Source organism: Rhineura floridana, chromosome 11, assembly GCF_030035675.1.
Source record: "Rhineura floridana isolate rRhiFlo1 chromosome 11, rRhiFlo1.hap2, whole genome shotgun sequence".
Lineage (NCBI taxonomy): Eukaryota > Metazoa > Chordata > Lepidosauria > Squamata > Rhineuridae > Rhineura > Rhineura floridana.
In genome coordinates, this window is record NC_084490.1 from 17,626,665 (window position 1) to 17,698,753 (window position 72,089).

General features: G+C 42.1%; 2 protein-coding genes across 2 annotated transcripts; both read left to right on the forward strand.

The window, feature by feature from the left end:
* Positions 1 to 207: 207 nt before the first annotated feature.
* On the forward strand, positions 208 to 7,554 carry LOC133366281 (uncharacterized). Its single transcript, XM_061589216.1, has 2 exons — positions 208 to 442; positions 5,364 to 7,554. The coding sequence occupies exon 2, from the start codon at positions 5,364 to 5,366 to the stop codon at positions 6,156 to 6,158; it is 795 nt and encodes a 264-aa protein (XP_061445200.1). The 5' UTR covers positions 208 to 442; the 3' UTR covers positions 6,159 to 7,554.
* A 685-nt stretch (positions 7,555 to 8,239) lies between these two features.
* On the forward strand, positions 8,240 to 35,622 carry LOC133367501 (uncharacterized). Its single transcript, XM_061591597.1, has 2 exons — positions 8,240 to 8,372; positions 34,384 to 35,622. The coding sequence occupies exons 1-2, from the start codon at positions 8,358 to 8,360 to the stop codon at positions 35,620 to 35,622; spliced, it is 1,254 nt and encodes a 417-aa protein (XP_061447581.1). The 5' UTR covers positions 8,240 to 8,357.
* The last annotated feature ends 36,467 nt before the right edge of the window (positions 35,623 to 72,089 follow it).

The following is a 72,089-nucleotide window of genomic DNA, read 5'->3' on the forward strand; positions in this document are numbered from 1 at the left end:
TTGGACTACAACTCCCATCAGACTCAGTGGTTGGGGCCGATGGGAGTTGCAGTCCAGCACATCTGCAGGGCGCCACATTGGCAAAGGCTGATGTAAAGAATGTTATGGTCCATTTTTAAGAAAACAGAGAGGAAGTAAAAGCTAGTGGGGAGGAGAGAAGGGTGATCTAACTGGGGAGATGTCCAGAGCCCAGCTGCAGGCAGCTGGCTGAAGGCGGTCCCTCTGGCAGCTATTCTCATCTGGGGGGGGGGTTCATTTCAACTTTCTGTTTCTCGGCGGCTGGCCTGTTTTTGTGCGGGGGAGTTTCTGACAACATGGAACAAAAGAAATCCCCTTTCCTGAAACAGAACACAAAACCGAGATGCAAGAGCATGAAGGGGAAGTGTAAGGCAGAGGACAAAGAGGAGGCGTCAAAGGCCGCAAAGAGGCTCTAGAGAAAAAGGTAAAAGCAAACTAATGGCAATGGTAGTCCATCTTTACTGGTTTTCTAAGGAGTTTGCGCGGGGGGGGGTGTATGTTGCCGGATGCGGGACACAAGAGTTAAGATATTTCCTCCCTGCTCACAGGTTTGCATAGAGTAGCATAGAGTATGATGAGACCCAAAGGGGATGGGAATGCAATGAGGTTTTGGACGGAGGGGAAAGAGAAACACCCCCAGTGCATCGTGTTGGACACCAGAATGGGGCTGAAACTAAGTGAGAGTGACAGTGAGAGGTTGCTTAGACTGTGACCATGATCATCCTCAAAGGACCAAACAGGGACGTGAGGGTTGCCCTCCCAAAAGGCTGCCGCCACAGCTCAGTATAGTTGAGCCTTGCTAAATGACAGATCCATTGTGCTTTGCAGCCCTGCTCTCTTCCTCCTAGAGAACCCAGGAGTTCTGGCTTTGGGAAGGGCCATCGCTCAGTGGCAGAGCATCTGCTTGGCTTGCCGAAGGCCCCAGAGTTGATCCCCGGCATCTCTGGGTAGGGCTGGGAGAGAACCCTGCCTGATATCCTGCAGAGCTGCTGCCAGTCAGTGTAGAAACTACTGAGCTAGATGGACCAATGGTCCGACTTGGTATAAGGTAGCTTCCGATGTCCCCGTGTTCCAGCTTTCCAACTCAGCACAGTTTCCCTCCTGACTCAAGGAATATGGAGACAGGACCCACTTCTGAAAGGACACCGCAGGCATGGCTGAATTTTAGCTGAGGTTCAGCCCCAGAAGAACCTGCCCTCCCCCTCAAAGTTCAGTGCCAGGTCTTAAGTCCTGGAACATGAGAAGCAAAATGAACGCATCTGTTTTTGAGCATGTGCTGACTGCTTTTTACTCCCCGCTAAATAACTGAGGCTAGATTCCTGGCAGCAGCTAGCTGTAGGACAAGGGGGAAACAGCCTCTGTGGAAGCTGAGGAACCAGTTGTACTGTTGTCGCTGACGATTTTGGATAAGACTCTGGATTTCTCTGGGAGTTGTTTTATAGGGTAAAACCAAAGACATTACTGGAATTGGGTTCCTTTCCTTCTTTTTGAGATAAGGGTGTGCATTGCTTATGTTAGGTAATAGAATGAAATGATGTGAAGAATGGAAATGGTTTAGATATGCACTGGAGCATATCTGCGTGACATCTCTGGAGCCTGAACTTCAGGATGGAAATCAGGAAAGGGCAGAAACACGGATAGAGCCAAAAGGAAGGTGGAGGAGAGATTTTAAATGTATTTATTTATTATTTGATTTATATCCTGCCCTTCCTCCCAGTAGGAGCCCAGAGTGGCAAACAAAAGCAAAGAAACACTTGAAAACATCATAAAAACAGACTTTAAAATATATTAAAACAAAACATATTTAAACACATTTTAAAAAAAGCTTTAAAAACATCTTTAAACAAAAGGTTTAAAAACATATTAAAAAGCAATTCCAACATAGATGCAGACTGGGATAAGGTCTCAACTTAAAAGGCTTGTTGAAAGAGGAAGGTCTTCAGTAGACGCCAAAAAGATAACAGAGATGGTACCTGTCTAATATTTAAGGGGAAGGAATTCCAAAGGGTAGGTGCCACCTACTAAAAGTCTGCTTCCTATGTTGTGCAGAACGGACCTCCTGATAAGATGGTATCTGCAGGAGGCCCTCACCTGCATAGGGTAGTGATTGATTGGGTATATAAGGGGTAAGACGACCTTTCAGGTATCCTGGTCCCAAGCTGTGTAGGGATTTGTTCACCAAAACCAAAACCTTGAACTTGGCCTGGTAGCTAATGGGCAGCCAGTGCAATTCTTTCAGCAGCAGGGTGATACCCTGCCCCAGTGAGCAGTTGCACCACCGCAGGATCACGCTGCAGGATCTTTGCAGTCATGGTGCTGCAGGATCGCGCCGCAGGACCTACGCAGAAGATCTTGCAAGTTTTAGGCTAAATACAGAAACCAACAAATAAACTGAAATCATAACAACATAAGAACAGCCTGCTGGATCAGACCAATGGCCCAACCAATCCAGCATCCTGTTCTCCCAGTGGCCAACCAGATGACTGTGGGAAGCCCTCAAACATGGCACCTTGAGCACAACAGCAACTCTCCCCACTTGTGAGTCACACCAACTGGTATCTAGAGTCATAGCCCCTCTGACAGTGGAGGTAGCCTCTAACAGGCGCCCCTACATAACCCCCTTAAAAATCCAAAGGCCCATTGCTTCCAAACGTCTTCTGTTCCTCTGTCACAGAGGGGAGCCCTCAGCCCCTCTGACTTCGGTCCTGTGCACATGCTCCAGGCTAGATGAGTCTATAGATTGCTCTTAGTCTAGTTCTCATACCCCAGTCCCCCCATTTAATTCACAGCCTCCCCTTTTGTGGGACGGGTCAGTGCCAGCCCCTCTAATATCATCAACACCTTGTCACTTCTACTTCCCTCTGATGTCATCAATACTATTGATGTTACACAGTCCTGCTTAAAACATTAGTAGCCTTCAGAATCAGGTTTCTTCTATTTTCCATATCCCCTCTTTTAAAAAGATGTCAGATTAGTCTAAAACGTTTCTCAAAAACTCATAATCCCATAGAAAACCTGTCTTTTTTCTACATGAAAGGGAGCAAGACTGGGCCCCTAAATATCCTCTAGATATTTAGATGATCCTGGAAAGAACTAAATTCTGTAGGGGGAAAAAACCATTGTGCTGAGTAAAGACTGGCCACCTTTTCTGCCAGGATTCCTGTGCCTCTCACAGATGTGTTACAGGCACAAATTCAATAGGTTAGGCCTTTCCCGGTGTAGAGATCTTTTGATGGGGAAAACTTCATTTGCAGAATTTCCATTCTGAATTTATTAAAGGTACAGGAGCTCTGCCCTAAAACACAAAAAACACTTGCCAACCTTACTTAGCCCTCACTCTCTCAAGTCCCTTAAAGCCTCTGATCAACTAGCTTTTATATTTTTCACTAATAGGCAAAAAACCTTGCAGTTTCAGAACATAGCTATAGCTCACAGATATTTCTATCAAACTTTAAAAAGCAGGGAAATTGGGCAGCTATAGTGAATGCACTGGGGGAGCAGGAGACCTGACCTCCTCTCTGAGATATTGGACCGCCCTACAAATTTGTCAAAATGCAAACACAATTTGGGTTGGTCTTTCACAATCCAATCCACTTCCTGTGTAGCTTGGAAGAATTTGGTAACGTGCCTCTGAGCATGGGGAGAGGGGAGCAGAAGGAGGGGATTGGAAGGGGAGGGGGAGGGGTGAAGGCAGGGGGAGGAAAGGGGCAAAAGGGAGATGATGGGAGGGAGGAGGAGGGGAGGGCAGGTTTGATAATTTGCATACTTACTGAGTTCAGTGGGATTCACTTGTATGCAATCATGCTTGAAAATGAAATGGACTGCCTTCAGGTCGATTCCGACTTATGGCGACCCTATGAATAGGGTTGTCATGGTAAGAGGTATTCAGGGGGGGGGGTTACCATTGCCTTCCTCTGAGGCTGAGAGGCAGTGACTGGCCCAAGGTTACCCAGTGAACTTCATGGCTGTGTGTGGATTTGAACCCTGGTTTCCCATGTCTTGTCCTAGGATAGGTAAAACTGAACATGGGGGAGGAGGAGAGGGAAGGGGGGGAGGGGGAAGGAGGAGGAGGAGGAGGGGGAAGGAGGGGATTGAAAGGGGATGGGAAGGGAAGGGAGAGGAGAAGGAAGGGAGAGGGAAGGGAGAGGGAAGGGGCAAGAGAGAGGGGATAGGAGGGAGGAGGAGAGGGCAGGTTTGAACATTTGCATGCTTTTTGAATTCAGTGGGATTTACTCCTGTGCAATCATGCTTAGGATAGGTGAAACTGACCTGGGGGAGGGCAGGGGGAGGAGGAGGGCAGGAAGGGGAGGGGGAGGAGATTGGGTGGGTGGGCACTGGGCAGAAGGGAAGCCCCTTTCATTTCCAAAAGGAAAACATTGTGAACAGTATAATTATTTTTCAGTGTTTCCCTCACCTTTTTATTCTATAGCAGGCACATGTAGCCTCTCACCCAAATTTAAACCATAGCTGTCCCTGGCCATATGCACACCAGGCTGTTATTTCACTTTAGATAGTCATGGCTTCTCCCAAAGAATCCTGGGAAGTGTAGTTAGTGACGGCTGCTGAGAGTTGCTAGGTGATTCCCTGTTCCTCTCACACAGCTTCAGTCAGAGTGGCTGATTGTTAAACCACTCTGACCACTGGAGCTCTGTCAGGGGAATAGGAGTCTGCTTTCAGCACCCTTCACAAACTACACTTCCCAGGATTCTCTGGGGGAAGCCCTCACTGTGTCATGTGAAATCAAAGTCTGGTGTGGGTGCGGCTCCCTGATTAGGCAAGCCCAGCAGCTGTGAGTCTGGCTTTTAGAACACTGACAGTTGCTTCTTATGGAGCATGACCGACATTATAATTGAGTTCAAGCCAAAATTTCTTAAATTAATTAAAAATCAGCCAGGCATTATTTTTAACTTTTAAACTGCAGAAGATGAAGGTCAGAGTATAGAGCAAGGTCAGTAATAGGATTACAGGTACTCGGTGAACACGGCTGATTTTTAATTAATTTAAACAAATTATGAGAACTCTGACAGAAAAAAGTCCAACAGGGGTTTGGTTTCTCTCTCTCCTTTTTACACTTTGAACTCTCAATTCTCTCTGACTTTTTTGTGTATCACCATGAAAATTTAGAGGGTTAAGTAAGTGTTTCTGAGTTCAGGACTATACGTTTTGTAAGGTTTTGTTTTGAAATGAGCTTATGGGAAGGATCAGAATGGCATGGGGGTATTTTCAATTTAACATTGCGGAATGCGAAAAATCCATGCTGACTATAGTATACAGCCACTTGTGGCTGTATGATAAAGTTTATAATCAGACTCACCTTTCTCTCATCTCTTCCCTTCTCTCCACAGATGGCTGCTGTTGTTGCTGGTCTGGCCCGGCTCCTTCAGCCAGCTATGATGTTCCCACGGGGTGAATCTGGTTGCCAAGGCCCCGCCCCCTGGTATCTCCTTTTGGGACTACGCCTGGTGGCCCTTTTCATTGCCGATGGGCCTTGGTCCTCTGCCAGCCCTGACCTCGTTTGTAACTGGACCTTGGTGGAGGCAGATATTCGGCCTTTTTGTAGTGCCCTCTGCTTCAACCGGCGCTTCCTTGCCCCTGTGTCCTCAGTGTGGGGTTTTGCCTTTTTGGCTGCCTTGCTCCCAGTGGGGCTTATGGGGTTCATAAGGGCTGGATCTCAGCACCAGGGAAAGGCAGTGAGGGGAGCAGATGAGGAGCTAACAGACATTGCTGGTGTGAGTCACAGCATGGCTGCTGGATCCAGCATGGCTACTGGAACGATTCATCCTCTGCCCAATAGGGCCACTGCCAGAACCAACATGGTTCCCTCAGAGCCCAAGATGTCTTCCCATTGTACCTGGCCCTCGATGGCTTTTAGTTTCTGCGTCTTTCTTCTCCTGTCAATGGAGCTGGTCTTCTTCTGGGTTGTGGTATCACTGCAGATTCCATTGGTGTCTGAAACAACTTTCTTATGCTTCCCAGGAGCAGACACCTGCCCTAAGGCCGTAGAATGTGCCTTGGCTGGCCAAGCCGACAAGCAGATGGCCTTGTGGGTGTTGGCTTTCACGGCTTTTGTCAACATGGCTGCTTGCTTGGCCTACCTTCTCCTAACTCTAGGGAAACTTTCCCAGTGCCATAGAAGATAATAAAAGGAATGAGAAGAAAATGTCGGAAGTGGATTGTGAAGGAAGAGGCTAGGGATGGAAAGATCTGTCAATTTTGGTTCTCTTAGTTTGTAATTTTTCCAGTCTTAAATTTTTTGAAAAAGAACCTCATGAAAATCCTTCAGCATTTTAGTGTAAATTTTTCCTACTAAGCACATTTTTATATGCTGTTTTGACTAATGCAGACATTCTTGCAAGCAATTTCTTGTAATTTCTTGTATGTTTTGTATGTTATTTCCCATAATATATTCATTTTTATGCACATTTCCCCCTAATAATACATGCGTTTTTGTAAACCATGGATTGATTGGAGAACAATATTGCAAAATTCAAATAAGTGTGAATTTTGGAGGATGGCTGTGTTTTGGTTCTCATACAGTTTCAGAAAGTGCACATTTCACATATTCGGCTTGAAATGCAAACTGAATTGAATTTCTCCCTTGTCCCTAGAGGAGACCAATGAAACATACAGTAAGAGGAGAGTCATGCATAAAAAATGCATAAGCTGCCCTGGGTTCCTGCTGGGAGGAAGGGCGGGATATAAATCAAATAATAAATAAATTAATAAAACAAGGGAAGAGCTGGCCTGTGTAGGACTATCAGTAAGTTCAAGTATACTTCCTAGACTTATCTTTTAGTATTTTCAAATGTTGCCTTTCATTTCATTCTGTTCTTCTCCCCCCTTCCTTTCTCTCCTCATGGGTAGTGATGGAGAAATCTGTCCATTTTGGTTTCTCTCAGTTTTTTATTTTCCTCCACAATCTTAACTTTAGTTTGCCGCATGTTTGCATCAGTTTGCGGGATTTTATTTTTAAATCCTCGCAAAAATTTGTCAGCATTTTAGTGTGCATTTCTCTCAATATACACTTTTTTATATGTCATTTTATTGTTATTACTATTTTGCCTAAGATACACATTTTTGCAAGCAATTCTGCTGATACAATGCATTTTTGCATGTTATTTCCATGAATATATGCACTTTAATACACTTTCCTCCTAATACATGCATTTTTGGACACAGTTTTTGGTTGGAGAACTGCACCGAATAATTCTGAGAAGTAAATTTTGAAGGATGGCTGCGTTTTGATTTGCATATTGTTTCAGGAAGTGAGAAGGAGAAAAGTTTGCATTAACATGTAAACCAAATTGAATATCTCCTCCGTCCCTACACATTGGTCTATTTCTTTCTGGTTTTAATTTGAAAATTAAAATTTGAAAACTGTAAGTTTGTTTTTAATGGAATGGTTGCATTTCATGAAAGCTTGTGTGACTTAAGGGGATTCCAGAAAAAAAGCAAGCTACAAATCTAATCAATAAATGAAAGAATAGGAAATAAAGAAAAGTGTAGAGTCTCAAAATAGTGCTATCCTGTTTGACGCTGTACCAAACAGAGAACAATTCAGAAATCAATGTCACTGAAATCACCCAGTGCTAATGAGACTAAAGTATTTTTCATGGCAGAAAATAGCATTTAATAAAGGTTGGAAGAGCAAACCTCTGGCCTCAGTATGTGGACATGGTTAGGCATCTTAACCTCTGCATAAAGGCTGTACTAAGTAAGCTGTACTTGAATTTAGTTTTAGAAATGCTGCCTTTTAACTGCCTATGGTCACAGTCGCTTCCTATCAAACAGGTTACATCTTCAATCAAAACGCATGAAAGCTTGCAGAAACGCATCCTGATGTACACAATTATTTTTTCGTTTGAAAACAGATTATATCTAAGGATCATCAGACAGGTTTTGGGTTGGGCTGCTTTCCCATTAGTAAGATGTGGTGAGGAGTGTGAAAGCAGCGGGTAGATGGACAAGGAAATACAAAATGCTGGTGTCAGGACAGCCCAAGACATTTTGCTTCCTAATGTGGACACTGCATTAAAAACCAGTCTTTCCTGCCACAGCAAAGTGATGATGGTGCAGTTTTCCCCACTGCAGTAAAGTCCAGATGGGGCTGCCTCAGATGCTGCCCCACAATGCCTTGCTCTCTGAGGAAAGAGGTAGCTGTGCTTCCTCACAGAGTGAGGCACTGTGAGGCAAGATCTAAGCTGGAGCAGACCATGGGGGCTGATGTGTCCGTCGGGACTAGGATGGCGGAAAGGAAGCAGCCCAAGGATAGGTGGAACCAGAGCCCATCACAGACACAGCCAGAGCCTATGACAGGCAGAACCAACTAATCTTCCCTGATGAGTTCTACAAAGGTAACACCAAGGAGGAGGATGCTGACAGCCAGTGTTGCCCCCTGGGGGCAACTGAGGTTGGTGAGGCAGTTTTCCATTTACCTTAATGGGCCAGCCTCCAGCCATCCACGGGGAGCTTTCTGCTGCCTAGAAATACCGCTGCCTAGAAATACCACTGCCATTGCTTTCCCATGGGGAGGGGCCTGTTAAAATTAAAGGCACAAAAGTAGGTTCTACAAGCCCTTATGGTGACCAAGAGACTTATAATGCAAGGCTTATTGTAGTGCACCATTCACCATCTATCACCCAGCGGTTTGAAGATCTCACCACCCTTCTACATTTGAACTGAAAAGTTTATCACCATCAATTTCATTTAGATAACTATCTGGACATTTGGGCTGCTTATCTTAATATATATGTTCAAAAGTGGATTGATGGAATAGTCTTGTAGTTAATGTCAGCTGGCAATGGTTGTTTGGGGTTTTTAAAATCATCATCAATAGTTTTTGATGTTCTTTTTCTCCCTGTTCTGGGAGAAAGGGCGGGACATGTATCTAAAACAGCAATAGTGCTCCTAGGGTATATTGGCTGGCAGCCCCTGTTTTGGATGTGCACCTTTTCTTTGGGATGGTGGGCAACAGCAGGGGGTTGGTGCACATAGATGCTCTATCACCTGAGCTCAAAGCAGGGCCACCACAGCAGCCGGTCACCTGAAATTAATATTTCAGGAGAGTATAGGGTTGCCAGGCTGAGGGCCTGAGAATGATTCTGTATCTTTAAAAGAAGAGAAAAGTCAGCCAAGTGCAGGTGTTCTTGCGACCCTGTAATGGGAAAAACCACAAGGTGGAATTCTCCCTTCCCCCTGCGCAACTTTGAAAGATACAGAAGACCTCTTGGTTGCCACGCCCAGCCTCCAAGAGGTCTTCTGTATCTTTAAAAGTTGTGCAGGGGGAAGGGAGAATTCCACCTTGTGGTTTTTCCCATTATGGTGTTGCAAGAACACCTGCACTTGGCTGACTTTTCTCGTCTCTTAAAGATACAGAATCATTCTCAGGCCCTCAGCCTGGCAACCCTAGTGGAGTATATAGTGAAAACATGCTATGCAACCAGCATACAATGCAAAGAAACTGCAGATGCAAGGACAGGATGTGACTGCAAGGACCATTATAAGAGTTTTTGAATTGCTGCACAAGGGAAAGCCTTTTGAAGGCAATTCTCCTTTTACTGTGGTAAATATTGATACAGAAAAGGGAACTGAAAATACTAGAATTTATGAGCAGGAAGTCTGTAGGAGAATTTTCATTTAAGAAAAAAACAATCAACCTTCAAAACTAAGCAAATAGCTGGTGGTAAATACATATGGCTGAATCTATTTATTGTGCTCCAAAGATTTAAAAAAATAGCTCGAAGACTAAATATATGAATGTTTCTCCAATGAGCTTTGTGCCTATCCAGCAGCGTTATTTGCTAAGACCGTAAACTTCCAAGTTGTAAACAAAGCTGAGGTATCAAAGTCTACTAACTTCAAGGGTAACAATGATGATTAGCAGCAAGCTGTCTTTGGGAGGACAATGCAATATGTTTTAGGTCAGGGGTTGACAACCCGGCGCCCCTGACAGGTGGACCAGAATCTGAGCTTTCATTTTAAAAAAAGTAGTTCTCTAGCCGTTCTAGAAAGAAAGTAATGGAGCAAACTGTGGTTACCCTTCTAAGTGATTCCTGTGAAATGAACCAGCCTGGCTGCTTCCACCTATCAATGTTTTTAGCCAATGAATTAAGTCAGACCTGTGGCTAGTAAGTCAGTTGTCTGAACACCAGGCAATAAGAATCCCTTGGGTCCTAAAGAGATTCTGTTTTCCCCTTCCTTTTCCTGCTTCTGACTTTTTTTCCTAGTCCTTGGAATCTTCATAACTTTCCCTTCCTTTTTCCTTAACAACCAGGACAAATCTTTCCTGTGATGGGTTCATCTGAGATCGGGTAGTCCTGTAAGGTATTTTCTGCAAATACTACTATTCAATAAGTGTGGGCGAATGTTACAGAATCCCCCTCCCCCCTCTGTTTTGTAGAAGCTAAAGACCAGGGACAGTTAATTTTTAGTACAATGGTATATACATGTCTATTCAGAAGTAAGTCTCTCTGAGGGTTATCCACACGGGAGCCTAACTTCGTACTAAAGAAGCTGCTTTTACCATCTCAGTAGCTTTTCAAGATCCACATTTCTTGCTTAATGGTAGCTTCCAATCCACTGTTTTCCTTTCACACAAGTAGGCATTCCTCTGGAAAGGTTTAGTATCACTGTTTCCTTGTGGCCCCACCCCTAATTTTACATGTTTATTCCCTCCACAGTATAGATATTGCTAATGGAGAAGGGGAGGGTTTTGTTTGACAGTTTCATTGTTTCCTTTCAATTGCAGGCCTCTCACCTGGCAATTGACACAAAACTATATGAAATTGACTGGAGGGGGGAGTGAAAGACAAAGTAGCCAGTGGCTGCAGCAGCTTTTGCTGGTGGCAGAGAGAGAGAGGGCGAGGGCAATGGGGCATGAGAGAACCCACCCACTAAAAAAACATCGAAGCAAAGCGCCTACATGGAGGAGCTCAGTACAGCTGAGATGGTTTTTCCTTTCCTTTTAGCATTATCAGCAGATTGGGTTAATACGGATTTAAATGGGAAAACTGCGTGATTGCTTCTCCTTGCCTGCAACATTATGTGAACCATGCAAATTACAAGGGGCTGCAGGTAGCACCAGACATACACTAAATTGCCGTGTGGATGAGCCCTGGGTTTAATGGGGCTTACTTCCAGATAAGTGGGTACAGGATGGGTACAGACAAAGGATGAGAAACAGGAAAGATGGATACAAAGAGTTGATTTTTTTCCAGAGCCTGGTTGCCTCTGATAGATGCGGCTTTTATATTTGTAAATAAAACAAGTATTGCAGTGTTACCATAAGCCTCCTTTGCTCGCTTGTCCAAAGGAAACCTTATAGCACTGCACTGGGAATTCTGGATTCTCAGAGGTGTGCCTGACAGTTGTATAGAAATGAATAATTAAATGTACCATAATAACATAGAGGGAGCATCTGTAAAAGAAGGGAACAGGATAATTGAGCTAGAAAGTTGGTGTTCATGCCCTAATTGCCTTTGGTCAGCTGAGTTGGCACCTTCTGTGTTTTGATTGCCACCGTGTTAGATTGCTGATCAAGCATAGCTCCTCCGGAGGAATAAGTACAAAGAACTTGGCCTTTACACACCACCCGAGTGAGGCAAGATCAAAGCTTCTGCAGACCTCCAACCCCTTTTTGCCAATAACTGCAGCAATCATGGGCTCATTGCCAAGTTCCTGACCTCTCTTCGACCCCCTGACAGCGTGAAGATCGCCTCCCTCTACAAAAGAGGAAACTTCACAAAAATGAGGGGATTGGTAAAAAGAAAGCTGAAAAACAAAGTCCAGAGGGTCACATCACTCGAAAATGCTTGGAAGTTGATTAAAAACACTATATTAGAAACTCAACTGGAGTGCATACCGCAGATCAGAAAAGGTACCACCAGGGCCAAGAAGATGTCAGCATGGTTAACGAGCAAAGTCAAGGAAGCTCTTAGAGGCAAAAAGTCTTCCTTCAGAAAATGGAAGTCTTGTCCGAATGAAGAAAATAAAAAAGAACACAAACTCTGGCAAAAGAAATGCAAGAAGACAATAAGGGATGCTAAAAAAGAATTTGAGGAGCACATTGCTAAGAACATAAAAATCAACAACAAAAAATTCTATAAATACATTCAAAGCAGGAGACCATCTAGGGAGACGATTGGACCCTTGGATGATAAGGGAGTCAAAGGTGTACTAAAGAACGATAAGGAGATTGCAGAGAAGCTAAATGAATTTTTTGCATCTGTCTTCACAGTGGAAGATATAGGGCAGATCCCTGAACCTGAACTAACATTTGCAGGAAGGGATTCTGAGGAACTGAGACAAATAGTGGTAACGAGAGAGGAAGTTCTAGGCTTAATGGACAATATAAAAACTGACAAATCACCGGGCCCGGATGGCATCCACCCAAGAGTTCTCAAAGAACTCAAATGTGAAATTGCTGATCTGCTGACTAAAATATGTAACTTGTCCCTCGGGTCCTCCTCCGTGCCTGGGGACTGGAAAGTGGCAAATGTAATGCCAATATTCAAAAAGGGATCCAGAGGGGATCCCGGAAATTACAGGCCAGTTAGCTTAACTTCTGTCGCTGGAAAACTGGTAGAAAGTATTATTAAAGCTAGATTAACTAAGCACATAGAAGAACAAGCCTTGCTGAAGCAGAGCCAGCATGGCTTCTGCAAGGAAAAGTCCTGTCTCAGTAACCTATTAGAATTCTTTGAGAGTGTCAACAAGCATATAGATAGAGGTGATCCAGTGGACATAGTGTACTTAGACTTTCAAAAAGAGTTTGACAAGGTACCTCACCAAAGACTCCTGAGGAAGCTTAGCAGTCATGGAATAAGAGGAGAGGTCCTCTTGTGGATAAGGAATTGGTTAAGAAGCAGAAAGCAGAGAGTAGGAATAAATGGACAGTTCTCCCAATGGAGGGCTGGAGAAAGTGGAGTCCCTCAAGGATCGGTATTGGGACCTGTACTTTTCAACTTGTTCATTAATGACCTAGAATTAGGAGTGAGCAGTGAAGTGGCCAAGTTTGTTGACGACACTAAATTGTTCAGGGTTGTTAAAACAAAAAGGGATTGCGAAGAGCTCCAAAAAGACCTCTCCAAACTGAGTGAATGGGCGGGAAAATGGCAAATGCAATTCAATATAAACAAGTGTAAAATTATGCATATTGGAGCAAAAAATCTTAATTTCACATATACGCTCATGGGGTCTGAACTGGCGGTGACCAACCAGGAGAGAGACCTCGGGGTTGTAGTGGATAGCACGATGAAAATGTCGACCCAGTGTGCGGCAGCTGTGAAAAAGGCAAATTCCATGCTAGGGATAATTAGGAAAGGTATTGAAAATAAAACAGCCGATATCATAATGCCGTTGTATAAATCTATGGTGCGGCCGCATTTGGAACACTGTGTACAGTTCTGGTCGCCTCATCTTAAAAAGGATATTATAGAGTTGGAAAAGGTTCAGAAGAGGGCAACCAGAATGATCAAGGGGATGGAGTGACTCCCTTAAGAGGAAATGTTGCAGCATTTGGGGCTTTTTAGTTTAGAGAAAAGGCGGGTCAGAGGAGACATGATAGAAGTGTATAAAATTATGCATGGCATTGAGAAAGTGGATAGAGAAAAGTTCTTCTCCCTCTCTCATAATACTAGAACTTGTGGACATTCAAAGCAGCTGAATGTTGGAAGATTCAGGACAGACAAAAGGAAGTACTTCTTTACTCAGCGCATAGTTAAACTACAGCATTTGCTCCCACAAGATGCAGTAATGGCCACCAGCTTGGATGGCTTTAAAAGAAGATTAGACAAATTCATGGAGGACAGGGCTATCAATGGCTACTAGCCATGATGGCTGTGCTCTGCCACCCTAGTCAGAGGCAGCATGCTTCTGAAAACCAGTTGCTGGAAGCCTCAGGAGGGGAGAGTGTTCTTGCACTCGGGTCCTGCTTGCGGGCTTCCCCCGGGCACCTGGTTGGCCACTGTGAGAACAGGATGCTGGACTAGATGGGCCACTGGCCTGATACAGCAGGCTCTTCTTATGTTCTTATGTTCTTATGTTCTTATACCTGGGGAAGGGCCATAGTTCAATGGGAGAGCATCTGCCTTGCATGCAGAAGGTCCCAAGTTCAGTCCCTGGCATCTCCAGCTAGGGCTGGGAATGTCACCTCTCTGAATCTCTGGAGAGCTGCTGCTAGTCAGTGCAGACAACACTGAGCAAGATGGATTGTTGGTCTGACTCAGTTTAAGGCAGATTCCTAGATTCCCATGTACCTCTCTCTTGGTGGCGATGGGTGGTATTCCCTAGAGTCCCAGAACTGGCTCAGGGTCCCCCCTAGCTGATTCCTACACAATAAACTGTGATGACAAGAAAACACAACGACATTCTTATTCCAGGCACTGGGGGAATAAGCATTTATTTGTACAACTGGGTATGAAAGGCTTTCCCATAGATCCTTCTTCAGTGCTTTGATGTGCTAATTTCAGGAAGTTTTTGTTCCTTGAGACAGTGAGAGTTCTAGGCTTCCCTCCACAATCTCTGCTTTAATGATCCTATTTACTAGGACTAGTTTTCATGTCCTCTGGCATGAATGAATAAGTAGTCATACTGCTACTAAGATAATGATTTATAGTATCTAAAGCACCTACATTACTAACCATGGTACATAGGTCAAAAACAGTCTTGCAGTCTAAAAGACATGACACAAAAAGAAAAGGGGGCTGGGGGGCTAGAGGAAAACAAGCAAAGTCAGGCATAATAACTTTTGATATATATACTTTTTATTAAATTTACAAATCTTTAACACAGCATCAATAATCAAAATACAATCCATACATAAAAAATGAAAAATGAAATGGACTGCCTTCAAGTCGATTCTGACTTATGGGTGACCCTATGAATAGGGTTTTCATGGTAAGCCGTATTCCGAGGGCATTTACCATTGCCTTACTAAACTATCTTATATTTACTATATCCCCCTAAACTGTATCCCTCCCCCCTCCCAAGCAATGGTATATTCTATAAGCACTTAAGTTCTTTATTATATTATTTAATATGTTAACAAAACTAGAAAATAAATAGATATATGGAACCTTATCTAAATTAAAGTATTTTATGGTTTAGGCATTCCAACTGGCCACATATTCTATTGGTGGGGTCCATCCATGTGTTGTTTGGCTTACATACATTATGAAGGAGTACCAAGAGTCCACAAAGGTTTATTTCTTCAACTCTCCCCTTGCTATTCGGAGCTTAGATTTTAATTTTTCCATGAGCGCTCTATGCCATACTTTCTGCAAGCAATATTTTGTTGGAGCACTCTTTAGGTCTTTCCAGTGCTTGGCAATTGTGAGACGCGCTGCCATAAGTAGATGGCCTATCAAGTTCTTACAGGTATAATATTTTTTTTAAAGTTACATAGTTCTTAAAATGGCCAGCTTTAATAGTTGAGAGAGGAGAGGAGCCAAATGGCACCCGATCTCTCAGATGAGCCAATGGAGAAGGTCCTGCTGTCCCACCTCTCCCTTTGCTCAGTGGTGGGGCGTAAAGCAGAGATGCCAACAATAAGTGCACGAAGAACCAATGAGAGGCAGAGCCAACTAAATTCTAGTTTTGCCTCCATCTTCCTCTCTGCAAGGATGTTCTATAAATGCTGAGGCATAAGGAGAGGAGGAATCTGCAGCCAATGGAACCCCAAGAATTGGATTTCAACCAGTCATTTTTCATTGGTGATCACTCGTGGCCGAGTAGGATTGTCTTCCAAGATAAGGTCTTTGCTTGGAAGACGCCTGTGCGTGAATTTGTTTTATGTGGGGAGATTGGTGCACGGCAAACAACACACAATCTTGACAGAAAAAGGCTTTGATCCAATGGCATGGGTACCACAACGATTGGAAGTCCTTTATCTGCTGCAGCCTTCATCCACCTTCACAGCCGTTGTAAAGTACACATTGATATCCTCCGCCTGTTCTGCTGTTGAGGACTTTCTTGGATCGTTCTTTGTCTGGTTCCTCTCCCTTGACCTTACCGCCATGGGTGACCCTGCTGGGAGTGCATGACTCCCGACAGCATCGCTCACAGGGTTCACTGGAACACGCAAGCCCACTCACCACTACAAGGTGATGATTCAGTGAGGGGGTTAAATCAGAAGTGGGGCTGACTGAAGGCAAGCTGAGCCTCCACTGCCTTTGCTGCCGCTGAATTATTGAATATTAGCAGCTAAGCTGACTGACCCGTTTTCCTTCATTTTGTAACATCTTCAATTCTTTTATTTTTTAAAATCTAGAACATTTACAATGCCAATCTGGTTTTAATTAAATTGTCAAATCAGCTCATCACTGGGATAAATGCAATGACTAATTAAAAATGCCATGACTAGGTGTTTCTTGTTTTTTGAGACACTGGAAATTGCTTACTAAGAATACACATCCCAAATAGAGTTGCCAGGTCAGAAGCATCCCAACCGATGAGATTTCAGAGGTGGGCCCTAGTGATGCCATGGGGGTGGGCCCGAGTGAAGTCATTAAGCATGATACATTAAGCATCAGCCACAGTTGCTTGGATCATAACCTTCAAACAAAAACATTTCTCTGACTGGAAATTAAGATAGAAATCTTAGCTAAAAGATGGAGCCTGGGTAGGGAATATTTAATCTAGCCTACTTGCTTCTGGATGCATACCTTAACGTGGTGAAGGGGTTTGAGAGTGTCGAAGGAGCTGAGACCAATGCCACCAGGAGGCTAGGCTCCTAGCTGTGTCACCCAAGGCAGAACGGTCAAAGCTGAGACACCAGACTTAAGATGCATCCAGACTTAGAGGAAGGCAATGATAAACCACCTCTGATTACCTTTTACCATGAATAGACTATCCAAAACGCAACATGAGATAGTGCTGGAAGATAAGACCCCCAGGTCAGATGGCACTCAGTGAGCTACTGGGGAAGAACAATGGACAAGTATGAGTAGTGATGTGACTAATGATGCAGCTGGGTCAAAGCCAAATGGCAGCCCGGAGACTGATGCGCACAGATGCAAAAGGAGAGTCCGAGTTGCACAATGTACACAATAGGAACATGGAATGTGAGAAATATGAACCAGGGAAAAAAATTGTCCAGCAAGAAATGGAACATATCAACATTGCAATACTTGACATGAGTGGATTAAAATGGATGGGAATGGGACATTTTCAATCAGGCAACTACAAAATATTTTATACAGGAAATGAGAAATTAAGAAAAAATGGGGTTGCTTTAATAGTGAGAAGTGATGTAGCTAAACCTATTAGGAGCCATAACGCAAGGTCTGAGCGAGTGATATCAATGAGATTTAACAGGAAACCTGTGAACATTTTTTTTTTTTTTTTTAGGCCGCCTATCTGGCCGAAGCCACTCTAGGCGGCGTACATATTAAATTCAATAAAATACAAAATACAGTAAATACAATAAATGCAATAAAATACAAATAATCAGCAGTGACAGAATAGCAGCAATTGTAATACCTAGCAACGGGCATTGAGTATATAATTAGCCCATCCCGATAACATAACCATCATCCAAGTCTATGCTTCAACAGCAAACACAGGAGAAGAGGAATTGGAGAGTTTTTATGCAGAAGTACAAGAGGAAATTGATTACACACCAAAACAAGATGTGCTGATAATCATGGGGGACTGCAATGCAAAAGTAGGGAACAGAGAAGAACTAGGAATTGTGTGAAAATGGGGCCTAGGAGAAAGAAATGAAGCAGGAGAAAGACTTACTGAATTCTGTGAAGCCAACAATTTGTTTCTTGCAAACATATTTTTTGAGCAACCAAAAAGACAATTGTACACGTGGACATCACCAAATGGTCAGTATAGGAATCAAATTGATTATATAATTGGTAGCAGAAGATGGAGAAGCTCCATACTTTCTGCAAAACCAAGACCAGGAGCAGACTCTGGAACAGATCGTGAACTGGTAATATCGAAAATCAGAGTAAAGCTAAAGAAGAACAACAAAACAATCATAATGCCAAAATACAATTTAAATAACATCCCAGAAGAATATAAAGATCAAATAAGGAACAGATTTGAGGCTTTAAACTTAGTTGACAGAGAACCAGAAGAATTATGGACTGAAGTCAGAGACATTATCAGGTAAGATGCAAAAAGACAATACCTCTAGTTAAAAAGAGCGAAAGACCTCAATGGATGACTGACAAAACTCTTAAAATGGTTAAAGAGAGAAGCAAAAGCAAAAGGAGAGAGAAACGCGGTCAGAACCCTAAATGCAATAATACAGAGACTAGTATGTAGGGACAGAGAGAACTATTACAATAGTTATTATATAGAAATAGGATAATAAAAAGGTAGAACAAGAGCCCTATTCCAAAAGATTAGAGAAATGAAAAGGAAATTGAAACCAAGAGTAGGGATGATGAATAATCAACAGGGGAATACACTGACTGAACAAGATAAAATAAAAGGAAGATGGAAGCAATACACTGAAGAACAATATAAAAGAGATGCAAGGATGACAGATTCATTCACAGAGGAACCGTATGGTGAAGAACCAGAAATTTTAGAACGCGAGGTGGAAGCTGCTCTTAAAATACTTGGAAGAAACAAATCACCAGGAATATATGGCATATCAATAGTTGCTACAAGTTATTGAGACTGAACCTGTCCAAATTTTGACTAAAATTTGTCAACAAATATGGAAAAGAAAACAGTGGCCCACAGACTGGAAGCATTCAATATACATCCCAATTCCAAAGAAAGGGGATCCCAGGGAATGCAGTAATTATTGAACTTAATATCCCATGCCAGCCTTAATATCCCATGCCAGTAAAGTAATGCTCAAGATTCTATAACAAAGGCTCTTACCATGTAGGGAGTGAGAAATGCCAGATGTCCAAGCTGGATTTAGAAAGGGAAGAGGTACCGGAGATCATATTGCAAACATTCATTATAATGGAACAGATCGAGGAATTTCAGAAGAAGATCACCCGGTGCTTTAAGGATTACAGCAAAGCCTTTGAGTTGATCATGAAAAACAATGGAATGCTTTAAAATAAGTGGTGGTGCCACAGCACCTGATTATTCTGATGTGCAACCTGTACTCTGGACAAGAAGTTACTGTAAGGACAGAATATGGAGAAACCGATTGGTTCCCCATCGGAAAGGGTGTGAGACAGGGGTGTATTTTATCACCCTATTTGTTTAATCTGTACGCAGAACATGTAATATGGAAAGCAGGATTGGACCAAGATGGAGAAGGTGTGAAAATTGGAGGGAGAAATATCAGTAGTTTAAGATATGCAGATGATACCATACTACTAGCAGAAACCAGTAATGATTTGAAAAGAATGTTGATGAAAGTTAAAGAGGAAAGCACAAAAGCAGGACTACAGCTGAACGTCAAGAAGATTAAAGTAATGACAACAGAAGATTTACCTAAGTTTAAAGTTGACAATGAGGACATTGAACTTGTCAAGGATTATCAATACCTTGGCAGAGTCATTAACCAAAATGGAGACAATAGTGAAGAAATCAGAAGAAGGCTAGGACTGGGGAGGGCAGCTATGAGAGAATTAGAAAAGGTCCTCAAATGCAAAGATGTATCACTGAACACTAAAGTCGGGATCATTCAGACCATGATATTCCCCATCTCTATGTATGGATGTGAAAGTTGGACAGTGAAAAAAGTGGATTAGAGAAAAATCAGCTCATTTGAAATGTGTTGGAGGAGAGGTTTGCAGATATCATGGACTGTGAAAAAGACAAATAATTGGGTGTTAGAACAAACTAAACCACAACTATCACTAGAAGTTAAAATGATGAAACTGAGATAATCATACTTCACATGAGTAAGAGTGAAGAAGATTCTTTACCCTCTTCTGTCTACCGTGTGGGCTGCTATAAACTCATGTTGACAGCCACCCCAATTACAGTTATTAATAATTGGCAGAGAGAAAACACACATGATTTGGTCTTCCTTCATAGGCAGCAGCTTGGGAACAACAATTGCTGCCACACTTCCCAGTATGTGAATTCTCTTTTACCACTATTGGGCAAGAAACAAATCATCATGCAAACAACCAGGTGCATCATCAGTGGGTTTAAGGGGGTTGAGCTGAGTGCATGAAGCCACTGTTGTTGCTTCTGTGGATGAGTGAGGATAAAGGTAAATGAAATGCAAACAGAAAAACAAAAACAAAAGACAGTGATGATTTCCTAAATGCAATACCTTACCAACCACAACAAGATTCCTGTGAGAAAGGCAGAAAATTCAGCATCTCACAACCAGTCAGGATTCCTAACCAAAACCCTAAACTAAAAAAATCCTGGCAGCCAATCAGCCAAGGTCACAGAAATCCCCATGCAATACAACCTGACCTTGGGCTGCAGTTAATGCAGAATCCTGCGGCACGATTGCTGACATGAGTGAGACCCTATCAGCACATAATACCTCTGCTCTGAAATCTGCACTGGTTGCTGATTTGCTACCAGGCCAAGTTCCAGGTGTGCTTTCCATGTTATGGGTGCCACATAGGGTTACCAGGTCTCAGTTTTTTGGGCGGAGTCTCCGGTTTTGGGGGGGGCTCTCCAGCTAGCACCCCTTAATCTCCGGACTCTCAGCTTCAATTTTTAAAAAAATTAAGTTTCTAGGTTGTCTGGTTCCCAAGATATACACCAAAACATCAGCTGCCCCCCATGACTGTTTAATCTATTTAACTGATACGACGCTGAAGTTGGTTCGTAGTTCCCAGTTCCCTATTTGCTTGAAAATTCAAAACACTAAAAAAGAAGAGTTGACAGCTACAGCAACTTCAAACCAAACTTAACATGTCTCTGAACCCCAAAATATATGTTGGGGTACCCTGTATGATATATCACTGTGATCGGGGGACTCTCCACATCAAGAATAACAATACATTTATGCAATGAAAATCATCAGGCTTCTGATATTATCATAAATACATAATGATGTCATAAAATCATAAAAAATAAGTAACTGGGGGTGCCCAGTTAGGAAACCTTCCTATTCTCTGAAGCATTTTAAGTTACACTGATTTACTTTTTAAAATGTTTATTGTATTGGATTGATGATTGTATTTTAGTATTATTTTGTTATTCATTGTATTTTTATGCTATTTTATGTTCACCGCCCAGAGAGCTATTGCTAGTCATGCGGTATATAAATTTAATAAATAAATAAATAAATAAATAATCTGCTCTAGGCCAGGACATATCATATACCCTAGGAAAGGGGAGGGTGTCCTCTACAAGATGCCACTGCATTCCACCTGGCCCCGAGCTTCTGCTGGGCGTAGGGGAAGGATGAGGGCATCTATGTAAAATCAAAGCAGACCAAAACATACAGGAAAAAATAAGTAACTGGGGGTGCGTACCCCAAGATCTGCTCTGGGCCAGGACAAATCATATACCCCAGGAAAGGGGAGGGTGTCCTCTATGAGATGCCAGTGCATCCCATCCGTCCCAGAGCTTCTGCTGGGCACTGGGCACGCATGGGTGCATCAATGCAAAATCAAAATGGACAAAAACACGTAGAAAAAAATAAGTAACTGGGAGTACCCACCCCAAGATCTGCTCTTGGACAGAACAAATCATACACCACATGAAAGGGGAGGGTGTCCTCTATGAGATGCCACTGCATCCCGCCTGGCCCAGAGCTTTTGCTGGGCGCAGGGGAAGGATGAGGGCATCTATGCAGATAGAAAGGGTAGAGTATCTTCTTACTCTTACTCATTTCTCAGATCTCTTTCTGAAGTGAAGGGTCAAATCTGTAAAGAAGTTTGGAGCAGCCACATTAAAAGATAAGGGCAGGGCATTCCAGGCAGGGGGTTGCCAACCCTGCTTGGATATGGATGTCTTTGCAGAGGATCCCTAGTCAAGCTTTACCAACAGTACAATCCAAACTATATCTACTCAGAACTAAGTCCTGTTGAGTTCTATGGGGGCTTAGTCCCTTAGTACGTGCATTTAGAATTGCTGCCTTCAGGGACATCCATCTTTACTCCCGAATGCTCCCATCTAACATCTCCATAACACTAGGCTCCTTTCTTCTTACAGTGACCTTCTGGTGACTGGCCTGGCCTGAAGGCACTTAAACCCTTCTGGCCGAAAGCAAGTAGGCTAGATTAAATGTTCCCTACCCAGGCTCCATCTTTTAGCTAAGATGTCTAGCTTAATTTCCAGTCAGATATTTTTTTAATTGTACGCTCCAAGCAACTGTGATTGATGCTTAATGTATCATGCTTAATGACATCACTTGGGCCCTCCCCATGACATCACTCAGGCCCGCCCCATAACATCACTTGGGCCCACCCCTAAAATCTCAGGTTTTGGGATGCTTCTGACCTGGCAACCCTAGTGCCACATAGTACTTGTTCTGCTCTTGTAAGAAATCAGACCTTTAATGTGGCAGCACCTATGCTTTGGAACTCCCTGCCTATTGACTAATGTCACTGTACTCTTTTCAGCACCTGCTAAAATATTTTTATTTAGCAAACCTACCTAGGCATGTAGAAGCTATTGTGTTTTTTAAATCTGTTTTTAACTCATTGTTGGTTTTATTATTTTGAATGCTTTTAAATGCCTGTCTTTAACTGTTTTTGCCGATAATTTTATTATTTTAATTCCTTCTGTAAAACACTCTGAGATTTTTTACAATAAAGTAGCATATAAATATTGTAAATAAAAATACATGAACAAATTTTGGAGTCACTGCAGCCCTTGGGTCTCTTTCTACTTTTAGGAACAAAGGAATCTGCTTACTCAGGTAATTTGATACCATCTAGCTCAGTACTGATGACATGGACTAACATTGGCTCTCCAGGATTGCAGGCAATAGTTTTTTTTCCAGAAATTGAATTTTAGACCTTTGCATGCACAGCACATGCCCTACCACGGAGCTATAACTCTTCCCCTGTTTAAAAAGTATGTTTTAAAATTGTTCTTTTCAATTCACTAATGAATGCACATCATACCTAGTGCAGATCCACACCATTCATTTAAAGCACATTCAACACACATTTGAAGCACGTGAATCACACCACAGAATCATGGAAACTGTAGTTTGTTAAGGTTGGTGGGAACTATAATTGTGAGGGGGAAACTATACTTCCCAGTATTCTTTAGGGGAAGTCATGTGCTTTAAATGCAAGTTGGTTGTCCTTTAAATATATTGTGTGGATCTACTTAATAAACTTTGCCTGCATGCAAATTGTTTTAATTAATTTTTAAAATGGAAATGAGCTATAAAGTTTACTGGGTGACCACTCACCATCTCCCAACCTATCTGCCTCCCAGGTTGAAAAGAACAGAGGGAAAACATGACCACCCCAAGGAAGGATACACTTAACATGTACAGGAAATAATAATGTACAACCATAGTGTGAAATCAAATACATATTGGGACACAGTATGAAGAAATATTTATATAAGCATGACTTACACAAATAGGGAAGCATGCACAGAACTGCATCCTCATGTGATAAGGAACTTCATTCATCCAACCCAAAATTCAGAATCATGCCACTTTAAGTTCTTTTGCAACTGTTTATACTTATTTTTATGGTTATTGGATTTCACAGGGATTTATTTCTTATTGTGATCTGCCTTGGTTTCCAGTCAGCAACTATGCTTCACAGGATTGTTAGAAAGACTATATACACACACACGAGATGTAATAATAATAATAATAATAATTTAATTTGTGGGTCGCCTATCTGGCCAATGGCCACTCTAGGCGACGTACAGTTTAACAACAATACATTACATCATAATAAAATACATCATAAAATACAATATAACAATAAAACAATAAAACAGTTCCAGTACAGAGTAGTAGGCTATTGGTCGTAAAAATTTAACCCTCCCCGTAAGTCCCAAAGGCCTACATGTGTGTGTATACACCCCATATAATAGTTTATTGTCAAAACCATTTGGTCATTGCAGAACATTTCTTTAAAAAAATAAAACCAGTATTAGTTTCCTACATAATAAAAGCAGTGATACCTAAGTAAACCCTGCCTAATTGCGTTGAAAAATAGGATTGGAGGGGGAAAGGTTTACAACACAAACACAATTCTTTGCTATGTTCACTCAAAAGTCCCATTAGTTTACAGCATAATCCTAACCATGTCTACTCAAAAATAAGTCCTATTGAATTCAATGGGGTTTACTCTGGGTATGTGGGATTAGCATTGCAGCTTTACTCCCAGAAAAGACAGTATTGGATTAAATCTTCAAATTGGGAAAGTTTTCAAAACACTGCCCTCTTCAACAGCCCAGGAAAATTTAAATTTGTTTGTCTCCTACACACACAAGAGAAAAAGACTAAAAGCTATATACGTGCTCAGTTTATGAGATTTTCAGATAAGCAGGAAAAAACAACAGTTTTCTGGCCTTGCAATGGGATCTAGGTACTGCCTTGTCAATCGCAACCCTGACTTCACTTATTGGCTACAAACCTGAAAGGGTGGGGTTAGAGCAGCCAGCTGTGAGCTCATTTAACAAAAGTTGTGGGGGGCAGTTGACATTTTGGGAGTATATCTCGTGAGCCAGACCACCTAGAAACTTAATTTAAAAAAGAAAAAGAAAACTGAGAGTCTGGAGATTAAGGTGACACACTTGGAGAGCACCCCAAAAATCTGGAGTGTCTAGGCGAAAACAGGAGACCTGGCAATCCTAATCCCAAATGATGGAACGGTGAAGAAACAATTAGCCAACAGCCCCTTTCCATCCACAATGGTTGACATTTTCACAGCCTTGAGGACCTTGGTCTTTATTTCTTTTTTAACACTGAGGATTGCCATCTTTGTTTGTGGCAATTTGATGGGAGGTTAGAAGGAGTGTGTTTTGAACTCAGGGCTGATCTTCTAGGTAGATGGAAGCAGATCTCTTTCTTGTCTGGCATAGGCTGGTAAATATATTGCTAAGATTTGACAGTGAGACTGGTGCTGGGGGAAAAACAGACCTTCTTTCATTAGCAACCTTCATGAAATGTATACATTGACTCCAGGAAAGTGCCCCCCATTTTAAAAAAAGTGTCAAATATCTGTTGTGACCATCATTACTCCCAATCACCTCTGAGCCATTTTAAAGCAGGGAAGCTGTCAGTTCCCCACTCCTGATAAATTTAATGAGTTTGTTGTGAGCGTGGGCTTCTGAAAAAATGCAGGAGATAGAACTAATCATATATTACCTTCCTCTTCTAAAACAGAAATGGTCAAAATATCTCAGCTCTATCTCCCACAGCTGAAGCTGGTACTTCCAAATGACTATTTGAAACAAATTTAACAGCAATTCAGGGTTTATTCTAATAGGTTTTTTTCCTACTGCACAAGCAGACAGGTGCTACCTGCCCCCAAACTAGTCAGGTAATTTGTCCTATAATATACTATTAGCAGGGCTTTTTTGTGTGACAGTACTCACCAGTACAGAGTACCTGCACCTCTTTTTTTGCTGCCTATGCCAGCCATTTTGTGCTGGCACCCACGGTACTTTTATCAATATGTGAGTACTGCACCTCGTTTTTTTACTGAAAAGGCACTGACTAGTAGTATATGGTTATGAAGTTTTGGAAGGAACCAGTATTTATCTTCATTTTCTATTTCTTTTTGTCTTTTCTCATTCATTTCTTTTTAAGCTCCTTATTAAATCCCATATGATCAATGGCACAAAAATGTATGTCACACTGCACACGTTTTTTACACTGCACAAAACGTGTCTAGCTGCACATTAGAATAAACCTTGCAGCAATTACCTTGTACTTTTAGGATGAGTATCACCTGGAAATTAGTGTTTACTGCAGAGACGCGTCAAGAACTAGTTGTTATTTTATAGATTTTCAGTCTGAGTGTACAAAAATAAGCTTGTTCAGGTCTAAGACTTCAGACAGTATTCACAGGTTAATATGTGTAGAAGGGCTGCAACAAATGAATGCTCAGCTATATGGTCAGCCATTGTTTTATGTATTTTTCCATGGGTGTCTGGTTGGTTCCATGGGAACTCAAATATGGTGTTCATCAGTGGTGACTGGTGGCTCCATGTCAGTGGGGCAGTGGAATCTGCTCCGGGTTTTACTTCGAACTTTCAAGCAGCTGTCCAAGGTGCTGAAGCCAAGGTGTTCATACACTTTAGAAATGGTAGTTCTACAAGTCTGAAAAGAAATTGAGGTTGTATAGATTTTTCATGTTAAATTTTTGGTTGTCTGTAGATATACATGTTATGTGTTTCCTTGGTTTAATAGTGTACAACAATCTGTCTTCTTAATTAATTATTTTTGAATGTTTTTCTTAAGGGACATGTTAGGAGACTCCTAATCCTCTCACACACCGTAATTCCCAGAGTGCTTTAGTCAGTTCCTCTTCCCAGAAAACTCTGAGAATTGTAGCTCTGTGAGGGTAATAGGGGTCTCTTAACAACTCTAAGTATTCTTAACAAACTACACTTCCCAGGATTCTTTGGGGGAAGCCATGACAGTTCAAAGTGGAATAATAGTGGAGTAAATGTATGGTGTGAATGTGGCCATAGTCCAAAACATCTGGAGGGCATCAAGCTGGAGAGTGTGAACTGGATTCTCTTTAAAAAATGAGCAACAAAGAAAGATCTGCATAATACCTGCGGCAGAATGTTTGCAACCCAAAGCAAGTTAAATTAAGTAAGTGAGCTTTTGCATATCTCCCATCAGATGCAAAATTTGGATACAAAATTTTAGGGCTGCATACAGCACCATGCATTTAAAGCCCATTTAAAACACAGTCCCGTCCCCCACGCAAAGAAACCTGTAGTTTGTTAAGGATGCTGGGAATTGTAGCTCTGTGGGAGGTGAACTATAGTCCCCAGGATTCTTCATTGGAGGTGTGTGTGCTTTAAATGTATGGTGTGTGTATGCAGTCTACACTGAAATCTGGGGGATTTAGTGTTGGGCTGGTGACCAGTAGGCATTACTGTCTCTAGTAGTTTTCCATGAAGCCTGCAAGTGTGAAGACGTAACTGTGGTTAAGGGGAAGTTATGTCTATGCCCTGTCTGGGAACGGATGGCCAGGGCCGTTGCTATGGTAGCCATCTGATAGCGACTGGGAAAGTTCTAACAGAGTCTATGTGTTGTTGTTCTTCTGAATTATGCCTCTGAGCTGAGAGGCTGTCTTTTGTGTTTATCTATGGAGAGAGATGTACCAGAAGGGGGGTGACTGAAGAATCTCTACATGTATTTACTCTTAAGCCTCTGGCCTTAATGTCTTTCAATAAAGACTCTTAACATGCTCTGAAGAAGTTTCTTGCTCAACTTAACTCCAAAGTAATGTATGCTGTTTCACACAACAACACACACAAGCCAACAGTGGTAGCAGAGGATGGTTGCGCTCCACAGCGCATTACACCGGAGTAAGTTGCTGGTCTGAACGGCAGACGGAGTTCCATAGAGGGCAGCTTGATTGATTGAACCAGATGGAGGTGAGCAACATGGCTGTAAACCTGTCTGGGGGAGGCTTGCCGATGGAACGACTTAATGACAAGAATTATGGCAGCTGGAAGCCGAGGATGCGGGCTTTGCTGATAACAGAGGATTTATGGGACGTGATTAAGGAAAACCCCCCGGCGGTACCGACCGCGGCCTGGAAGCGTCGAGACCAGAGGGCGCAGGCGTTTATAATCTTGGCTCTATCGGATTCTCAACTGATGTGTGTGAGAGATGAGCCGTCGGCTAAACAGACGTGGGACGCGTTGCAGAATTTGTCCCAGGAATGGCAGCAGAGACAGAAGGCGCAGAGAGCCGAGTCGATGAAAGCTGTCAGGAAGCAAGAGGTGAAAATTGTCGTGCCGAAGGATAATAAACAGGAGCAGCAACAGAGGCTGAAGGCTTGTTTTGGTTGCGGAGATCGACGACATCTCCAGCGGGGTTGTCCAGTCAAGCGAAACTCCAGGGACAGAGGGTTGAAGCAGGGAAGTGTGAACTTTGTTTGTAAACAGAAGTCTAAAGACTTGGAACAAATTAACTTTATTGTCGACAGCGGAGCAAGCCATATATTAATTAAAGACAGACGTTTGTTTTACGTTTCAGAAGAAGTAAAAGACTTTGTTTTACTTGCTGATGGATCACGGAAGTCCGTAAAAGCTAAAGGTCTGGTTAAGTTTGACAAGCTTGGCATAATGTCAGACTGTTTGTTTGTTCCGGAATTGGCTCATAATATTTTATCAGTTAGCAAACTGGTAAGTTGTAATTATTCAATTTTGTTCCACAAAGACCAATGTTTTATAATGAGGGGAGATGAAGTGTGCATGCAGGGAAGCCTTAATGATTCACAGTTTGTAATAAAGAGCAGTCAAGCAGGGTGTGCTGTGTTAAACGCTGAGGCACAGGTACATCAGGGCTGCGTCCATGAATGGCATCAAAGGCTGGGGCATGCAAACCTTGACACGATAAGAAAAACCCCTTTGCACAGTGAAGACATGCGTTTAAAAGATTGTGAACAGTTAATGGATTGTGATTCTTGTAATCAAGCTAAAATGACTATTGCACCAATAAACCGGGAGGCTGAGAGAACCACAACAGCTCCCTACCAGCTAGTACATGTTGATTTATCAGGGCCAATAAATGCTTCACGAGGAGGTGCGAAATTCTTCATGGTACTGGTAGATGATTTTTCAAGATTTTGTCATGTTTTTCTGTTAAAGCATAAAAGTGAAGCTGAGCAGAAGCTGAAACTGTTCATTAAGAGAATCAAAACTCAACACTTGGTCACGGTAGGGGCTATACGCTCGGACCAAGGTGGGGAATTTACGAGTAAAGCATTGAGTGACTTTCTGGAGAGTAAGGGAATAAACCAGAATTTCACTGCTCCACACAGCCCATTTTCCAGTGGAACTGCTGAGAGAAAAAATAGGGTGCTTGGGGAAGCAATGAGAGCCATGCTGCTGGATTGCAGTTTAGGGAATTCTTTCTGGGCAGAAGCAATTCTTTATGCGAATTACATTCACAACAGGGTGTTACACAGTGCTATTGGAATGTCTCCTTATGAGAAACTTACTGGCAGAAAGCCTAGAATACAACACATTCAAAAATTCGGGGCAAGGTGCTGGATCCACATTCCACAGGGAAAAAGGAGGCGCAAGCTTGCGCCCAGAGCACAGCAAGGTTTTGTTTTGGGATTTCAGAATGCATATTACAGAGTTTGGTGTCCAGAAACACAGCAGTTAATTCTGAGCAGAAGCATTAAAGTCTCAGAAAAGCCTTGGGATCAAAGGGAGACAGTCCTTCTTACAGGAACAAATGACACACAAACACAAACACGAACACAATCACAGAAATTTCAGCCAGATGTTAACGTTAAAGTGGAAGGTACACAAATACCTCTCAGACATGCTTTGAATGAGCTCATTTCTGGAAAACGCAGATCAAAGAGGCGAAAAGCTGAGGAAATGGAAGCTCCTGCGCAGGTTGTGCCAAGCACAAGCACAAATGGGGGGGCAGAGAGAGCCGAAGCTCTGGTTCATTTAAGACGCTCCACGAGAGCGAATTTAGGCAAACCGCCTGACAGATTTACTGTGGAATTAATAACAAGTCCTGGAATGAATAAAGTTGTAGACATGGATCCTGAGACACTTTATTTGACATGTGTTGAACCAAAGTTTGAGTGAATAAGGTTTTGAACTTTACTGAGATGTAAGTTTGAACTGTACTGAACTGAAAATGCAATGTACTGAAATGTATGACTGTATGACTATGTATTATGGAGATGTATTTCATGTGTATTTTGCAGTCTTAATGGAAAAAAGGGAGGCTGTTGGGCTGGTGACCAGTAGGCATTACTGTCTCTAGTAGTTTTCCATGAAGCCTGCAAGTGTGAAGACGTAACTGTGGTTAAGGGGGAGTTATGTCTGTGCCCTGTCTGGGAACGGATGGCCAGGGCCGTTGCTATGGTAGCCATCTGATAGCGACTGGGAAAGTTCTAACAGAGTCTATGTGTTGTTGTTCTTCTGAATTATGCCTCTGAGCTGAGAGGCTGTCTTTTGTGTTTATCTATGGAGAGAGATGTACCAGAAGGGGGGTGACTGAAGAATCTCTACATGTATTTACTCTTAAGCCTCTGGCCTTAATGTCTTTCAATAAAGACTCTTAACATGCTCTGAAGAAGTTTCTTGCTCAACTTAACTCCAAAGTAATGTATGCTGTTTCACACAACAACACACACAAGCCAACATTTAGTTCGTCTCAGCATGCAACCAAAGATTCTCTGTGAATAGGGAACCTCTGGCTCCTGGGCTGGAAGTGGCCTTGGAGGCTTCCTACCTGGCCCTTGAGGCGTCTCCTACCTGGTCCCACCCCCTCCTCCTCAAATTGTGTGCTGGCTGCCTGCAGGAGGGAGGGGGAAAGCAGGACATTGGAGGTAAACCCCCCACAACTGAATTAGAACTGTGGCAGTGTGTGTGTGTGTGTGTGTAGAGGCTCTATTATGACTATGAGGGGAGACGCTCCTTTTGGCCATCACTTCCCCCCCCCCATGGAAAACTCCCTAAGCCTGCTGCAGCCTGGAACTGGGTGTGTGGTGGAGCGCAGCAGATTGATTGCAGAACAGGATACAGCTGTGGGCACCCTGGAGCTGCTGCCTCAGTCCTTAGTGTTTGCCCATAAACCCTAGAGGGAGAGACTAGGGTGACGTCAGCAGGCTCTGGGGACACTCTTTGTTGGGAGAGATTGTGGGGTGAGCTGGGGCTTTGTTTGGGCCCTGGGTGAGAGCCAGGGTGGATGGGCTGAGGCCTGGCTGAGAGACGTCGAGTGGGAAGGTGTGTTAGAACTTGGAGAACGGACACGCATCAGCACTCAATTACTGTACTGAATTAGTATTGTATTTATTTGCATTTGTATTGACGGCTTTTAATTGCTGTACATCACTTAGAGATATTTTATATAGGGGCCCTGGGCTCCTACTGGGAGGAAGGGCGGGATATAAATAAATAAATATATATTAAGTGGTACAGAAGTGATCTAAAATAAAAATCTTTGCCCCATTTTAGTCCCGATCCAGATTGTTTCAGTGGATCTCTTTTTGATAATGTAAACTATGGGTGCTAGGGGTTCCAGTCCAGATCAGGCTTAAAGCCCCTCCACTCCCATGCCTGGGTCTCAGTATTAAGGGCTCCAATTTCATGCATATTTACTCCACTAAAATGTATTGTGTTTCGTTTTAAGTGTTTTTTTAAAGATAACTCATATTGTGGATTTTGAAAGCTCGCCCAACGTTGCACTTTTTGTAATCTCTGAGGTTCCATGCAGTCTGATCAGTGCTGAAATCCTGATTGCTATTTTACCACCGTTTAATTGATCTGTTGATTCCCCCTTGTCCTGCCGTGGACAGCCCTGTGGATCACATTTCCTTCCTTTATTTTACAGATTTCTTGAAGGAACACAACATTCTTCCATGAGAGTGGATTTGAGTTTTAAGAGATGCAGGACAGGCAGAACATTCAACAGGTGCAACTCTCTTTAGCATGAAGCTTCCTAGTATGTAACAGGAATAACAACAAATCCTGTCCATGTTGATTTTCTGCCTGCCACGCACTGTTTTAAGGCTTGGAAACCCTGCCAGGAAAAAAAAAAAGGTGGCATCCCTAGGAGGGCTGGGAGCCAAGACTCTTGAGTTCTCTTCTAGGGACAAGCCTGTCCAGCAGGTTTAGGGGTTCTTTTCCCTGGGGCCTATTAATGTTGTGAACATCTGGGCTGGGATGGTGTGGGAAGTTTGGACTGCTTATCCTGGCAGCAGGTTCTTCCAGTTCAAAGTTTAATATAGTTAAATTGGGTACCTCCTTGGGCAGATTTGAGGGTGACGGGGTGGAGTCAGATTCTATAGGGAGAATAAGCTATTCAAAGGGAGGCGAGGAGGAGAGAAGGAGTGAGGCAGACGAGAGACGAAAAAGGATCTTTAAGAAACAAAGGTACCGGTGAAGTCCTCTAATCTGGAGAGAGGGAAATCATCGCTGGGTACCCAGGAGAGGTGGGAGGGAGATAAAAAGACAGGACTCGGGACGGAGGGGAAGAAAAAGAGAAGGGGCCAGACCTCGGGGGAGAGAGAGAGAATTAGGGGAAAGCAAGACCAAGCTTCCAGAGGGTGCATAGCTGCCGCCAAAATAGGCAGGAGTTGGTACATCTTCACTCCATTGAAAGATTAAAATGTTTAGGGCAAGGGTGGGGAACCTTTGGCCCTCCAGATGTTGCTGAACTACAACTTCCATCATCCCTAGTCATGCTGGCTGGGACTGATGGAAGCTGTAGCTGAGCAACATCTGGAGAGCCAAAGGTTCCCCAAAGCTGGTTAGACTATAACTTGCATCATTCCCCAATGGTTATATTGGCTGGGGCTGACGTGTGAGTTGTAGTCCAAAGGATGTGTAAGGCACCTGGCTGGGGAGATCTGAATGTCTAAAGCAGCCTTTCCTTACCAGTGTGCCTCCAGATGTTGTTGGACCACAACTCCCATCTTTCCTGACCATTGGCAATGCTGGCTGAGGCTGATGGGAGTTGTGGTCCAACAACATCTGGAGGCACACTGGTTGGGAAAGCCTGGTCTAAAGGGAGACATGGCAGAGGTTTATAAAGTTATAGAAGGTGTGTGGAGAGAGTGGAGAGAGAGAAGCTGTGCTCCTTCTTCCCATATAATGCTAAAGCTTATGTCTCAACCAGTGAGGTTGATTGGCAGCAGAAAATACAGACAAAAGGGAGTCTTCTTTCTTCACACAATGAAAGCCAGTTTGCATTATGCTGGGTCATAAAATGTGGTGTTGATGGACACAACACTGCCTTTGAAGGCTTTAAAGACAGATCAGATGAATTCAGTGTAAGCCTAGTGCTATCTCTGGGTATTAATCACGCAGCTTTGCACTGAATACTAGAAGTTGCTGGGACAGGGTGATAGCCTTCATGTCTTCTTGTGCATTTAAAATATATTTGTTGTTTGTGGCTCGATACACACAGCCTGATTTTTTGAATGTTTATCTGGAAGTAGAGATGAGGGAGTCTGTGCATTTAAAGGCAAACTTACCTTTTAATTCACACATTCTGAAACAATATGTGAACCAAAACATAACACATCTGAATTTTGCAATTTGATTCTCTAACCAAATAATGTGTACAAACAGGGATGTAGTTGTCCAGGGTCTCGGGGGGGGGATCTTAGACTCTTTCCTTTCTTTGGGAGCAGGGTCCCAGCAGGGTCCCTGTGTCTCCAGTATCCTATGAGCATGAAAGGGAGTGTCTTAGCCACTCAGAAGAATCTTCTAACATGCTTCCTTGACCGTTCCTGCTGATTGGAGCCAATCGGAGTGAAAGAAGGTAAGTCAGCTACTGAGAAGAGTCTTCTCAGTAGTTCTGTCCCCTTTCATGCTTATTAGGCTCCTTGGGATGTTTATTGTGAGAGAAGGCATTAAGAAAGATCACATTCTCAACCCCGCAGCAAAAAATGGGGAGGGGGTGTTGCTATGACTAACATGAAGGGACCCTGCATTTCTGAATTTGCCACTAGACCACTGTGTACAAAAATGCATATATGGAAGTATGCACAGAAATGCATATATTAATGAATATGCAAAAATGCATTATAACAGGAAAAATTGCTTTGCTAGATGGTGTATCAGACAAAATTGCACATGAAAATGTGTATAGTGGGAAAAATTCACAAACAATGCTAATAACATTTCATGAGAGCTTTGTAGCTGTGGAGGGATTTGAACCAGGGTTTCTGTAGCCTAAATCCAGCACTCTAACCACTACAGTACAGTGGCTGTCTGTTTACATTTCATCTAATTTGAAAGGTATTGCCAATGTGGACATCTAATGTACCTAAAACATTACTTGACCTTGGAATAAAGCATGTACCCAGGCAAATGTGTTTAATTTACACATATATTAGATACATTTCAACAATCCCTTTAACTGTACAGATGGGTCAATTTTAAATCTCAAGACAAGTCACCATACTTAATTGTCAAGGCTTTATTTGCTTTTATAATTGTATATTTTATTGTTGTAACCCACTCTGGGACCTTATGGTGAAGGGTGGGTAAAGAAATCTAATAAATAAATAAATGCTAATGAGGAAAAATGGATGGAGAAAGAGAAGCAAAGAGGATGTGAGTAAGGATGAACAACGTCAGGGGAGGTGAAACAGGAACAAAGAATGTGGAAAAGGAGGGGAGGTAGAAAGGAAAACTCCAGGAATAGGAGGCGTAGCATTTTAAAATGAGAGAAGGAAGAAGAGAAAATGGTGTAAGACAAAATCAAGTGTGGGAATATCAGGGGAAAGGAAGTGGAGTATTGTGGCCTCTTGCTTAGGTTCTAATAATCACTTCCTCTTTATCCTGACTTACTTCCTGTCTGCACAGATGGCTGCCGTTATTGGGGGAATTTCCCGGCTTTTTCAGCCAACAATTGGGGTACTGTCCGCAGAGAAGCTCTGCCAGGGTCTCAATCCATGGTACTTTCTCATTGGCCTTCGCATGGTGACCCTCTTTTTCGCCTTTGGGCCCTGGGACTCCCTGAAGAGTGACATGGTTTGTCAGTGGCCCTCAGACACTGGGGATGCAAAAACGTTCTGCTCAGTACTCTGCTATAACCAGCTGTTCCCTATCCCCATCTCTGCTGTGTGGTCCTTCTACTTCATTGCCATCATCTTCACTGTGGCACTCATGAAGTTTGTCTACGTTCAGTCGAAAGACGCTTCGGGAAAGGACGTGGAAGAAGAGCCGAGACCTTCTTTCGGAACTGAAGCAGACGCCGGGTGTTGCGAAACCCAAAGCCAACCTAAGTTTGGTGGCTGGAGGTACGGGATCTACATCTTCAGCATAGTCTTGATTTTGGCCATGGAGCTAAGCTTCATATGGATTCTGATTGGCCTCCAGTTGCCCATTATGACACAAGGAATTGTCACGTGCCGCCCAAACAACCCAGCATGTCCCCCCTCTGCCCAGTGTGCTCTGAATGGCCAATCTGACAAGCAGGGCATTTTGTGGGCTCTGGCCTTTTGTGCAGCAGCCAACGCGTGTGTCTGCATTGGCTATCTGGCCACCCCTGCCTGTCAGGCTTGTGGCTACGGTGGGGGCAGTGGCAGTGGCAGCACGGGGGCAGCCAGGGCTGCTTGCCAAGGCAACCGTGGCAGAGAGGCTGTGGGTCAGGGCTGTCGCTGTAATGGGGCAGGTTGTCACCATTGCCAGGGTGACGGTGGGGCATGGGCGAGGGCATACGGATGCCGGAGTGATGGTGGCATGGGGACAGCAGGATGCGGGTGCCAGCTGGAGGGAGCAAAGTGTTGCTGTCGTCAAGGCAATGGCAGGGAAGTGGCCTGTGGCTGTCCAGAGAACAGGTGTTGCCCCTGCTACTTCCAGGGAAATGAAGCAGGCCAAAGCCGGAACTCCATGGCCAGCAAGGAAGATTCAGAGGGGAAATTACTAAGGGGAGACATAGAACTGGGGGCTGAAAGAAAGAACTGGGGAATGATTGATGGGAAGATGCAAATGAGAGAGCCAGTGAGGATTGGGACCAAGACAGGCCAAGGGAGCCCAGGAGGAAGGAAGACAGTAACATATGTGGCAAAATATCAGACATGGGGAAAGCGGAGGTTGTAGGGAAGGAGTGGGGGGGGGAACACAAGGGAGGAGAAAGTGGACAGCTACGCAGGGCTGGCCTTATTATATGCAGCAATATAAAAGGGATCTGCCTCAGACGGTGTCATTACAGGACATTTGTCCCAAGGGACTAACATCTCAGCTTTACACTATACTGCTTGGAGCTATGTTCCTCCCTTTTACAAGTCTGCAGGCATTGTGGGAGACGGATTTGGGTGAGGAATTCGACACAGCAGCTTGGAATTTTGATTTGGACCATCAAGCTTTTTTCCTCGGCTTCTGCCAACGTCAGGGAAAACTCGTTAAAATCTATCCATGGATGGTATTACCCACCAGTTTGGATGGCACTCATACAGAACTTGAACAGCCACCTTTGCTGGCGGCAATGCGGTTCTCTTGGCACCTACTGGCATTTATGCTGACCCTGCCCTCACATGTGCTGTTTTTAGATAACAGTTCTGAATGAAATTAGTAGTAGAATTGGCCATGTAATGGTACCTGATCCAAAGCTGTGCTTACTTTCAGTGTTCTTGGACTTCCTCTCTAAAGCCTCTCATCATGTACCTTTTGGTGGCTGCTAGCTTGATCATCATGCAGGACTGGAAGGATGCCGCAGTTGTTACATTGGTTGGGTGATTTAAAAAGACTTTGTATATTGCCATTGCTGAGAAATTTACTCATCACTTGAAAGTGCTCTGAGGGGACGCTGAACCAGAGGGCTTTGTGGCTGTATGTGACCCATGTGAATGAACAGCAGCTCTTGTTGCTTCTTCCAACCAAGTATGTGTTTATCTGGAAATATTTGTGATCTTCCTGCTTCACATACTGTTTTCTCTTCTCTGCCTTTTCCTCACAAGTTTCACTTTAAAAATAAAATAAAATAAAGGGGGGGGGAGGAATTGATGTGGGCAAGAATTGGTGTCTGAAGGGTGCAGCAAGACATTTTAAATTGTTAGCCTAGCGTGGGATAGCAGGGTGTCATTTGGCTTGCACTATGTCTTTATAGCATGTAATTTTTTAATTTGTTTAAAAAAACCACCTATGTAACCTAAAAGCTGCATTTTGCTGTGTAGTGGCAAAATAGGTCAGGCTAAAAATGAGGAATGAAAATATGGTGGACACCCCCCCCCCCAGTCTAAAGGGCTCTGTATTTTCTCCACATACTTCAGACAACCAACAAATAAAAAACTAACCCCTGATTAGAATAATCTTATACAATTTAATTAACTCTAGTTTAGCATAACTAATTAATGGGTAACTAACTACACTAGCCCAGAAATTATTTTCTTAGAATCAAAATAAATAATGTTGTTTATTTATTTACTTATTTACAGTATTTTTAAGCAGCATGCTTTTTCCAGCATGTGTTGAAAGTAGTGAGAACACACACAGAGAGAAAGCAAAACTACTGTCATGTTTTCAAAAATCAGTTTTAAAAAGCCAGATGAAAAGAAGCAAAATAACTTTGGGTCATACTAATTCAACATTCTTTCTGATGCACAAGGATTTTTCCTTGTGCAATAGAATTTTCTCCCTCTCCCCCCTCCCATACCTCCTAAATCTGTTCTGGGAGTTTCCTAACCCTTTGGACAGTGAGGACAGTGTGGGGAGCACACGTTGGGGGGGAATCCCTTTGTGCTAGTTGAAGTCATTCTGCTAGCTCAAGAATTTAGCTGAATACCACCCAATAAAATAAAACCAATCAACAGAAACACTGACAGCCTCCAATAATTAGGGTGGCCAGGAGAGAAAGAGAGTGGGACGCTTCCATCTTTAATAATTGTGAGAACCGGGAATTTCAGCAGTTGTAGTTTGTTGTGCTAAAATTTCCTCTTCTATACAACTATTACAGGTGCCACAGCCCCATTGTCTTCATGACCTGGCCACCTTACCAAGAACAGAAGATTACAGAATGGATTCATTTTCTCAACACAATTGTAATACTTCTGTAGTAGCTCACTGACCACTGCACATATCTATCTCTACTCCCTGCTATCACCCAGAGCATACACACAATTTGTCTTACTGCCAAGCCCTATAATGCCGTCTCATTTGTTCCAGTTCCTTGGACAAGGATTCATACCTGAAGGATTTGCATCAGGAAATCCCACCCACCCCAATAAACAGATTAACAAGGCCAGACTAGTGTCCAGGACTAGCCTGTCACAGGGCAGATCCAGAAAGGAAAGTGACAGGACAGCACGTGTTGACTCTGGCCACATCCACACCAGACATTTATTCCACTTTAAACAGTCATGGCTTCTCCCAAAGAATCCTGGGACATGGTTAGGACATTGTTATTCCCCTCACAGAGCTCCAATTCCCAGAATTCTCTGAGAAGAGGGGCTGACTGTTCAATCACTCTGGCCACTGGAGCTCTGTCAGGAGAATAGAAGTCTCCCAATAACTCTCAGCACGCTTCACAAATTTCACTTCCCAGGATTTTTTGGGGGAAGCCATGACTGTTTAAAGTGGAATAAATGTCTGGTGTGGATGTGGGCTTAATCTGTGGCTTGCTACAATCTTTGGAAAGGGCCATAGCTCAGTGCTAGAGCCTCTGCTTTGCATGCAGAAGGTTCCAGGTTCAATTCCCAACAACTCCTGGAAGAGCAGGGGATTTCCCTGTCTGAAACCTTGGCCGAGGCTTGAGGAATTCAGTCTGTGACAACCTGGCCTAACCCCACACCTCCCAGACAAATGTGTGGATTGAACATAACTTCCCTCTGATTTTATCCCTCAGATTTCGCATTACTGACAGTAATATGAGTTAGTCTGAAGCCTGACTTTTAAATAAAATGTTTCTCATTTCTTTGAGGGTTAAATCCACTACAGCTGACTCGAATGCCTGACTGCCACCATTATAGGGGCGGCCATCTTTTTTTCTGTATAATTTGTCCCTGTGAGGGACAGGACATCATCATGTCCCATCACTCTCAGGAGCATTTGAGGCTCCATTTTCAAGGTGCCAGTGGCAGTGACGGCAACAGCTGGTGTCTTGAGCCATTTGGAATGGGTTATATTTACCAGAAAAAGGGGGAAGGGGCCTTAGGCATGAACCCATGCAAACATGATACTAACCAGACATAGACTGGTGCAACAAACCCAGATGCCAACACTGTGCTCATATCCAGGCATCATTCAGGGACCTAATAAAATCAACCATGACATCAATAAAATGGAAATGGACTGCATTCAATTTGATTCCGACTTATGGCAACCCTATGAATAGGGTTTTCGTGGTAAGCGGTATTCAGAGGTGGTTTACCATTGCCTTCCTCTGAGGCTGAGAGGCAGTGACTGGCCCAAGATCACCCAGTGAGTTTTGTGGCTGTGTGGGGATTCAAACCCTGGTCTCCCAGGTTGTAGTCCAACACCTTAACCACTACACCACACTGGTATCAGGGTATGTATAATTCACCTCCTCATTCTCCAGCATGATATACGTTATCACTGGGCAGCAATGCCTTCCGGCCTTCCGCATAGGCCAATTTCTCTTCAAAAGATAAATGGGACACAGATCTGATACAAAAAAAAAATGACAACATTAAAAAAACAGTGATGTATTTCAGTACCCACCCCCCATAAACTCTGCTGCTAAACGGAAAGTCATTTTTCTTCCATCCTAGAACCTTAAAAGTGAGATTCAATATGGCACTGCTAAACTATAGACAGGATGGATAAGTTTGATTCTCTTCAGTTAGTACTCAATCCATATCAACATTTCTATCCCACTTTAGGTGTAACAAAGAATGTGTTACTGCCACATAGCATCTGTTGTAAAAGACTACTGCACTTAACTTCTATACATTTGACCTGTATGTCAAAATAGCACTGACTGTACCACTTGCATTTCACAGCCTTTTGGCTCCATTTTTCTCCTCTATACTTGTGTGTGTAAATATGTAAATATGTATATCTGTCAACTGTAATTACACTTCATTTATCTGATGAAGTCGGCTCCAGATCTCAAATGTTTATGCCCCAATAAATCTGTTCACTTTTAAGGTACTAAGAGTCCTTTTTGGTTTTTCACTTACATGTCTACCCCAACAAAATCCCTCAGAGGGGAAACCCCAAAGACCAGAGGAAGAAGGATTTTTGCAGACTTCTAAAAGAGGAAAAGTAGAATAATTCCTTAATTCCATATAGAGGTTAATTCCAAATGGAGGTTATTTCATAACCTTGGGGTCACATCTAAAAAGGCTCTGGCCCTAGCAGCTGAGATTCACATTGCATATATGGATGGTAATTTATAGCATGGAGAATTTAAGGATGTCCCCTTACTGAGCAGGGTTTTTTTAGCTTCATTGGATGGAGGAAACAACATATATTCTATGTCTTGGCCAAAAGGTGAGGTCAAGGAAGAGTTGAAAAAAGTGAGGTAGGCCCAGCACCAGCATACAACATCCCTGGATGACTGCCAAGGACTCAGCACCTCAGCAGGGCCCATTGTTGATGTTTGCCTTGGACCCCCCTGTGACGCCCTTCCCTGGCTCTCCCTGTCAGGTTCCTACCTGCTCGTGGCTACTGCCTGTCACTAGGCACCACCAGGGACTCCACCAGTCCGGACTGTCCTTTTTTTATGGTTTCTCTCTCTGCTCTAGCATAGACCTCACCAGATCCCCCTGTTAGGCAGCACCACCAGTCACGTCCTATAACCAGTATCCCCAGAGACTCTGCCTGAGTCTCTCTCAATCAGGTTACCTCTGTGACTGCGTGCTTAAGCTGTCCCAATCCCTTTGATCTATACAGAATGCATATAATTCTGGTTTGCTCTGGATACTTGTGGTGTTATATTCTTCCCTTCACCGCTGCCACCATTTGTTACTGTTACCCTTCAGCCTTGGTATTTACCTTACCCTCCCTTCTGGTCTGTGAAACCCCAGCCAAGGATCAGGCCTTTGGTAAACTAAATAAGTATTTATTAAATAACAGAGATAACAAGATTACTTTATAAAGGCACATAAGCATATGGTTTCATCTGTTACTATGATACTTGACTTATCATAAACTAGAACTCCCACTCTCTCTTTCTCCACACTCTCCTGACATCCACCTCCAAACACCACCAAACACCTCTCAAACAACTCTCAAAAACCCACCAACGTCCACCCAGATTCAACTGTCATCCTTCCATTTATACTCTCAGCCATCCAAACACTCAGCCAATCATCCAGCATTCTACTGCTCATTTACTCCCCCCTCCTCTTTCATTCCACTTACCACATATCTTCTATACAAACAGCACTTACCATATATACATTAATACAGGAACATCACCCCCCCCTTAAACATCAGTTCAAATGGTGTCTCTCAGCCCCTTGGTGCTCTTTCAGAGCACTGATGCAGCTGTCACTGCTGTCAGAAAATACACCGAGGCAACAGGAAAGGTCCACGGAGACAGGAAGGGTGCCCACCAGAGGACATTTTGTCAAGGGCCTTCCTCAAACCGGGCATGACACTGAGGTGAAGTAAGACCTCATGGCTATATATTATGAATCATGATGGCTATAAATTAGCTCCAGTATCAGAGGCAGTTTGCCTCATAAGGTGGCTGTGTAACCTACTACACAGAGAACAGTCCTATATTCAAAGGGGTCTTTTATTAGGGAGCGGTCCAGTCCAATTTTGGTTAAAGATGAGTAACCATTAAGAGGGACAGGAGAAGCCTTGAAGTTGCCCATCGACAGCAGCACCTGGGCAGCAGACTGAGCAGGCACACAAGCCACCTGGTGTCTTCCCCACTATGGAGAGATGTATCATAGTTCTATTTAAATTACAGTCATTTTTTTTAAAAAAAACTTGTGCCTATATGTGTAAATTACCACATGTAAATTTCATGTAAACTGGTGCCCTGTTTTGGTTCTTTTTGGCAATGTGTAGGTGGCTACCCTAATGCCTGAATATTTGTTGCTGGAGAACATTAGCCGCAGAGCGATATTAGCCTCGTTTCCTGCTTGTGGGCTTCCCTGAGGCATTTGGGTGGCCACTGTAGGAGCAGGATGTTGGATTTATGTTCTTTGCTGAAATAGAGGTACAGGAATTTTGGTCTGGGAGGACAGGGGGGGAAAGTGACCCCCCCCAAGATCCAACCCATGACAATGATCTGAAGGCTGTGAAAGGCTTTGCAACTCAGTATGATAGTGGTTGCTCTGATTATCATTTTAGAAGCAAGTAGCACATTAAAGATTAGGGATGCAATTGGCCTACTTTTAATTTTGTCTTTGTTCAGATGCTAACAATTAGAAAACTCACTACTACTTTTGATTTTTAAGTGAGAGAGAGATACTTTATTACAGTCAAAGACCAGATACAATAAAATATTAGCAACAATATCAAAAGATTAATTCACAAAGAGGTATAAAAGTTTTTAAATATTTAAAAAATTAAAAGGCACACATTTAACAATCAGGGATACATATTTTTCTCCAACGGATTGCAGCAACTGTGTATTTGGCAACTACAAGAGTAACTTGGGGAGAACAATCCCCTAGTAAATAATCCACATAAAATCTTTCTGATCTACCGGGTACTGACTTTAAAATGGGCACGATTAGTTGTTGTCTTAAGTCTTGATAAAAGGAGCAACGAAAAAGCACATGCTCGCTAGTTTCTATCTCGTCGTATCCGCAAGGACATAGCCTTTTTAAGTAAGGTATTTTATTATACCTGCCCTCGAGGAGAGCAGAAGGGAGTATATTTAGTCTAATTAATGTAAAAGCTCTCCTATATTTAGGTAAGTCCAAAGCCGATAAATAAGACATTAAAGTGCAAAATTTGGGGTTATGTCTTTGATTCCTAATTTGCATTAAATGCTCTTGAAAATCAATATCACTGAGTCGCTTTTTAATCGTTGCGCTCGCCAAATTAAAGCCCATCTGTAAAATATTGGGAATGGAAAATCCCAAATTATATATTTTAGCGAGAACAGTTTTAACCCAAGGGGAACCAAAGGAATCCAATAAAACTTGCGGGGCCAGACCTATCGGATTGAATAGCAATTTGAGCCAGAACAATAGTTTCATTTTCCAAACAAGGGATTCAATGGATTGTAAACCAACTTCCAACCTCAGTATAAAACTAGGCACACATGTAGGTACTCCAAGAATAGCTCTGAGAAATGAGTTTTGGATAGATTCTAAAACTAAAATGTTCTCACTTGTGGTTATTTGTGAGCCATAGAGTAATTGTGGGACAACTTTTGCTACAAATATTTTTATAATGGGTGGAACAAGTTGTCCACCCTTATTATAAAAGAATGATAATAGAGCCTTAGTTGTACGCTTGGCATTTAGCATAGAGTATTTAAGGTGCAATTGCAATGAGCCTGTTGATTGAAAAACAATTCCTAAATATCTGAAGGATTTAACTTGGTCTATACAATAGTTATTAATTCTCCATACATGATTTATTTTTCTCCTTGTGAAAATTAGGACTTTCGTTTTCTCATAATTTATAATAAGTTCTTCTTTCAAACAAAAAGAAGCAAAAGCCCTCAAGAGTCTTTTCAAACCAATCGGTGATTGGGATAACAGTACTATGTCATCCGCATATAAGAGGCAGAATCTCGGTGAGCCAGCTAAATTCGGAGGATGAGAGGGAATAGAAGCAAGGTTTTCCACCACTGCATTAATATAAATATTAAACAGTAGGGGTGCCAATATACATCTTTGCTTTACCCCTTTAAAAGTAGGAATTGGATTTGTTAGATGCCCCTTGTTATTACAACGAATTTGTAGGTACGTATCATCATAAAGACCCTGTATTAATATCAATAGGCGCCTATCTATGTCCAGGTCTAATAATTTGGACCATAATCTTGTTCTCGATATCAGGTCAAATGCCGATTTAAGGTCGATAAAAGCAGCAAACAAGGCTCCTCTTTTTTTACAAGCATTCTTAGTTGCCAAGTGTTGCAAAACGAGGGCGTGATCAAGAGTTGAATGTCCTAAACGAAACCCAGCCTGTTCTGGGGCTAAAATTTCATTTTGATTTATCCAATATGATAATTTTTTATACAGATAACTTGAGTATAATTTACTTATTATATTAAGTAAACTTATAGGCCTGTAATTTGTCAGATCTAAAGTGGAGCCTTTCTTATAAATGGGTACAATAATTGCAGTTCCCCAACCCTCAGGAATTTGTAATGTAGAGTTTATTGTAGTAAACAATACTGCTAGGATTGGGGCCCACCACTCAGCATTGGCCTTAAAGACTTCCGGAGGTATACTGTCCGGACCAGGGGCCTTATTTGGCTTCAGATCTTCAATAAGTTCCATCACTTCGACAATTGTAACAGGCGGCCAAAAAGGAATTTCAGATGGTAATTGCAACGGTTGCGAGAATCCAGAACTAGTCGCTTGGAACAGATTACCATAGTAATCTTCCCATACAGTTGGGGCAATTGTACACTCAAACTTAAAAGATGATTTAGGCCAATGAAGGGCTAATTGCCGCCAAAAAATAGCCAATTTTTTTAATTTGGAAGCTTGCAGGAGGCTTTGCCAGGATTGATCGGGAACGTCATGACTATATTTTTCCAATTATAGAAAAATGTTCTAGTAAATCTTCTAAGGAGCTCATAATATGCCTCTTGAGCAGTCTGAACAAACAATATACGAGAGCAGTAGCCAAATATCTGTATGTAGCTCAGCTTAAACGTTCAAACCTTTTAAAGTGATTGTATTAACATTGAAATTCTAATTACCAGATTTCTTGATGATATTTGAGAACAACCACTTTGTTTATTCTTGTAACAAATACTTTAAATTCCTTTTATACTCTTGTATTAACTCTGTATTAGCTATTATTTTGTTTTTAATTCTATTCGCACACTTCCAAATATTGTATATTAACCACCGATTTTATGGGTCTTTGACCGCAAATAAACTTTGATTTGATTTGATTGTTTTAAAGCTAGGCATTTTTTCTTTTTTATTAGGGATTTAAATTGCCTTCTAGATTCACAAAAATTGACCAAGTTTTGCTGAGTTCTAGAATTCTTATAGATTAGGTGTTTGGCATTTAGTTGTCTTTTATATGCCAGGCATTGTTGATCAAACCAGGGCTTCGACTTAGGGAATCTGCCACTCAGTTTGAACATAGAATTAGCAACAAGCAGTTCACGAACTTTGGTCAACAGAAGGTTAAAGCAGTTATAAACCTCCAAAGTTTGAGCTGTAGACATTATTTGAGTTTTTATGCTTAGTAATTCTGTAGAAGTTAGTCTATTCAAAATCTTTTCCTCCAATTTAGGTAGCCACTTTATCCGTGCTGGGTGTATTATTACATCATCTATATCAAAGGCTTGTTGATCTAAGAGTAAAGGCCCCTGATTCAAAGCAAGCGTTAGAATAAGTGGGTAATGGTCACTTTCGGGTCGAGGCGTGACCTTAAAACTATCAACCAGAGGGAACAGTTCTTGAGAGACAAATATCATATCTATTAGAGATGCTCCTCTAGTTGATAGATAGGTCGTTTCTCCTACCGAGTCGCCTCGCGCATGTCCATTTAGTAGCACTAAGTTCTGTTTTGATGTTAATTGCATTAAACATAGTCCAGCATAATTTATACCCTTATCTATAGATTGTCTAGAAGGGATAGACATAGGGCCGTCAAATATTGGAACCTCCGATTTAAATTTAGCAAACAATGCATGGTCGGATATACCCATCCCAGAGCTTGGAAAAGTTACTTTTTTGGACGACAACTCCCATCAGCCCACTCCAGTGGCCATGCTGGTTGGGGCTGATGGGAGTTGTAGTTTAAAAAAAGTAACTTTTCCAGGCTCTGACCCCTCCTAGCATTAAAATCGCCAGCTAAAATTAGCATGGCTTGAGGATGGGATTTTATTAAATCATTTAAATAGGCTTCTAATTTTTTGAGTTTTTTATTGACAGAGCTTTTATCTTGACTAGGTGGAATATAGGCATTAATAAGAAGCAAAGAAATATGTGAAAACTTTAATATTACGGCCAATGCTAAGTCAGGCAGGGGTTTTAAATGAATAAACAGCCTTAATTTTGGTTGTAACAAACACACAAATACCCCCTTTATGTCTCCCCCCTTTTTTACTTGGGGCAGCATCCAATATGGCTGTTGAGTAACCATCGAGGTGCAAGACATCAGCCATCCATGTTTCTTGGACTAAAATAACATCATGTTGTGAAATAGTACTCAAGAACGTCGGGAGTTGGACTTTATTAATCCACCCAGCAATATTCCAAGATATAATTTTTAAATTTTGGGTGGACTTCCCCTCACTTAGTCAATTTAACGTTCTAGGAGTGGGGTCCTTTTCTCCATTGTTAACAGTAGTTAATTGAGCATTATATGGAGAAATATGGCACTCGGTGGGACTTAATCTCTTTAATGCCACCATAAGATTTTCAAGTCTATTCATAATATCAAATTTAGCCTCTAGTGGTAAAGTAGAATAAGATTCCAGAAGTATTAATTCTTCTGAGATAAAATTTTCATATACAATTGGCGAATCATTTACGTCCCTCTGTTTCTGGACAACTCTCAAGACCAAGTCAGGTTGTCTAGATGGTGATTTAGAAGGTCCATGTGTTTCCAACGTCTGATTTGGCTCCATGGACAGTGTAACAGGGGGATGTGTTAATATACCTTCCTCTGGTGTATTTGGCTGTAGCACTACTGGTGATTCTTCCTTTTCATTATTAACAGTAAATAGATTTTGCATTACAGACAAGTTTTGCATTACAAGCGACACATTTAAATTACTATGGTTAAATGCAATAATGCTCTGAGGTTTAATCAAATTATCATAAACCCGAGAAATGCCTAGATTGTTTTTTAAAAATAAGTCTTTCTTATCATAGAAACGTTTAGCCTTATCTACCCCATGGAAAGTTATCATGGCTCTGGCATTAGTATAATTATAAAAAAGATATTCAATATTTACAACATCTTTCTTACATATAACACCGGGCGATATTTCATTGACGATCTTTATAAGATGATGTGTCCTTTCTTCCTGTGTTAAATATCCTTTCATTTTGGGGTAGTTTATTAGAGCCAACTTTTTGGTGTTTAATACTAGTTTCCAATTTCTGACATTTAGCTTGGAAAGTGAAGAGTTTATATTGTTTATATTCTTGGTAGTTTTTTCCAGTTGTAATACAGCCACGTCACACGATGGAGATTTTAGCTCTTCAATTTGAGCTTCTGGAGTTAATGAAATTATTGGGTCTTGAATGATCTCAGCTGAATTTGGATGGTTAAGTTCTTTTCCAATAAAAAGTTTACACTTTGTCTTCTTTTTCTTTTTCTTTTTCTTCTTGGTCTTTTTCTTAATAGACGTTTTAGGATTATCTAATAACTTAAATAACTTTGTAAAGTTCATATGGCATCTACGGTGAGATCCACTCATTTTGATGTTTTTGCTCTTTTTAATGCATTGAGCTGAAGATTTACTAGGCTTCTTATTATTAACCGTTGAAGGGCGAATTATCAGCAGTGAGGTTTGGCAAGCCTTTGAGGTTGTCTCTGTTGTCACAGACTCAGCAACAGGATGAAATTCTTTGGTTGCAATAAGTTTTGTCAGTGTTGTGAGCAACATATTCGATTCAGCCACAAATGAAGAAATTTGAATTAATGAATTGGACATTGCCTGACACCAGCTTTCGTTCATCATTGCTGTTCGTGTATTAGATGACACAGCGGCTTTTGCCACATTTTGGTGCAAGAGGGATAACGGTGAACTATATCGGGTTGCCTCAGATGAGTCAAAAGATTCAAGTGATGGCATAGAACTGGCTGTGCTTATTGCTGAGATATTAAACTCTAGCATAGGTCGTAGTAGATCTCTTCCCTCCGTAGCCTCTACGGCTTCTTGGGCTAAACTTAATATGATTTTTAAGTTATTCTTTCACCAGGTAAATATGATATTTTTAAAAAATCCTAAGTTTTCTTGATGACTGATCACCTAAAATGTGCCTGTTTTTGATTCACACTTACCAGAGAGAATACAAGTTTAAAAGAAAGTCCTTGTTTTATTCTGTTGATAATCCAGATAGTAGATCTCTAACCAGAGAAAACTGGTGGAAGACAATAGGGGATATTCCAAGGGAGGCCTGGATTTAAGTCTTGAAACATCTGGGTAGAATAAGCTGCCAGATGGCAGAGGTTCTCCATACATCATTTGGTGGTGGCTGGAAGTCTTTTGTCAGCAATGAGCAAATAGGACAGAGAAAAGGGGAGATTCTCATCAATGAGCTTTAGAGCACCTCTGGATGACCTGTTTTTTCAACATACATCCTGACTTGGGGCATGTACACACCGCGTGATGATGGGCATTCAAAGCTTGATGCCTCTCTTGGGGTGCGCTACACACAATGTCATCCCTGTCCCATATTGTTTGTCGATCTAAAGTGCATTCTGCTGGGACGGTTATAACACATTTTGTGCTGAGAATGTGCTTCTCAAACACTTGCTGCATTCATGCGTACACAGAGAGCGCTTTCTCAGGTCACTTCCTATTGGGGCAGACTTACTGACATTGCAGGGCTGTGCCACTCCCCCTCATCGTGTTTAACTTGTTTGTGGATGAAACAGGCAAAATAGGAAGCAGCACAGTAACTTAGCCACCTCTGTGTGCTGATATATAATATATCCCTGTAGATTGCAGGGGGGGGGAAAGGCCTGTGGAAACACTAATTGAAGGGAGGGGAGCTTGAAAACTTACCCACCTGCGTGTACAGATAACTCAGATAGTAACTGCCACTTTGTTTGTTAATTTTCTACATTTATATCCTACCTTTTCCCCAAGGAGTTCAAAGTGGTGTGTGTGATTCTCCTCCCTCTGCATTTTATCCTGACAACAATCCTGTGAGGTAGGCTAGGCTGAGAGATTGTGAATAGCCCAAGATCACCCAGCAAGCTGAGTGCAGATTTGAACCTTGGTCTCCCAGGTCCTAGTCAACACTCTAACCACTACACTACACTGTTATCACATGGGTGTAGCATTGTACACTGCTATGTATGCAAAAGTGCACTGTGAGAAAATGACTCTTGTGCATTTCAAAGACTATGTGTGTACTAGGGATGGATGAGAAATTCGATTCAGTTCGCATTTCAAGCCAAATTTATCAAATTTGCACTTTCTGAAACAACATGAGAACCAAAACACAGCCATCCTGGGCTCCTGCCGGGAGGAAGGGCGGGATATAAATAAAATAAATAATCCTTCAAAATTCGCATTTTTTGAATTTTGCAATGTAGTTCATCAACCAATATTTACAAAAATGCATATGTTAGGGGAAAGTATGCATAAAAATTAATGTGTGAGTGAAAACCACATACAAAATGCATTAAATGACAAGAAGTTGCTTGCAAAAATATGTATATTGGTCAAAACTGCCTACAAAAATGCATTTATTAGGAGAAATTCACACTAAAATGCTGGAGAATTTTTGTGAGCATTTGTTTTTTTTTTAAATCACAAATTGCTGCAGAAATATGGAGAACTGAATTTAAGATTGGAAAAATGAGAAACTGAGAGAACTGAAACTGACAGATTTTTCCATCCCTAGAGTGTACGGTTGCTTGCACGAGGCTCACACTGTGGTCAGGCTATGTCCAGTCTTCACTGATTTGTTTATGGGGTGGTTATATGGCCATCAGCATTCATTCTGCATCCATCCTGATTTGCTTGTAGGATGCTTACACATCTTGCCCATTAAGCATTCATTCGTCCCATATTTTCCTTGCATCTCTCTGTCACTGTCCAAACCGCAAAAAGTCTTTTTTTTAAAAAAAAGTGGATTAACTCACTTTAATTGTGCAAACCTAAACTTCTTATTTAATCCCTCCCACAAAATACTGACAGTCTGGAGGCACCTGTAGTAAGCTGAGATTTCAACCTGTCCAGAATTTCCTTCACTGGGTAGACAGAGTGCACAATCTATTAAAAGGATAAATAATTTCACTTGATTTATAGCTACACAAAAGAAAACAGATTCCAGACCATGTAGTGGAGAAGATTTGTGGGAAAGGAACTGGAAACTACCACGTCCTACCTTGAGTTTGCTAAATTCCACCTGCTTGAACCTGGAAATCAGTCAGGCTCTGTTAGAAGAAGCATTGCTTTCCATGTTCCTTGTAAAACAGATCGCATGAGATAGAATTGTATTGGCCAAAGGCATTTTCCTGCCTGAGGCGAAAGATAAGATGGCAGCCACGTCCAGAAGCCAGCCGGATGGGCAGCTGAATCTTACTTCAGCAATGGCAACAAGACATCATCAGATTGTAGGGTGGCAGGCTAGCTTAGGGGGCCATGGCCAGCTGGGTGTGTCACACACTGCTCTCCATCATCTAACATCTCTGCTCCTCAGAATCTGCCACCTGAGGCAGTCACCTCACTCTGCCTAAAGGTAGGGCCGGACCTATAATGTAGCAGTGTATGCTTTCATGGTTTTCTTCCCAGTGGTTTACCTCTCCTATGAGCATAGGATGCAGCTACAACACAATTCACATCCGTTCACAACCAAATCATTTGTTCTGCAAGCCTTTTATCACTTAGACTTAACGTCCCACCCTAGCCTCAGGGTATAGAGAAATTTCTCAATTGCTTTTCCAAGAAATTTCTAAAGATACAATGCACACAGTCACTGCAATTCTTAATAGGCGAGTGTGTGTGTGTGCATGCCTGTGTGTGCATGGGCACATCCATCTGAAATAGGGTTGCCAGGTTCAGGGCCTGAGACTGATCCTGTATCTTTGGGAGAAGAGGAAGTCAGCCAAGTGCAGGTGTTCTTGCAACACTGTAATGGGAAAAACCACAAGGTGGAATTCTCCCTTCCCCTTGCACAACTTTTAAAGATACAGAAGATACAGTTTAAAGATACAGTTCTTGGTTGCCAGGCCCACTTTGCTCCAAACCTCTCCCAATTTTATGTCCAGTACTAATCCTGCTAGCTGTTCTTGCAGCATAGAAAAGTGCAGATTTTTTAAAATCAATTTCAGGTTTGGAAATGGTCTCTCATCTGATGCAGCAGTTACAGGTCCAGTGAGAATAATGTGAAATAAAAAGTACTACACATAAATTGGGGTAAATATCTTGAATATTACACTTATGATATGCATAAACTGAAGGGCAGCCCAAATTGTGCCCAAGTTCTTGAGGTTGATAATATATAACCTAAACAAACTCTTGAACTCAACCAGAAACTCTTTTGAATGCATGTCTCCTTCAAGGTGCAAAAATACTTTTTTGCAACCCTTTTCAAGGTCATCATCTCTCATTTTAGCCAAAGATTAACATCAGATATGGATCCATGGTTGTACTTAAACTGCACCATTTGCTTAAATCTGTCTTCAAGGTGAGCAATTGTTTCATCCACCATAACATTAAAGAATTCTACGTGAAATTTGTCTTTTTCATCAAGAGTGGAGGTCATCTCATCTAGGGAAAGTCTGTGTTTCTTGCTCACACACTGGTCTGGGAATTTTCTTTCAATAGGGTTATCAAAACATGCAGCAATTTTTACAGCAGCTTCTATTGCTTTTTGAAACCTATGATTTCTATACTCATTTATATAATCATGGATACCTTTCAGCAATGCCACTGCAACCTCTAGATACATACTCATTAGAGGTGTGCAAGGCAGCCCCACTTCATCTCAGATTCTTAGCTGAGGGTGAGCCTAGTGTTGCCAGGTCTCCGGGTTTTGCCCAGAGACTCTGATTTTTTGGGGTCCTCTCTGAGTTTCCGGGTGAGTCACCTTAATGTCCAGACTCTTAGTTTTCATTAAAAAAAATTTAAGTTTCTAGGTGGTCTGCTTCAAAAGATATAACCCAAAATGTCAGGCACCCCCCCCCGCAACTTCTGTTAGTACTGGCTGCTCTAATCCCTGCCATTTTTAGCAAATAAGTGAAGTCAGGGTTGTGATTGACAAAATTTGTTGACCTCCAGGCAATACTTAAACCACATTTCAAGTTCTGAGAACAGTTTCCTTTTCCTGCTTGTCTCACATCAGGAATTCAGTAAATATATAGCTTTCAGCAGCATAAAGAGTACTTTCTCTGTACATGATTGGGACTTGCATCTGAGTAAACATGCATAGGATTGCACTACAACAGAAGATCACAGCAGGATCTTGGTAGGCATACACAGTAAACAATTTTAGTTATAATTATAATAAAAGTGTACATGCAGCCTTTTTAAATTACTTGCAAAAATGGCATATTATACATTTTATCTTTCAAATAATTTTTGAACACATGTTTTAAAAAGTGTACATGTTGCAGTGTTATACTTTTCTAATTAAGGAGACAAACAAGTTTAAATTTTACTGAACTGTTGAAGAGGTTAGTTTATTTGTCTTATTCATAACCTGTTTTGAAAACCTCAATGTGAACTTTTCTGGGAGTAAAGCTGCAATGCTAATTCCACATACCTAGGAGTTAACCCCACTGAATTCAGTAGGACTTTTGAGTAGACATGATTAGGATTGTGCTGAAAATCAACTGGACCTTTGAGTGAACATAGAAAAGGATTGTGTTGTAAATCTTTCTCTCCCCCTCCAATTGTGTAAATAATAAACATCTTTGACATTAATGCTTATATAAATATTTCTTCATACTATGTCTTACTATGTATCTGATTTTACCCTATGGTTGTAAATTATTTACAAATTATTATTTCCTCTACATTTTAAGTGTGCCCTTCTTCCTTGGGGAGGTCATGGTCCCCCTCTGTTGTTTTCATTAGTGAATGGAACTTGCTGCTGCTGATGCGGCCACCACACCTGACCAATTGTGGCCCCAAATGTTTTTAGCAAGTGTCAAAATGAGTACTATGAAGCGCCTCCCTAAAGTCAATAGGCTCATGGCACCCAGCAGGCATGTAGGACTTTGTTTTCAATCCGGGGTATGATGGGAAATGAAAAGGAAGGAGGGAGGGTGGGGCTGAAAGAATGGTGATGATGCACTAGAGGGCGTGGCTGAGAGGGATTTAGTCTTACCCACATGTGTCTGGCTGTTTTCTCTATTGACTTGGGAGTAGGGGTTGCCTCTCGAACGTGCCAGAAAATCGGAGATCAAGGGAAAGAGGGGTGTTTTGCACGGAAGCCCAGAGAGGACTCCCAAAAGCTGGAGGTCTGGTAACCCTACTACAGAGAGAGGTTTGAGAAATGAGTAAGAGTTAAGAAGATTCTCTACTCTTTCCTGCCTACTCTGTGGGCTGCTATAAACTCACTTTGACAGCCAACCCAATTCCAGGGAGTAATAACTGACAAGAGAACACACATGGTTTGGTCTACCTTCATAGGCAGTAGACTGGGAACAATAGCAATTGCTGCCACACTTCCCAGTATGTGAATTCTCTTTTACCACTATTGGGCAAGAAAAAAACCATCATGCAACCAACAAGGTGCATCATCAGTGAGTTTAAGGGAGTTGAGCTGACATATGGCACCGCTGTTGTTGCGTCCATGGATGTAAGGGAGTAAAGTCAGAGGTAAATGATATGCAAATAGAAAAAGAAAAACAAAAGACAGTGATGACTTCCTAAATGCAATACCATACCAACAACAACAAGATTTCTGTGAGTAAGACAGAAAACTCAGCATCCCACAACTACTCAGAGTTCCTAACCAAAGCTAAAAAAATCCTGGCAGCCAGTCAGCCAAGGTCACAGAAATCCCCATGCAGCACAACCTGATCCAGGCACTGCAGTTAGTGCAGAATACTACGGCACGATTGCTGACATGAGTGAAACCCTATCAGCACATAATACTCTGCTCTGAAATCTGCACTGGTTGCCGATTTGCTACCAGGCCAAGTTCAAGGTGTGCTTTCCATGTTACAGGTTCCATATAGAACTTGTTCTGCTCTTGTAAGAAATCAATCCTTTCATGAGGCATGCTGGTTTTTAAAATTTTGTTGCTGATAGAGATATAAAAATATTTTTAGCTCTGCAGATTGGCAAATCAGCTTTTATTGGGAGCACGTTTGCTTCTGCTTCCATATGGGTGAAATTCCCAGAAGAAATTTGAAGCTGATCAATCAATAGTCCGTGTGTGTGTTTTGGAACATGTGCCCCAGTGCATTATTCATGTTCACCCTGCAAGGACTATGAAGGTAGACTCTGACCTGTATTTTCTTGTGGATGTTTGTTCCAGGAGTTGGTAGCTTTCCCCAGCAGAAGCCTCAAGGCCACCCTTTTCTGTCTCAGTGCATAAGCTACTAGGATTGCTCTTATTTGCCACTGGGCTATCCAAGTGGCTGAGAGCCAGTGTGGTGTAGTGGTTAGAGTGTTGGACTACGACCTGGGAGACCAGGGTTTGAATCCCCACACAGCCATGAAGCTCACTGGGTGACCTTGGGCCAGTCACTGCCTCTCAGCCTCAGAGGAAGGCAATGGTAAACCACCTCTGAATACCGCTTACCATGAAAATTCTATTCATAGGGTCGCCATAAGTCGGAATCAACTTGAAGGTAGTCCATTTCCATTTTTTATCCAAGTGGAGGCCGTGCTGGAAAAATTAAACTTTTTATCATGTGGCTTTTTGGTCCCATCTCCAGTAGGATGCAAAATGGTAGAAATTCTTCTTCATGTCTCTGTGGAGTCTTAGGTGCTGTAACTTTTTTTTATTTGGCTTGTGCCCCTTTTGTTGATTGTAGCACCTTTCTGTTGTTAGGTTTTGTGAACAGCTTCCTCTGCCTTGTGTTGTCTGGTCCTAACTTGGGGAGGAGAACCTGAGTTGCATGCAGAAGTTCCCAGATTCATGCCTAGCATCTCCGGTTAATTAGATCAATTAGGTGATGAGTGAGATTCCTTGGCCTGACACCTGAAGTGCCAGCACCATTCAGAGTGGGCCAACTGAACCAATAAGCTGACGCTGTATAAGGCAGCTTTATAGGTTCAAGTAGGTGTTCATAGGCTTGCTTTTTAATGTATGTTTGTAATACACCCTTCTCAAGGTTAAATTTCATAGCCCTGTGAGTCACTCAGTTCTTAATAGGATTTAAATGTCCTCATTATTAGTCGGCTCCTAAATTACATTTCATGGTGAATTGCAGTGTTTGTTTCCGGAAACGTCCTTCCAGTTCTTTGTTTGTGTTATGAAGTTTGAGCTTGGTAGAGGTGTCCTCCTGCCCTTGATTTGTGCAGTGTATTGTTGGTGTCGCGGCATAGTTTGGGGAACAATGTTGGCAGAATGGAAAAACTATTTCCAGTAGCTGTCAAAATTAGTGTAACTTACTGGCTTCACCAACCTAGAGCACTCCAAAACAAACTTTGGCTACAGATTATGGCTTGTTGGGAATGAAACAAACCACAGTCCCTGGATCAAATATAATGTGAAACCAGAGGTTGTGGCTTGTTTCCTCCTTCGTGAGAGGCATGAGAAGAACTAAAGTGGACTTGATTTGCTTGTCCTTTATGGCTGACCATGATGTGTGAACCCAGCCAGTAGTGGGAAGATTTTTTTAAAATGGTAATTAATTGCAATAACTTATATGTGTCTTAGCTGGCAGTTACTGGAAAATTTGCAGGATTTGTTGGAAACTCAAGAAGAGATTATGCAAGTTTGCTCTGTAGTAAGCCCCAGTATGTTAAGTGGAGACTCCCTCCCCCCCCCCCAGTGTGTATGGAAATGTGTGTGTAAGTGTGTATGGGCACTTATGGGAGCAAGTCCTATTGAACATAGTGGGACTTACTTCTGAGTAAACTTGCATAGGCTTCAGCTACACAAAGCATTATAGAAACTAGTTATTTTGTTCAGTCATGCCAATAAATCTTTCTCACAAAGTAGGTGGCATGTGCCAGTTAAAAATGTTCAGCTAGTTACTTATCCTGCTGCCTGCAGCTCAAAAGTAGGGCAAAAAACAGCCTAGAGTGGAGATGTTTTGCAGTAAATCCACACACACACACACACACACACACACACACACACACACACACACACACACACTTCCTAGAATCCACCAAAACGCCTTCTTGTGATAGCTTTTCTGCCTCTCTCTCTCTCTCCAACCCCCCACCCCCCAATATCCCTATGTTTCCATCTCTTGAAGTTTGCAAATAATTTACTGGCTTCTTGCACAGAAGTCGAGAGAAGATGTTTTGGACAGGAAAGGCATTCATTTTTTTTGTTTGAATAGTATGCTCCAGGCAACTGTGGCTGATACTTAATGATGTCACTAGGGCCCGCCCCGTGACATCTCAGGTTTTGGGATGCTTCCAACCTGGCAACCCTAATAGGGTCTGAGGTCACTGATATTGCTTGCAGTATCCCCTAATTTGGATGAAGTCAGTGAAGCCATCAATCAAATGAAGAACAACAAAGCTAGTGGACCTGATGGGATTCCTGCTGAAGAATTTAAAGAAGGTGGGCCTGAACTTACACAACAATTTCATAAGCTGATTGAAAAAATCTGGACGAGGGAGGAGATCCCGGAAGACCTTAGGGACGCCATAATTATCACCCTTTTAAAGAAGGGTGATAGAACAGATTGTGGGAACTAACAAGGTATCTCTCTTCTTGCTACCGCAGGTAAAAGCCTTGCGAGGATCGTCGCAAATCGCCTCCTACTGATCTCAGAAGATGTCTTCCCCAAATCTCAAAATGGCTTCCATCCTTCCAGGGGGACAGTGGACATGATCTTCACTGCACAACAGCTTCAAGAAAAATGCCAGGAGCAGAATCAACCTTTATATATGGCATTTATTGATCTGACTAAGGACTTTGATACTGTGAATCAAACCGTTGTCTGGATCATCCTTCTGAAAACTGGATGCCCTGATAAATTTGTGAATATTTTGTGACTCCTTCATGACAACATGACAGCGACAATTTTGGATAACAATGGCTTTCAGAGCGATCCATTCAGAGTCGGATCAGGCGTAAAACAGGGATGTGTCATTGCTCCTACCTTATTTGCTATCTTCATTGCTATGATTCTACACTTTATTGAGGGGAAACTTCCTACTGGTGTGGAAATCATATATCGAACAGATGGAAAGCTTTTTACTCTCTGTAGGCTGAAAGCAAAAAGTAAGATAATGTCAACCTCTGTCACAGGACTTCAATATGCTGATGATAATGTAGTCTCTGCACATTCAGATAAAGATCTTCAAACTATCCTAAATGTCTTTGCAAAAGCATATGGAAAGCATGGGCTCTCACTTAATATTAAAAAAACCAAAGTGCTTCATCAACAGGCACGAACTAGTCCCTCTGTTGCACCATCAATCCAGCTTAATGGTGTGACGCTGGAGAATGTTAATCACCCCCTATCTTGGCAGCCATCTCTCTGTGAAAGCTGACATCGATACTGAAATTCAACATTGTCTGAGCTCTGTGAGTGCCACATTCTCCCGAATGAAGCGTAGAGTGTTTGAGGATTGGGATATTTGCAGGGAGACCAAAATGCTTATTTACAAAGCCACTGTACTACCGACCTTACTGTATGCCTGTGAAACATGGACCATTTATAAACGCCACTCCCAACTTCTTGAAAGATTCCACCAACGCTGCTTCTGGAAAATTCTGCAAATTACTTGGGAAGACAGACGGACTAATGTTAGCGTTAATGATCCTTCAACATAAACTTTGCTGGACCAGCCATGTTGTTTGAATGCTTGATCACCATCTTCCAAAGCAGCTACTTTACTCCCAACTTAAGGATGGAAAACGGAACATCGGTGGACAGCAAAAGAGGTTTAAAGATGTTCTTAAAACAAATCTAAAAAAAGTAACATGAGCATCGAGAACTGGGAAGTCTTGGCCCATGAACATCCCAAATGGAGGTCAGCTATTATCAAAGGTGCTATGGACAAACGAGCTAAGCAGAAGGCACGTCAAACAAATCCTCATCGCAACCAACTTCCATCTGGAGACCTATGCCCTCACTGTGGGAGGCTGTGTGGATTCAGAATTGGCCTCCACAGTCACGTACGGACTCACTGTTAAAGACCTTATCTTGGAAGACAATCTTACTTGGCCACGAGTGATTGCCGATGAATTGTCAAAGATCCATCCCCCTGGGGTTCCTTACCCTCAGTACTCCAAGGGGGTTCTTTGCTTCTGAGAATAGTCCCCACCCCACTGGGTTCCCACTTCTCTGGTACACTTCTCAGTTCCGCAGAAATAATTATCCCTGGTATTCACAGCCACCACCCTTCCTTCTAAATTCTTCCCCTGAGTGAAGGGACCTCAGAGAACTATGTGATTTTAGCGGGATTACCCTCGCTAATCAATCTGTAGCGTTCAGCCTTCCAGCACTAGATTTAGAATCCTTAGTTCCAAGCCAATACACACCTTTTATACAAAGATTGTTTATCTAAGAGTAGATACGTTGGTATATACAAAAGGAGCAATAGTAGTTTGATTCCTTAAAGCTAATCACCAGTGGTGTCACTAGGGGTGTGTGAGGGGTGCGGACCACACCAGGTGACACCATCAGAGGGGGGTGACTCTCTGCTTTAATTTAAAAAAAAATTAAGTTTCTAGGTGGTCCGGTTCTCGAGATATACATAAAAACGTCAGCTGCCCCCCAGTGGCATCACCAGGCGGTGCGGACCACACACTCGAGATATACATAAAAAGCACTTTAAAGCATCATAAAAACAGACTTTAAAATCTATTAAAACATCTTTGAAAATATTTTTTAAAAGCTTTATAAAAACATTTTTTTAAAAACAAAGAAAAGGCTTAAAAACATATTAAAAAGCAATTCCAACACAGACTCAGACTTGCATAAGGTCTCAACTTAAAAGAACAAGTTGAAAGAACAAGTTCCTTATCACTTGAGGCTGTAGTTCTCTGCACACTTCCCAGTTTGAGTAAGCTCCATTGAATACATTGGGACTTGCTTCTGAGTAAACAAACATCGGATTGCACTATAAATATATTTAAAGATTGTGTAATTCATAAACATATTTGATAGTCATGTTTATATAAATATTTCTTCATACTGTGTCCTAATAAGTATTTGATTTCACACTATGGTTGTAGATGATTTTTTCCTCTACATTTTAAGTGTGCCCTTCTTCCTGGGGGTGGTCATGGTTCTCCGTTGTTTTCATCCTGAGGGGAGGATAGGCTGAGAGATGGTGAGTAGCACATTTAAGGTCTCTTCACCTCCCCCCCTTTTTTTATTTGTATTTATTTTATATTTCTCCAATATCTTCCCGTGGCTGTTTTTATGTATTTTAAATATTTTTAGATTAATAAATAGGAAATCATAATTGTGAACCTCCCTAAAAGCAACTTACCTATCCTTATGTTTTGGCAAAGTGATGGTGTGAAGGACTTCCGGGAAGGGTGACTTCGCTTGTGCCTGCTTTTGAGACGGGCTCCCGCCTCAAAAGAAGCTTATTCAGATATAAATCAGTCAGAACATTTTTTTTTTGACTGATGAAATTTCTCCCGGGCAGGGAGAAACGTAGAGATCAACCTCAAAAGCCTGTTTTTGTTGGGAGGACTGGATTTCATTAATTTATGAGATAAGGTCCAGCCAGCAATGCCGGACGGACTTCCGAACAAGCTCTATCTGATTAATGCGATACGTTTATGTTTTCTTCAAAGAGAAAACGGACTAACAGGCAAGCACCCTTCTTTCTATTCTTTTTTTTACTTTGTTTAAATTGTTGCAGCAAAAAGAGATTTGTCAAATGAATCAGCTTTAAAGAACTTCTGGGTGAGCTATAACTCTTCTCTGTTATTCACAAAATTAACAGCTTATCTCTGTTTCTATTGCAAAAAGCTGTCCTGGAAGTGCATTCTAAAGATATAAACAGAAGAGGGATTTCTATTCCGAGGAACATTATATTGTCTGGGACTATTCTCTTTTTGGTCTATTTTATTTTGACGAATCTGCTTCTTCACGACGCCACTAACTGTTTTGATGCTGGGAACTAAATTTGTTTTGTATTCTTGAACATAGAGAGATAAGGCAGGCTGCTCTGTTTATACTGTGATGTCATCAAGCCTGGAATATTAACCCAATTGCTGCTGAAATAAGAAGTGGTTCTTCTTTATTTTTGTTTTGTTTTGTTTTCGTGGTTTTAAAAATGGCAATCAAGAAAGTGGCTGAGAATCTGGAAGTAATTATGTTTCAGAAAATAATGGGTGAGATTGAGATAACGAAACAAACCCTGCGACAGGGCAGTAAGGAGCTGAAAATTGAACTGAGCAAAATGATGCAGGAGCTTAAAGAAATAGGGGATCCTGTGAGAGAGGAGAATGAGATCAGAGATGAGAAAAGAAAAAATAAAGGGAAGATACAAGCCCTGGAGATTGGAACAAATGTGGAATTGGTAAAAGATCTGGAGTTTATGGATATTAGAAATAAAATCTACTGTTTGGAATTTAACGTTATCTCTGAAGAAATTAATGAAGATATTAGAGATAAAGTTATCAATGGCTTGGATAATCTTCTGGACTGGAATGACGTGATGGAGCTTGATATAGAGAAAATATATGGAATTAACTGCAGCCATGTGACAATGGAAAAACTCTCAAGAGATGAGCCAGTGCATTTTGTAAAAAAGAAGAACAGAGATATGACTTTACAACAATATTTCAGCAACTTATTCAGAATTGATGGCAAGAAAATATTTGGGATAGAGGAAATTCCCATCAGACTCTTATTATATGACTATGGTTATGACAGCAAGATTATTATGGAATACTGATAATGGAAGATTGGACACTGAAATTACTGGACTTAACAGGACTATTGAAGATGGAAGATGGAATTAATATGGATAATGGAATAATGGCTATTGAAATTATTGGACCTAACAGATTTTGATGAGATGGATTAATCGATATGTTTATTTGGACTATGGTTATGACAATAAGATTATTATTATTATTAACGAGATGGATTAATTGACATGTTTATTAGGAGAAAAATTGATAGATATATTTCTTAAAGAATTGAAACCTCTCTTTGACTTTTTGTGGAAAGAATAAAGTAATGTTTATGAGATTTGATGATTAATTAAGATAACTACTGGAGGAAAGTGATTTTATAATATAATTTAAGAGACAGGATTGTTATACATTGTAGACCTATAACTGATTTGATCTGCGACAAATGGGAAGTCAACATTTTATTTTTTTGTTTAATCATTTTTGTTTTGTTTTGTTTTTTGTCTTTGAATGTTTTATGATTTTGTTTTGTATGTTTTATGAAAATTTGAATAAAAATTATTGTAAAAAAAAAAGATTAATAAATAGGAAATCATAATTGTAAACCTCCCTAAAAGCAATTTACCTATCCTTATGTTTTGGCAAAGTGATGGTGTGAAGGCATGCTGGTAGAACAAGAGACCATGTTTGAGGCATGTTATAAGGGGTTTGAGGACTTTGTCACACATTACTTTTTGAGACCTGTAGATTCATGTTGGAAAGAACACGTGCACGTATTGAATGGTGGCTTGGGTGCTGTTTTTTCAGTCTACGCTGCATGCATAGGGAAGGTGATACATCATCTGGCAGCTAGCTTCATAACGTGAGAATGAAAAGCATTTGGATCACCATTCACTTGTTTACTTTTCTCACTATTGAGACCACTTCATATATTACTTTTTCATACACAGAAATTTAATCTTTGTATAGGAAAAAGTATTTTGTAAAATGTGAAGGACAGTGGCTGCCCAGTCAGTATAACCACTGTACAAGATCTACTCAGCCACTGTAATTACCTTTTTGTTTTGAGTGCCCTTTTGTCTGGGTCTTGGTTCAGGTGTGTATCCAACTTTGATGTGCTTATGGAAGGGGTGTACAAGTAGTGCCCCCCCAAGTGTGGAGGCTTGGACAAACATTGTGTTATGGAAAACCAACGTCACATATTTGGGAATGCCATCAGTGTAATCCTAAACACACTTAATAAATAATGTTGAACTTGCACGTCACAAAATATATTACGGTCATGTCCATAAACACCAGGAGGGTAGTCGCCCAGGGGATCTTAGTCCCTCTGCTTTTTTGGGAGCAGGGTCCCTATGTCTCCAAGCATCCTACAGTCAGCATGAAAAGGGAGTGTGTTAGTCACTGAGAAGAGTCTTCTAATAGGCTTCCTTGCCTTTTCTGCAGATTGGAGCCAATCAGAGTGAAAGGAGGTGAGTCAGCCACTGAGAAGACTTCTCAGTTGCTAACGCTCTCCACTTTCATGCTGATTGGTTCCTAGAGATGTTTGTTGTTGTGAGAGAATGCATTAACGAAGATCTCATTCTTAATCCAGGAGCAAAAAAGGGTGTACGTGGCTGTAACTATCATGAAGGGACCCTGCAGCTCTGAATTTTCTACTAAACAACTGATAGATAGCTATGTAACTTTGTGTCTGGAGACTTATTATTAAGAATCACTTTCCATAATTGTAAGGAGGTGTGTCCACATGCATGCATCCCAGGCACCTAAATGAGGGGAGAGAGCAGCACAGGGACATAAGCAGGTGTCTTATTCCAGGGGTTCCCAAACCTTTCTTCTACATAGACCACTTGAAAATTGCTGAGGGTCTGAAAGTATCTGAAAATTTACTATGGGCATATGCAAGATAATTAACTCCCATTAGTAATAAGAGCAAGAATTTGAGCTGTGCGTATGATATTGTAATTTAAAGGTGTAATTTTAATTTTGCTAGTTGTTTATGTCACTACTATTGCCATTACATTCAGTGATATACGGGAATTACGATTTATGAGTAACATTAGTACAAAAAACATTACTAAGGATTCTGTATGGTCTGATATGGGAGGAGGTCCATGGGGGTGACACCATGAGTTACCGCACCGGGTGACACCAACCCTAGTGACACCACTGCACACTGGAAGTGCTTCCCAAGGCACTTTGCTAGACCTCTGCTCAGTGCTTCCCAAGCAGCAAGCATAGGTGGTAGCAGACAGTGGGGCAAGGAAGGTGAGTCAATGTTGCGTATCTTGCTTCTGGACACCAGATTTCACTATCACTTTCGGAGAGGAACAGTGAGCTGAGCACAGCACGAGCATGGTGGCGGTGCAGTGGCAGGAGCTTTGGATTGGCTCAACCATGGCACCTGCACCGTTCCTCACTCCTTGCACCTCAACCTTCCCCTTTGGGTAAGTGGTGGCGACACTCAGTGTCCAGAAACCAGGTACACATCACAGACTCACCTTCCCCGCACCACTGATTGCTACTGATCATGCCCGACAGCCAGGAGATTTTTGGGAATTTGGGACGTCCTGTGCACAGCTCTGAGCACACCGTGGCTGCATAGTTGATGCTCAAATTAGGTGAAGGGGCAAATTTGGATCCTAGGCAAACCACCTTGCAACTGACCCATAAACAATCCAGGCTAGCAGCTACCAACTGAAAGTTATAGAACTGATATCCTAGAGGAACTTTTTGATAGTATAGATATCATGTGGCTTTAGGCATGGCTTCCATATGCATCTGTTCATTTATTTTTATTGATCACTTAAAGTGTCTATATACTGCCCTTTTGCAAAACATCAGGGCAGTGTACATCTGTCTGGATGAAGGAAGATGTTGCTGTTTGAGGTTTCATTACAAAAAAAATATCCTTGGAGTCCTTCATGGTATAATACACCAGAGGGCAGCACAACGTGACTTTTTGAAAAAATCTGCAGGCAATACTTTTACATCTTCATCAGGAGCCAATCCTTCTTTATTACTGTCAATGATCAGCATATGAAACGTTCAAAAACATAATACAATATATTGTCCAAATACATACACCAGGATAAAATAGCATATTGTAGAATTAAACAAGATATAGGTTCTTGTGGAAATATTACATGCATTTTTTAAAAATTACAAACTCCAAAAAGTGTGTGGAGTGATGCTGTTCAGTGTGCCAGCAGCCACCCAGCCAGCCATGCCTTCTTTTATGATACTCCATTCCATTCCCCCTCCTGGTTTTCCACTCTCCCTACAGCCAGACAGCATACTGTGGCTAGTGAACATTCTCATTGGGATGTCTTTGGGATGCCCCCCAACCAAACCAAGGAGAACACTGCAGCACTGGGAGACTGGAGAAAACCTGCCCTGGGAATGAGTACCTGAGCATCTGGGTGCTTGCTTGCTCACTCCTCTGGGTTGCTGTCTCTTGGGACAGCTGAGGTCCCTGGTAAGTGCTGCAAAGACTGGGCACAGGATATAAATTCAGAAGTGCAAAATTACCACAGGCCAAACCACAAGTGCCAAAGACACTTGAAGAGAGACACTGCTTACAAGTGCCTGTACACTAATGCTAGGAGCCTTCGAACCAAGATGGGAGAACTGGAGTGCTTTGATATAGTGAGCATAACGGAGACCTGGTGGAATGGAGAAAACCAGTGGGATACGGTTATCCCTGGATATAAACTATATCGGAAGGACAGGGAAGGACGTATTGGTGGCGGAGGCGCTCTATACGTGAAAGAAGGCATTGAATCCAGCAAGCTCGAAACCCCAAAAGAGGCGGACTCCTGCACAGAATCATTGTGGGTGGTGATACCATGCCCCAGGAGGGACTTAATACTGGGAACGATCTATCGTCCCCCTGATCAAAATGCTCAGGGAGACCTTGAGATGAGATATGAAATTGAGGAAGCATCCAAACGAGGAAATGTGGTAGTAATGGGTGACTTCAACTACCTGGACATAGACTGGCCGCATATGTGTTCCAGTCATGACAAAGAAGCAAAGTTTCTAGATATTCTAAATGACTATGCCCTAGACCAGTTGGTCATGGAACCGACCAGAGGGACGGCAACCCTGGACTTAATCCTCAGTGGGGACCAGGACCTGGTGTGAGATGTAAGTGTTGTTGAACTGTTTGGGAGCAGTGACCACAGTGCTATTAAATTAAACATACATGTAACTGGCCAATTGCCAAGAAAATCCAACACGGTCACATTTGACTTCAAAAGAGGAAACTTCACAAAAATGAGGGGATTGGTAAAAAGAAAGCTGAAAAACAAAGTCCAGAGGGTCACATCACTCGAAAATGCTTGGAAGTTGTTTAAAAACACTATATTAGAAGCTCAACTGGAGTGCATACCGCAGATCAGAAAAGGTACCGCCAGGGCCAAGAAGATGCCACCATGGTTAACGAGCAAAGTCAAGGAAGCTCTTAGAGGCAAAAAATCTTCCTTCAGAAAATGGAAGTCTTGTCCGAATGAAGAAAATAAAAAAGAACACAAACTCTGGCAAAAGAAATGCAAGAAGACAATAAGGGATGCTAAAAAAGAATTTGAGGAGCACATTGCTAAGAACATAAAAACCAACAACAAAAAATTCTATAAATACATTCAAAGCAGGAGACCATCTAGGGAGGCAATTGGACCCTTGGATGATAAGGGAGTCAAAGGTGTACTAAAGAACAATAAGGAGATTGCAGAGAAGCTAAATGAATTATTTGCATCTGTCTTCACAATGGAAGATATAGGGCAGATCCCTGAACCTGAACTAACATTTGCAGGAAGGGATTCTGAGGAACTGAGACAAATAGTGGTAATGAGAGAGGAAGTTCTAGGCTTAATGGACAATATAAAAACTGACAAATCACCAGGCCCAGATGGCATCCACCTGAGAGTTCTCAAAGAACTCAAATGTGAAATTGCTGATCTGCTAACTAAAATATGTAACTTGTCCCTCAGGTCCTCCTCCGTGCCTGAGGACTGGAAAGTGGCAAATGTAATGCCAATATTCAAAAAGGGATCCAGAGGGGATCCCGGAAATTACAGGCCAGTTAGCTTAACTTCTGTCGCTGGAAAACTGGTAGAAAGTATTATTAAAGCTAGATTAACTAAGCACATAGAAGAACAAGCCTTGCTGAAGCAGAGCCAGCATGGCTTCTGCAAGGGAAAGTCTTGTCTCAGTAACCTGTTAGAATTCTTTGAGAGTGTCAACAAGCATATAGATAGAGGTGATCCAGTGGACATAGTGTACTTAGACTTTCAAAAAGAGTTTGACAAGGTACCTCACGAAAGACTTCTGAGGAAGCTTAGCAGTCATGGAATAAGAGGAGAGGTCCTCTTGTGGATAAGGAATTGGTTAAGAAGCAGAAAGCAGAGAGTAGGAATAAACGGACAGTTCTCCCAGTGGAGGGCTGGAGAAAGTGGAGTCCCTCAAGGATCGGTATTGGGACCTGTACTTTTTAACTTGTTCATTAATGACCTAGAATTAGGAGTGAGCAGTGAAGTGGCCAAGTTTGCTGACGACACTAAATTGTTCAGGGTTGTTAAAACAAAAAGGGATTGCGAAGAGCTCCAAAAAGACCTCTCCAAACTGAGTGAATGGGCGGGAAAATGGCAAATGCAATTCAATATAAACAAGTGTAAAATTATGCATATTGGAGCAAAAAATCTTAATTTCACATATACGCTCATGGGGTCTGAACTGGCGGTGACTGACCAGGAGAGAGACCTCGGGGGGGTAGTGGACAGCACGATGAAAATGTCGACCCAGTGTGCGGCAGCTGTGAAAAAGGCAAATTCCATGCTAGGGATAATTAGGAAAGGTATTGAAAATAAAACAGCCGATATCATAATGCCGTTGTATAAATCTATGGTGCAGCCGCATTTGGAATACTGTGTACAGTTCTGGTCGCCTCATCTCAAAAAGGATATTATAAAGTTGGAAAAGGTTCAGAAGAGGGCAACCAGAATGATCAAGGGGATGGAGTGACTCCCTTATGAGGAAAGGTTGCAGCATTTGGGGCTTTTTAGTTTAGAGAAAAGGGGGTCAGAGGAGACATGATAGAAGTGCATAAAATTATGCATGGCATTGAGAAAGTGGATAGAGAAAAGTTCTTCTCCCTCTCATAATACTAGAACTCGTGGACATTCAAAGAAGCTGAATGTTGGAAGATTCAGGACAGACAAAAGGAAGTACTTCTTTACTCAGTGCATAGTTAAACTATGGAATTTGCTCCCACAAGATGCAGTAATGGCCACCAGCTTGGATGGCTTTAAAAGAAGATTAGACAAATTCATGGAGGACAGGGCTATCAATGGCTACTAGCCATGATGGCTGTGCTCTGCCACCCTAGTCAGAGGCAGCATGCTTCTGAAAACCAGTTGCCGGAAGCCTCAGGAGGGGAGAGTGTTCTTGCACTCAGGTCCTGCTTGCGGGCTTCCCCCAGGCACCTGGTTGGCCACTGTGAGAACAGGATGCTGGACTAGATGGGCCACTGGCCTGATACAGCAGGCTCTTCTTATGTTCTTATGTTCTTATCCCTTGCCTGACCCTGACTCCAGGGAGAGTCTGCAGTCGATGCAGCCTCTTGCATTAGCTCCTGGCTGGGTCAGGGGGCATAAAAACCCAGCTACCCTTGGAGAGCCCCTTAGCGAGTCCTGAGGGTGAGAGCACTACTCCCTTCTATTTTTTTAAAAAAAAACCAATCTAGAGGTGATTGGTAGTGGGGAGGGCTGTCAGACAGCTGGCCCTCTCTGCGTGTGAGACAGAGGGAGTAAATGTGCCCTGTGTGAAAGATATTGAGTGGTTCTGACTGTTCCCAATTTTGTCAGAGACCTGTTGGGATAACTGGTTCAGGTAGGTTTTGTTGGTGGGCTCTTGTTGTGTCCATATCAGGTGTTTAGGAGGAGTCTTAGTAAAGAGGAACATGGGTGATGCTACCCCAATGTCAGTGATCATGGGTAGAGGGAGGTATAGCTATGGGGAAGTGGTGAACTACCATAGAAGATAAGGGCAAGGCTATCTATGCCTTGTTCCTCACTTCCATTCCTCTCATGGACGAGTTCCTCATTGCTCACCAGGCATGAGTAAAACATCATAACCATGCCTACTATATGGCGGTGAGGGTGGCGAAGAAGGCCCACTTCTCTGTCACCATCGCATCCTCAAGTAGCTGTTTAGTGGAGCTTTTCTGTATTGTCAGGGGTCTGTTGACATCAACTCCAGGAAATGGAGTTTTAAACTCTTTGGAGGCCCACTGTGAATTGTTTGCAAGTGTCGTGGAATTTACGACTGAGTTCTTTTTGAGGAGATTTAATAATGAAGCCAAAGCCTGTTTTAAGGTTGTTTATTTAGCTAAGCGCTTAGCCAGAGTAGAGTACAGGACTCAACTCTCTTCCTCAAAATGGTGGTTAGTTACAGACAGTTATATACCTTTACCTCCGTCACAATCATGGCAACAGTTACATTGCTACAATGATGTTCTGCCCCCGTTCCATCCGTCCTCCCTCCATTCCTGCAATATCAGTGTCCTTGGCACATTTTCACTACAACAGCACTATTCTCTGTTGTCTACGTGACCCCCCTGTCTAGGGAAAATGGCAGTCAGACTTGTTCAGTATTGATCGAAATCCACTTCACAAGGCACTTTGAGGGTAAAGTTGCTTGCTTCCATAGCAGTCTTGATGCCCCATCCACATATTTATGTAGTCCCCAGTGAGGTGTCCAATGGAACATCTGCTGCAACTTTTTGGAAACAGTTTCAATTGATGCGGCCTGATGATGTGGACAAGGTGCTTGCGATGATGCAGCCAGCAAATTGTCTTCTTGACCATTGTTCTTCTTGGCTTATTAAAGCTTGCCAAGGGGGTTTGACCGAGTGGATCCAGGGTGTGGTCAACGCATCATTGCAGGAGGAAGTGGTTCCAGCCACCTTGAAAGAGGCAATGATCTGACCGCTCCTGAAAAATACCACCCTGGACCCACTGGTTTGTGACAACTACTGCTTGGTTGCAAATACCCCCTTTTTAGGGAAGGTGATTGAGAGGGTTGTGGCGCAGCAATTGCAAGTACTCAGGATGAAACAGATTATTTTGACCCATTCCCATCTGGGTTCAGACCTGATTATGAGACTGAATCGGCCTTGGTCGCCCTGATGCATGACCTTTATTGGGAGAAGGACAGACAGAGTGCAACCCTGTTGTTCTTACTTGACCTCTCAGTGGCTTTTGATACCATAAACTATGGTATCCTTCTGGGTCGACTTGTTGAGATAGGTATCAGAGGCAGAGCTTGGAAAAGTTACTTTTTTGAACTACAATTTCCATCAGCCCCAGCCAGCATGGCCACTGGATTGGGCTGATAGGGGTTGTAGTTCAAAAAAGTAACTTTTCCAAGCTCTGATCAGAGGCACTGTTTTACAGTGGTTCCAATCCTATCTCCAGGGTTGTTTTCAGATAATAGGACTGGGTGATTGTCTTTCATCCCCCTGGCAGTTGTGCTGTGGCATGTGCAGGGTACCACCTTGTCCCCCATGCTGTTTAACATCTATATGAAGCCCTTGAGAGCGGTCATCAGGAGATTTGGGGTGAGGTGTCAGCAGTACGTTGATGATAGCCAGCTCTATTTCTCTGTAACATCTGAATCGGGAGAGGCCGTACAAGCCCTGGACCGCTGCCTGGACTCAGTGGTGGGCTGGATGTGGGCCAGTAAACTGAGTCTGAATCCTAGCAAGGTGGAGGCACTGTGGGTTGGTGGTTCCCAAGTTCAGATAATTGGTCAGTTGCCTGCTTTAGATGGGGTTGTACTCCCTCTGAAAGAGCAGGTTTGTAGTCTGGGGGTGCTCCTGGATCCATCTTTGTTGCTAGAGGCCCAGGTGACCTCATTGGCTAGGAATGCCTTTTACCAGCTTCAGCTGGTAAGACAGCTGCGGCTGTTTCTGGACCAGAATAACCTAACCACTGTTGTCCATGCACTGGTAACGTCCAGGTGGATTACTGTAATGTGCTCTATATGGGGCTGCCCTTGAGGTTGGTCCAGAAGTTGCAGCTGGTGCAAAATGCAGTGGCAAGACTGCTCACTAGGGCTGGGTATCGCCAACATGTCACCCCACTGTTGAAATAATTGCACTGGCTGCTCATTAGCTACCGGGCTAAGTTCAAGGTGCTGGTTTTGGTGAGCAAAGCCCTACACAGCTTGGGACCAGGATACCTGAAAGGCCGTCTTACCCCTTATATACCCAGTTAATCAGTGCACTCTGCAGGTGAGGGCCTCCTTCAGATACCATCTTATCAGAAGGTCCATTCTACACAACATAGGAAAGGGACTTCTAGTGTAGTAACATCTACCCTTTGGAATTCCCTCCCTTTTAATATTAGACAGGCACCATCTCTGTTATCTTTTCGGTGCCTACAGAAGACCTTCCTCTTTCAACAAGCCTTTTAAGTAGAGACCTTACCCCAGTCTGCGACTGTGTTGGAATTGCTTCTTAATATGTTTTCAAAGCTTTTTTTTCAAAGAATGTTTTTAAAGATGCTTTGTTTTAATATGTTTTTAAGGATGTTCTGTTGTAATATATTTGTAATAGATTTTAAAGTCTGTTTTTATGATGTTTTAGAGTGTTTTTAGTGCTTTCGTTTGCTGCCCTGGGCTCCTACTGGGAGGAAGGGTGGGATATTAATCTAGTAAATAAATAAATAATAAAATGCAGCTATCCTCCAAAATGAACATATCTATGACATTTTGCAATGCAGTCCTTCAACCAAATAATACATATTTTAATGCTAATGCTGTAATATTTATTATATTAGGAGAAATTGTTATGTTACGTTTTATTTATTTCTAGGCTGCCTTTCGGCCAAATAGGCCCCCAAGGCGGCTCACACACAAATAAAAATACAAATACAAAATACAAATAAAAACAATACAATTTACAAAAAAAAAATCAAACTAACAAAGTCTTAACATCTCTAAAAAAACAGGAGCAGCAAACCAAAAGCATTCATCTTCCTGGTAAAGGGCAGTCCCCAGAAAAACATCACTAAGAGCAGGGGTGGGGGGCAAAGCAGGTGGAAAAGCATGCCCCTTGATGGTCCCAGCACAGTCCCATCCCTGAAACAGCATGTCTCAGTCTGCAGCTCTACCTGATAAGGCCCAGGCAGAGGGGTGGGGCAAGGCAGGTGGAAATGCTTGCCCCTTGATGGTCCCAGCACAGTCTCATCCCTGCAGCAGCACATCTCAGCCTGCAGCTCTTCGTGATAAGGCCCAGGCAGAGGGGTGAGGCAAGGCAGGTGGAAATTGCTTTGAATGAATGTGTATATTAGGAGAAACTATGAAAAAATGTATATATTAGAAGAAATGTACAAGAAAATGCAAATAATTTTTGTTCTTTTTTAAAAAAATAAACACACATATGCAAACTCAGAGAAACGCAAACTGATAGATTTGTCCATCCTTAAGTAGGATAACTAACTAAAATGTCTAACTAATGTCTAACTAAAATGTCACAACAAAGTGAGAAAGCATTTTGAGTTCTCCAGAACTCTTCTTCAGGCTGATTGTTAAGCAGAACAACACATTTGCTTTGTAGGGCTTCAGATTTGTGGTTTGGATTTGTGGCTTCTTCCAATAATAACTCTGCATTACTCCTGTTCTTTCCAGCAGGGGGCAGCAAGGCATAGACAAAAATTCAGGCTCTCACACAGACTGGCATTTTAAGGAACAGTGAAATGTAGTATAGGCGGGCCCCGTTTATACAGCAGGTACTGTTCTGGACTGCCGCCGTAAAGCGGATCACCATAAAGCAGAACCCATTGATGATAATTGGGCGCGTTGTGTGAAAATGACGTCAAAATGGTGCGCGATGTTAAAAAAACACTGTAAAAGCGGAACATGCGCCTTAATGCGGGGACTTTCCCTAATTGAAAGCCGCCACATTAGTGAATCGCTTTAAAGCGAAGCACTATAAAGCGGGGCCCTACTGTACTTCAGAATCTTCTTGTACAGAATGTGAAACAGAATGCTCCCAGGGGATACTCTCCCCACTGACTACCACCTATCCACATTAAACCTCTTAAGACCAGGTTATCTGAAGGAGCACCTGAAGTTATCTGAGCCTCAAGGGTGCTACTCATGGGCTTGCCATTGAGATCTATTAGATTAGCAGGCATGAGAGGCAGGGCCTTTTCTATAATGGCTCTATATTTGTTAGAACTCCCTTGCTAGGGAGGTATGCCTGATCCCTTTTTACTGGGCTTTGAACTGATTCTGAACGCTATATTTTTTTTAAAACCAATTTGCTGTTTAGCATGTGGCACACTGTATTGCTTTAAATGTAATGATTTAATGACTTTAGGTCCAGACTGTGGTTTTATTATCTATGTATTATTGCTTTGATGTGAACAGCCTTGGGAAGGTTTGCTGAAGCTAAGCAGCTCTGAGTTGTGGCCAGTGAGCATGTCTAGTCTTCACTAGAGATAGAGGAGAAAATCATTTTTGTTTGCATTTTAATGAGAAACTACCTAATTTGCACTTCGCAAATTAATATGTGAACTGAAACACAGCTATTCTTTGAAATTTGCACATCTCTGAATTTTGCAATGCAGTTCTCCAACCAAACAAAATGCATCTATTAGGGGGAAATGTGCATTAAAATGCACATATCAGTAAAAATAACATACAAAAATGTATTATATTAGGGGAAAGTGCTTGCAAAATGTGTATATTAGTCAAATGTGCATACTAAAATGTGTTGATTAGGGAAATTTACACTAAAATTATGGTGAATCTTCATGAGGATTAAAAAAA

Coding starts and splice junctions, on each gene's coding strand:
- LOC133366281 (XM_061589216.1), top strand. CDS start 5,364: ATGGCTGCTGTTGTTGCTGGTCTGGCCCGGCTCCTTCAGCCAGCTATG.